Genomic DNA, 72,089 nt, shown 5'->3' with positions numbered 1-72,089 from the left:
AGGTCAAGGCTGATCGGGAAGACCTAAGGTCAAAATGTATTACAGTCATGATTAACCAAACATTTTAGTAATATGTCTCACACTGTAGTCTCTATTATCCCACCATTTTTTCTGTTTACTCACTTAACAGTTCACCATTACCATTTCCGCCTGCAATATAAAAGTAAATATAGACTTTACATAATAGATATTATTGCATAACATTCACCCACTTGTATTAATTTTAAATTACTATCCTCAAAATCTACTTTAATGTAAATATATAAAATAGAAATTACCATACCTATAAGGAAATATACCTCTAACAAATTATATGCAAAATTATCTTTAAACATGAAATCTCCAAGTTTTCCCTGTAATCCTGAGGCATCAACTATCCAATACTCCCACAACGTTCAGAACTGCGGATCCAGGGTGCATTACAGATAAAACAGTAGGTCATATTTGAATTCAGTAAAATGATAAGAAAAACAGAAACTTAAAATATAACTTACTTTTTCTTGTTTTTAACAACAACAACAACAATAATTTTTACCAATGGCACAAGGCCTGAAATTGTGAGGGAGGGTTAACAACATCCTTATTTCAAAAAATAAGGATTCCCTTATTTCAAGAAAACAAAAATGGAAAGTGGGGATGCAATTTCGGGGAGGTTTCGTTATTTGTATTCAGTGAGGAACCACACTAAGACGAGAATAGTTCATAGTCTGGAGTAGATTACTTTTACTGAAAGTGCCTTGGATCCGGAAAAAAATGCTTTAATGGTCATGACCTCCTGTCAAACCATTACATATATTGCTGTAGAGAGCGTTGTTATTATTCTTTAATACCCAGGCGTACCGTCAATAGACATATGAATAAAGAAAAGGTTTTCATGTGTGACAATTTACACTTATTTTTGAAAACAACATGCATTTAGGACCAATTTATCTAATGTTTTATCTCTCCTTAAAGCGTGGGAACTACTTCCTGGAGATCTGGCTGCAGTTTTTAGCAGATCCAGCAACTACTTTGAACGGGCTTTCTATTTACTTACTAATTCTCCCACGAGGTCACTAAAGCACGTCTGTTATATAACACAATAAAATCTAATGTACTCTGCCCTTCCGTAAAATACATAGATGTTGTTTTAGTCCACCAAATCTGCCTTGATATAAGGTAGACCTATGAATATAGGCATTCCAACTGTGCCATCCGAGTTTACTTTTAATTTTTCTTTTTTTTTTTTTCCTTCTTTTATATATCTAAAACTGAATTGTCCTCTGTGCTGCTTGAAGTGTTTTTTTTAAGATAGTAGCTGCATTTCGGAGATTTTTGGCTGTTACATCGAACATGATGAGTGCAAGCATAGAGCCCCCTACATTGGCTTTCTACCAATGATAGCAATCATGATTATTATCACTGTATTTTTCTATTGTATTTCATTATATCTTTGCCTCCTCGCTACGTTGTTGTTGTCCCTGTTAAATCTCTGTGGAGTCAATAAAATAAATATGTAGTCTCCAAATTACCGACGTCAACTAAATCATTACAACCGTCAAACAAATATCTATAGCTTTGAGCCAATGTTAAAAATTACTACTACTACTACTACTACTACTACTACTACTACTACTACTACTACTACTACTACTACTACTACTACTACTACTGTTGTTGTTGATGTTATTTGAATTTTACTTAGTTCTACCGAGGTAGACTTTGTCATTTATCATTCCTGCGCCAATAAAACAAAGTATCCTACAAGTAGAGGTTTCTGTATAATCTACTGTCCTCTCCCTAAAATGTCCCTAGCCAATTTGCCAATGCATAAAGGAAAAAATGAAATTGTTCAATTCTTTATAAATTCGCGCCATTTTGGCAAGTTGTCCTTTTTCCGTTTCCCACGTGTCAAATAATCGATTATTTATTATTATCTCTTTATATATATATATATATATATATAATTTCCTTTTTGGTAACCTGGTACATTTAGACGGTGTAAATACCCTAGTGTTTTATACTTGCTGTTTTCTCTTTTATTTTGCTTTTACATTGTCCCTCAAATGTCATAGCCCTTTGTTATCAATAGAATATGTTGCGATAGAGTGCAGCAGAATGGTAGAGTTGTTAGAGCTCCGTTCAAAATAACCTGCGGTATTTGTATCGGCTGTGTCCCTTACAAGTGTCTTATTCCGCAGATGTCAAATTTGCCGGTCTTCCTGCATGGGTTAAGAATTAGTATCAATTACGCACGTGCATCGAAATGATCCATTTTCCTTACTTCTAAATATAGAGTCCTAGTGGCGGAATTGTTGTTGTTGTTGTTAATGTTATCATTCAGGCAGTGAGATGGCAGAATAGTTAGCATGCCGAACTAAATACTTAGCAGCATTTCGTTCGGCATTAGGTTTTCATTTCACCGAGGTTCTTTTCGGAGTCCATTCGACTTATGACTCCCCCCCCCACTCCACGAAATTGTTGGCATTGCGCCAAAATTAGTATTATTATTAAAGAGTGAGAGAGAACAGCGTATGCCATCAAAATGACACTTAGGTACAAATATGCGAAGTCCAATATACCCATTATAACTACCCACATGACAAGGGTGCGCCGAGCCCATTCATCACAACTATATGTGCGCGGCATGGTCGGCTCTTTCCCTCAAATTTGCCGGTCTACCTGTATGGGTTGAAAAATTAGTATCATCTACGCACGTGCATCAGTGAAATCGATTTTCCTTACTTCTAAATATAAAGCCCTTGTACTAGAATTATTATTATCGCTGTTGTTATTCCTGTTGCTGTTGTTGTTATAACTATTATCATCATCATCATCATCATCATTATCATTATTATTATTATTATTATTATTATTATTATTATTATTATTCAAGCAGCGAGATGGCAGAATCATTTATTATTATTATTACCGCCACTGAGGTCAACTTTGCCATTCATCTTTTCGGAACCTATAAATTAAGTACCAGTGTAACACTGGAGTCGAAGTAATCAACTAGTCCCGCATCCCCACAAATTCCCGGCCTTGTGCCTCCAGTAGAAAGGATTATTATTATTATTATTATTATTATTATTATTATTATTATTATTATTAGTTGTTGTTGTTGTTGTTGTTACTGTTTTTAAATTACTGTTTTACGTATAACCATTTGACAGAATTCAAAATTGACCTCTTGTTTTATCTCTAAGGGGTCAACCAAATATCATACCGCTAAAGTATCGGCATAATCTGCAGTGGTAATGGAACATTTGTGTGACCAAGTAACAATTCTAGAAAAAACATTCCATTTATGTAGTAATATACATATTATTGTACATCTCAATACTGTTACATAACTGTTTCATGTCTAACTATGTCAGCTGAACTCCAATAATCTGTTTAAGCCTGTGGTGCGTTGCAAATAAGCATGCAAACTCGTCGACATTCTTACACGCGTCCAGTTTCTCCTTCTCATCAGCACTCACACTCACACTCACACGTCTTCAACCACTTCGTCTCTATCATTGCAGTCATTATCATCATCATCATCGTCACTGCCAGCACCGCCACCACTACCCACATCGTAATAATCATCCGCGTCGTCGTTACTATCATCATCATCTTCCTCAACATCATCATCATCTACCATGTGAAGAGAGCAGCATTTATTACTATTAAAACGTGTTTTCTTTTATTATCATTAATACTAATAATACTAAGACTGCTACTGCTAAACACAGCTTCTGCCAGTGCTATAAGAAGCAGTAGTTGTTGTCGTGTTTGTAGCAGCAGCAGCAGCAGTAGTAGCAGTAGTAGTAGTAGTAGTAGTAGTAGTAGTAGTAGTAGTAGTAGTAGTAGTAGTAGTAAAACTATTGCAATATGAATGTTATGAGTTCTTCTAGAAATAGTGTATATGAATTTATGGTTTTGACTCAATAGCAAGAATCCTTTGCGGCGTCACTGCAGACACAAAGCATGGTTCCTACCTATTATGATTCCAATTCTCATTTGCTTCTATTTTTACATTCGTTTACATAAAATATAAATGGGATTAAATAAATTCTATAATACTTATATTTTGCTATTTCTCTCTCGTTTTGTCGTATTTCTTCCTTTCTTTGTATCTTTCTGTCTATTACTCATGCATTGTTACATTTCGTTATTTTCTGATTTACTTATTATTATCGTTCTCGTTGTGATAGATGATGATGATGATGATGATGATATTGTAACAAAAGAAGTTCATGTTATAATCATTTAAGTAGTGGCCGTGACCATGAGATAATTGAATGATAAGAAGTTGAGCGTCGCATAGATTTGTAAACTGCTTAGATTTATTTAAGTTGAAGTGAGAACGGCCAATTATGAAACATTTAAACGTCTCAGCTGAAACGAGGACAATTCATGGCTCAAAATGGTTGAAGAACAGTCCGTAATGTTTCTATGATATTAAGCGCCAGCATCATCATAGCTATCATCGTTATCACCATGTTATTTGAGTGTCAACGTGTTCAAGACCATCATGTTTACAAACATCATGACAATCTTCATCATTATCATCGACATGATCATCATTATCATCATCACGATCGACGCTGTAGTCATCGCCGTCGCTGTAGTCATCCTCCTCGTCGACGTCGTAGTTTATGTTATCACTGTCATCGGAATCGTTGTCACCAGTATTGTCGTCATCATCGTCCACATTTTCATCATCATCATCGATGTTATAGTCATTAGGAAGTCCATCATCATCATCACCATCATAGCTATCATCAGAAAGAAAGAAAATTACTGTTTTATCATCGTTGTCATCATCGCTATTACAAACACCCACATGAACAACATCTGATCATCCGTGTTCTTCTCCACTTTGATTACCATCACACAGAAAACATAGGGTAAAGTACCCCTTTTGTCCTGAATCGCCATTGGATTGCACTCAGAAAGTTTCCCTCCGATGCACAAGTCTTGGCAAGGTTGTTTATGGCATACCAGCAGTCACTCATGCATACCAGCCCCCCTCCTCTTCTCTCCATGCTACCAATGCGAAAAGGAAAAGGCCGGTACTGCTTGGCACCGGTGACGTCTCAACTTATATCTACAGCTGAGAGAACTGGAGCAACTTGAAATATAGTGCCTTTCTCAAGAACACAACACAAACCCGGCTCGGGAATAGAAGTCACTACCACACGATTGTGAGCCCGCTGCTCTAACCACTGAGCTATGTTTTACATAACATCGACAACATAACCATTCTCATACCAATCATAAAAAATAACGCCATCATCATCATCATCAACACTATCTTAATAGCCATCATTATCATTGTCATCATTATGGTTATCACTATGGTCGACGCCATTATATTTCTATTAAATATAGAGTAGTTGGTTCCTTAGTTCAGTTAAAGAGCTGTATAGACTTTGTATGACACATTTCCAAATAAATGTACATAATATCTTCCAGAATTATTCCGTCTCCCAAACAATGTATTATGAAATTTGAATTTTACATGGAATCCAAACCGCAATTATTTCCATTATATTATTACATTAAATATTAACGTTAATTAACACTATTATTCTTCGAGTGTTTTCTTTTTATATGTTCAGTAATCGTATTTTATCAACACACATGGTCACATACATAAGCGCTCATATTGAGTAATATATATATATATATATATATATATATATATATATATATATATATATATATATATATATATATACACTATTAATATCATGTATATGTAGCTGTATGCATGCGTACATAGTTATATTTCCATGTGTTTAGTTTACTTGTGCATATGCGGATATATATAGCCATATCTATGTATATATACATCTATACACACACATATATTATATACATAGGCAGACATACATACAGACAGACAGACAAATAGATAGATGCATGGATAGATAGATAGATAGATAGATAGATAGATAGATAGATAGATGTGTGCGATGTGCTTCTAATTGTATATACTTCTACTTTATATTGTGTATGCTTTCCGCAATGAACATGAGACCTTCAGCGTGTATAAACAAATCATGGCGTTTGTCGCTCTCATATTATTTCTGCACTTCAGGGACTTGAGTATTTTTTACCATTCTTTTCCAAGAATCTCAGTATTTGGCTTTGCTTGTTTCATTCGACCAGTTCCGCATTGAATAACAACATATTGGTGCAACGTCATTCAAGGATTTCTTTAAGATTGTCTTGTGGGTATTCCAACTTTACCATGTAACATAATACTTTCGCTTTGAAGGAACTGTGCCTGATTTGATTTAGCTTTCTGTTAAAATCTCCTTCGTTTTTCATACACTCTATCCGCCACTGCAAACTGACTGCGTTACCCATGTAAAACAGTGCTACTTGCATGAAAACGATCTAATCATTGGCAACAGCGTATATAATTAGGCTTAAGTCTTGATATTGGACAGTTTAGTGTTATTCAGAATATTTTTATTTTTATCTTTTACTTGTTCTCTTCATTGTTCTGCAGATATGCTGGGGCACTGTCATCAGAGGTTTAGTCGAAACAATAGATCTAAGTACTTTCTGTTGATAAAAGTGTGGTACTCGTAAGTTCAATCCGTAACTTTTGTTGAAACACTTCAGAAATAAGAACGTAAACAAACCAGCAACAGTTGACAAGCATGTGTGTGGCATAAACGTACCAAAGTCACAGACATACTCACAAACACACTCGCCCAAACATGCGCACGCACAGCCTCACACACACGCACACACACATTCAGGTACATAGATAGATGATGGGTTTTGTCAGTTTCTCGTCACTAACTTCATTCTCAAAATTTGGCCAAGGTGCCACCCACAAGGACTGAACCGATAAACACGTCTTGCAAATCGAGATTCTTAAACATATAGCCATGTCTTGAAGCATATGTGAGTGCGCACACGCGCACACACACACACACACACACACATACATGTAGTGGAGGCGCAATGGCCCAGTGGCTAGGGCAGCGGACTTGCGGTCGTAAGATTGCGGTTTCGTTTCCCAGACTGGGCATTGTGAGTGTTAATTGGGCAGGAAACGGTGGCGAATCCTGAGGTACTCTTTCACCACAACTTTCTCTCACACTTTCTGTTGTACCTGTATTTTCAAAGGGCCAGCCTTGTGACACTGTGTCACGCTGAATCTCCCTGAGAACTACGTTGAGGGTACACGTGTCTGTGGAGTGCTCAGCCACTTGCACGTTAATTTCATGAGCAGGAACCCTTGTCGTCGCAACCGATACTACCACGATATATATATATATATATATATATATATATATATATATTTGCGCGTGTGTGTGTTATATAATAGCAGCTACAAGGACTAAAGTAAAAAGTACAATTTAAAAAGAGAATAATTCATGATATACTAATAATAATTTGGAAGTTCACTCGGCAGCTATTTCAACGTAAATGAATTGGCGAGTTATATACTTGTTAAGATCTACAGTTCTATATTTAAGAGATGAAGAATTATGTACATTATTTACACTTGACGAATATTTGACCTCATCTTGTTTGTTGTTAACACAACGTTTCGGCTGGTATACCCTCCAGTCTTCATCGGGTGTCTTGGCGAAATATTGAACCTGGGTTCTCATTCCCAAGGTATTTTTCGATGCTGTTGTTGCTGTTGTTGCTGTTGTTATTGTTATTCAGCTCACTGCCTGGAATCGAACTTGGTATCTTGGGGTTAGTAACCCGCGCTCTTAACCACTACGCCACTACCGGCATATGGCGTTGCGGTTAAGAGCGCGAGCTACTAACCCCAAGATTCCGAGTTCGATTCCAAGCAGTGACCTGAATAATAATAGTGATATTAATAATAACATCGAAAAATATCTTAGAAATGAGAACCCAGGTTCGAAATTTCTCCAAGACACCTAATGAAGGCTGGTGGATATATCAGCCGAAACGTTGTGGTAACAACAAACAAGATGAGGACAAATATCAGTCAAATGTAAACAATGAATATAATTTTAGCTAAGAAATACAACAGTATGCTCAAGTCAAGAATTAATGATATGTAGAACATTACATATTTAGTTTATATGGTTCGAAATATTTGATGAAGCGTAGTAGGGGAAATAGACGGGTGTGTATTAATGACGCGATTAAGTTAACATTAAATATGCTTTCTAAGGAACAAATATTCCAATATATCTAAATGATGTCTTTGTATTGTCTATAGAGATGACCTCATACCCTGATAGAATTGTTTTCTCTGTCAATGAAATGCTTCTTTACTTAAAGCAATGCAATCCAACTTAGAAACTATGCCTTTCGAGGTCGTCATGGAAATGTTGAGCTCCTTCTAATCTCATCATTGTCTGAATTGCAATTAGCGTATTTCCATTTATGTCTGATTTTAATATATCTTTTATTCTATTTTAACGAAAAATTTTGCATTTATTACCTTTATCGCCCGTAGCATTTTCTTCGAGTATTTCAATTTTTACTTGTACTTTTGAAATTATTATAATTATTAGTACATTTATTATCATGGCGTCTATTCTTTCCTTACTCATGCCAACTATTTCTCGTCTTTACATTAAAAATAGAACATGCTTCTTCAAAATTACTAATCTTCAATGTCTTATCAACTAGCCATGCCGTAAGACGACTATCGGAATCAAATGCGCAGATAATAATAATAATAATAATAATAATAATAATAATAATAATAATAATCCTTCTATTAATGGCACAAGGCCTGACATTTTAGGGGAGGGAACTAGTCGATATACATCGACCCAGTGTTTAACAGGTACTTAATCTATCGCCCCGGAAAGGAGGAAAAGCAAAGTCGGCATCGGCGGAATTTGAACTCAGAACATAGTGACAGACGAAATATAGCTAAACTTTTCATCCCGCGTGCTAACGATCCCGCCAGCTCATCGCTTTATTGATAATAATAGTAGTAATAATATTAATAATGATAATAATAATGATTTTTATTAGACACAAGGACGTATGATGAGGGTTTCATCATAAGAACAAAATTTGTGAGAGGTAGGATTACATAAGTCATGAGAAAAGAAGAGACGGTGATATGAGACAAAATAATAAACAGTATATAAAGCATGGGCTAACATGGACGATACAGCACTTCTGATACTGGAGAAACTCCAACTAGGGCAAATCGAAGCATTATACAGATCACTGATCCACAAAGACACGAACTCTCTATCCTCTGCTGCTTTATAATCTACAGGCTCATACTTAGATTAGGGCCATTCGCCCAGTCACCCAGTCACCCATATTTTCACAAATTCCCTAAGGGCAGTACTTCTCTCTAACCATTCACTTTCCTTTCCAAGTGGGAACTGAAAAAGTCGATGAATGAATGACTGAAAGGGGAAATATCTTACCTCATTTCTTTCTTCCTCGTTCACCTCGCCAAGCCTTACGTCATATTCACTAGACAAGAACAGCACCTACACTGTCTTGTTAAAAGTGAGTGGTGAGACAATTTTGCGCGCGCGCGCGTGCATGCGTATGTGCAAAACAAAACCAATAACACGGGAACCAAAAATAATGAAATAATCGCACTTTTGGAAAGAGAAGCAAGCCCCAGCTAAAAGCACGTAAAACATGCAATGTGTAAGCCATCGCTCTCGAGAACAGCCCGAAGTTAGCATTATTACGAATAGCAAATCAGAGCATAGAGTTGCTTTTCACGAAATACGAGATGAAAGAATTAAAGTACCGATTGAGTTTCTCCAACTGTGCGAATATGTACTTTACCTATTTGAAACATGTAATATTCACTTTACAAGAGCTGATTCATGAGAATATGAAGATGATATAAGACGTTTCTCATAGACTCCGATATCTGAGTAGCTCGAAGGCAATTTTCTGACTAAGTAGTTTGATTACCTAGATGTAGATGTCAAAGAAAGTGTTTCCCGTTGTCAGTAGTCCTGGTCAGTAGCAAGCAGCGGTTTCTTAATTGATGGAACAATAGATTACCATTACAGCATTTACTTATACTGTCTTATTTATGTATGTGTATGTATATGTGATTATTGTTGTTGTATATATTGTATATAGAATGCCGTTGTCCTCCTCCTATGTAAGACCATTCATGGCAAACTCTTCAAAGATACATTTCGTAACATGTCATTAATCGAATTCTGCCGGGGTTGTTGAGATAAATAGCAGTTAAACATGGTAGTCGACGTAATCGACTAACCCCCTCATCCAGAATTTCAGATCTTTTGCCTATTTTAGAAAGAATCGTTATTATTGTTATTTAGGCGAACAAAATGATTAGCAGCAGTATTTGTTTTTGAGCTCAAATTCCACCGAGGTCGAACCTTTGCCATTCATTTTTGTGAGGTCGCTAAAAAAAGTACCATTCGAGCAGTGGGGTCTATGCAATCGACAAGCTTTCTCTCCCCGAAAATGTGTGGCCAGTTGCTTATAATAGAAGGGGTTGTCCTTATAGGATGGTGAGCTGATATAATTGTTATCACGCCTAGATGCATTAAGTGCATCTTTGAGTTCTGTGTTCAAATTCGGTCGAGATCGATGTTGCCTTTCATCCTTCCGGGGTCGATCAAAGAAGTACCAGTTGAACACTGGGGTCGGCGTAATTAACTCACTTCTCCATTAAACCTTCAGTCTTTGTGCCAAAATTAGAAAGAATTATTTTTTCTTCCACTACTAACACTCCTACTACCACTTCTTCACCACCCCCTCGACCTACTGTTACTACGATTAATAATAATAATAATAATAATAGCTATTATTATTATTATTATTATTATTTGAAGTTAAAATTCAGAAGGCAGACCTATGTCTCTTTGATCATCTGAGTATGTAATATGCGTATCAGGAAAATACTATAATCGATTTACTCAAGGCTACCGATTTTCCTTCATATTACCGTTTGGTATTATTGAAAAGGAATTAATGAATTTACATCGTGCCATGATCTACATTGTCTTTTTTACTTTTTTTTTTTTTTCAATTTCGAATCAATGATATAAATAACTGTATTTGTTGTTCGTAATGGTATAAATTATAGTGTTTGTTCTTCGAAGTGGTATAAATATTAGTATGTGTATTTGCTATAACAAAGAAAATGTGTGGCCTTGCATCTTGTGCAGCGAAATAATTCATTTGCTGAATATTAATACAACAGAATAGCGTTTGATGGAAGAATCGTCAAGACGCTAGTGAAACTACATTGACCTAATTTACTAACATAGTTTAACAGTCTTCGATACAAATCTTGCCGTGTATACATGGGCTTTCATCTTTCCAGGATCGATAAAATAAGTATCTTTCAATTAATGTACTGAATTTAATTGATTGTCCACTCTAGAGCTAAAAAGGAATTTTTGCTTTATACCAAATTTAGAAGTTAATATCAATATATTTCATTGACGATAGATGGACGACGTGTTAGAAGTTACCAACACAATTTCCTGGCCTAAATTTATACCTACGTCTCGATACGTTCTGAATCATAAAACCTCGTCATGTCGGCTTCTCTGTTCATCATTTCATGGTTGAAAAACTAATTACAAGTTAGCAAGAATTGTGCTTGATTTCATCAAAAGTCCAACTATCATAAAAAAAAAGAAACACTAAAATAAGAAATATAAAAAAGAAAAAAAACTATGTCGTCTTTTTCTAGATTGAGGATTCAATATATAGTTGAATGGTCCAGGACTGCACTGATTTGATTTCATACTGTCGCTGACGAAAATTCAAACAACTTAAAATTTCATTTTCATTTGTGTGTTAAGCAAATAATCACCAATCGATAACTGGGGTCCATTTAAAAGCTTAGTAGTAGTAGTAGTAGTAGTAGTAGTAGTAGTAGAGGGACATGTTTTGTAACAATGAGACTCTGAATACACCATTTCTTCCCAACTCCTGGAGGAGGGTACCTTTGCACCAGTCAAGTGACATTCCTCCGACCATTGAGTATGTTCGGGTAGTTGTTAATCGTGTGGGTTTTATGACGTCAGAACGCCGCAAATCCTACTTCAACCCTTTTTAGTTGCCTTTTACAACACGCAGAGCTAATGTTGCTTCCATTCATTGACAGGCTGGTCCCAATGCAAATGGGTGACTCTCGAATTTTCCCAAATATAAAATAATAATCTATACGCGTTGCTGCTGATATGCCTTTTGCTACCATAGTGTAGTTCCATATATATTGTAATCGATCGAACAGACATATCATTTGAGAAATCCTGACCGTGACTGTTTCTGCCTTTTAGGAAGTATTGAAGACTACATTGCCTAATATGTAATTTTCCTCTTGAGATGACAATATGGATTGATCTAGAGAAAATTTGGCTATCATTTCTAGTTAATTGAGCCAAGTGGTACAAGATTAAATAATCATTTTCATTTTCATGTTCATATATATATATATATATATATGCATACAGGCATATCTATGCACACACATAAATATATATATATATACATATATATATACCTATATATATATATATATATATATATATATATATATATATATATATATATATATATATATATACCTATATGTATACGTATATGTATATATATACATACATACATATATATATATATATATATATATATATATATATATATACATACATACATATATATATATATATATATATATATATATATATATATATATATATACCTATATGTATACATATATGTATATATAGATATATATATATATGTATATATACATGTATTATATATACATATATATATATATATGTATGTATATATATACGTATATATATTATATATACACACACAGTCACACACACACTCACTCTCACACCCACACATACACACACACACACATATATAAGCAACTGAGATGTACTTTGTGTTTCATCGTTCCTTGCCGAACCAGGTAGCAGTAATGACGCTGATAAATATATAAGCAGGGATGGAATACAATGAACTAAGCACGCTGGGCGAAATAATTAATGGTATTGTGTCTGTCTTTCCGTTTTGACTTCAAATTTCACCGAGGTGAACTTTGCATTTCATACTTCGTGGTGGATAAAATAAGTACCAGCTGATTACTGGTATCGATGTTCTCCACTACACCCTTTTCTGCGAAATTCCTGGGTTTGTGACAAAAAAATTAATACAAAATTAGATGTGAGTGTTGAAATAAAGTTGAAAGGGACAAATACCCGAGTCGTTATAGGATTGCATATATCATACGGTATTTGATCCGTGTCTCTGCTCAATGATTTCAATTCTCACTGAGGTCATCTTAGTGTATAAAGCTTTCGGAAACCATTTATCGTGTATGCGAACAGAGTAGTAGTAATACTAGGATCGACATTTGGTATACTTTATTTTCTCACTTTTTTGACGAACAATTGGGAGTAATCTCAAAATCTCGTCAAACGAAGGGGCTCAAACGAAAGACGAAATATTAAAATTGCAACGCAATCTTCTCTGTCAACTGTCTTCTCTAAAATATCTCACTAGTATGATATGCCATCGACAATTAATCATCCATCTTTAAGAATTGGCGTTCCCCCAACGCCAAAAATCATTAAACTTCCTTCTTTCTTCTTTTCTGTGTGTGTCTTTTTTTTTTTGCTTGTGTTCCTCTCCTACCTATTTCTATATTGAATGTGTTGCCATGGTGAGTTTGTAATTTTTCGGTCGAATGGAAACGGCATTCAGCCTTTGATTCTTGTTTTCTTTACCTCAAGCACTGAATACTCTTAGGATTGCCAATAATATCGGCGTAATTTACATTCAGTATATCTGCATGGTAAAGAACATCGTCTCTTACTTTAAAACTCCAAACGATCCAGAAAAAAATTTAGGATGAGAATCACCATCATCATCACATAATCATCATCATCATCATCATCATCATCATTGCCATCATCATCATAACGTCGTAACTATTATTACTAGAGCATTCAAAAGTAATTGAAATCTTTTCATTTTTATCCTGCAGGTAACTCTGAATATGACACAGGGTTCCCCAAACAATACGTTTATCAAACGTACGATTGTGTTTGTATTCTTAGCTTATCACTGACAAAGTGCTTCAGTACTTTCGCAGTTATATTGTGTACGCCTTGCATTCGAAATTACTGATATGCAAATGATTAATACCATAAGATTTCATATAAATACCACAAAACAGATTCCTCTTACCTTTCCCTCTCTCACTTTCCTGTCATTTCTTTGCTCCCCCTTTCTCCTCCTCATTCTCCCCTCTCTCGTTCTATTTCTTCCAAGTACGTGGGAGGACAATATTGAGAAAATTAAATTAAACAGTCGGAATTATTAATTCATTTTCACTGTTGATTGAGCAAATCAACGATCAAAGATATTTTAGTCATGACCAGTTGATATATATATATATATATATATATATATATATATATATATCCATATATGTTTGTGTGTGTGCGTGTGCGTCTGTGTACATATATATGTAATCATATTATCAAATATGGCACTATGTTTTACTAAGACTCGACACTTGGTGGTTGAGGGAAGAATTTGAAGACATTTTTGTCTCCAGATGTATATTCATTAATTTTCGTATTCAATTACTTATGGGTTTCGATGTTGGGTGCAAAAAGGGAATTTAGCTTATCACAGTGTTCGTTTCTGTGATTAGAGAAATGTTTATTCATGAAATTATAAAGTGTGTTGTTAGATACTTCACACATCCATGTGGAAAACAACTACGATAGTCTGAAACACTATAACAACATTATATAGCAATATTCACTTTTGAATTACACATAAAACTGGGAAGAGAAAGAGACGGTAATATGAAAGACACAATGTGTGAGTAAGGAATACATTTCCTGTTACTGTACTATATTTGTCTATGGTCTCAACTTTGACGTTGACAGTATTTATAATCATAAACTTGGTTAGAATAATTTCGGTTTAACTGCGCTCTGACAGTTCAAGTAACACCATACAACAAGATTATGCATATAGAATTATTTACCTTTAAGTAAACTACGGCTGTGATACACTAGAGTCCATTGTGATGCCTCTCCATATTCCCTGTAAAACAACTAGAATAATAATGAGAACGGTTTCAAATTTTGGCACAGTGCCAGGTATCTGTGTGGAGTATATAAGTCGATTATATAGACATCAGTGTTCAACTGGTAGTTATCTCATCGACCCTGAGAGGAAGGAACGTGAAGTTGACCATGATGTAATTTGAACTCAGAGCATCTAGACGGACGAAATGCCGCTAAGCATTTTGCCCAGCGTGCTAACGGTTCTTAGTCAAACAACAACATAATAATATTAATCCTTTCTAATCTAGGCGCAAGGACTGAGATTTTTGGGGAGGGGTAAGTTAATTACTTCGCCCACAGTGCTTAATTGGTTCTTATTTCATCGCCCCTCCCCCCCAAAAAATGAAAGGCATACTCGACCTCGGCGGAATTTGAGCACAGAAAGTAAAAAACGAGTGAAATGTCGTTAAGCCTTTTCCTGGCACGCTAATGATTCTGCCAGTTCACTGCCTTTACAATAATCTAGTGATAGTATATATAAATATATATGTATGTATGTAAGTGTGTGCATAAATATATATAGAGGTACATACACATACTTGCATATAGTCTTTATTTCAAATCATGTTCGATCTAATCGTAATAATGGTTAAATGAAATGAAGAAACAGTCAAATACCAAGGGACACTTTTATCTAAGAAGACGTCTGAGATCTATCTCTGTTTGAAATCATTAGTATACATATTATCAGTCAGTGTGTGTGAGAATCGAATATTATGTGGTACTATTGGGTTTATATCTAAAGTGGGATGTAGACACGTGTAGAATTAATACTGTCTGAGATTTAGGTAAGAAATTCCAATATAATACAGAAGGAAAATAAAATCAATATAAAACTATAATGCACAACTTGATGCATTCTTCACTCTGGCAGTATGAAGTGTAATTATGTTATATACACATAACTTCAAAACTTCCTCTTCCAAAGACACATAAAGACACAAATATACATATTTATATGTTCTGTGTGTATGTCTGATGATATATATATATATATATATATATATATATATATATATATATATATATATATACATATATATATATATAAACCATGACAATAACATACTTAGAAGTAACATACTAATCGGTCAGCATATTTCTATCTATCTACCTATCGGCCTGTAGAAATGTTAAAACGTTTATATTTATTTATCACATTTATATATATATATATATATATATATATATAAAGAGAGAGAGAGAGAGAGAGAGAGAGAGAGAAAGAGAGAGGGAGAGAGAGAGAGAGAGAGAGAGAGAGAGAGAGATAGGTTCTCTTTATGTCTCAGTGTCTCACTCTTTCTCACATACACACTTACATGCAGAGACTTAGGAATTTGGAATATCCAGTTCACATATAATATACGTATGTATGCATAATCGAAATAAGCAGCAGGATACCAAGAAATGATGCAGTACGACTGTTTCAAGCGGTTCCATTTAATTGATCAATGCAATCATTACATCAATTTAAATGCAGTGCTATCATCAGCTGCAGAAATAAATTAGAAATGAACCATAATCTTTTACAAGTTATGATCACAGTGGGTTCCGATCCATTTTTCGAATTGTAGTTTATTCCTAGCTACAATAGCGACAACATGAATTTCTTCCATCTTGCTCTGTTAAAGTATTTTAGAAAAATTATATTAATATGTCGAACTGATACTTCTAAAAACTATATCAATGTGTCTACATGTGTACATACATGTGAGGCGCAATGGCCCAGTGGTTAGGATAACGGATTCACGGTCGTAGGATCGCGGTTTCGATTCCCAGATCGGGTGATGTGAGTGTTTATTTAGCGGAAACAGCTGAAATTCCACGAGGCTCCCGCAGGGGGTGGTGGCGATCCCTGCTATACTCTTTTACCACAATTTTAGTCTTTCTTCCTGTTTCTGTTGACAAGGCCAGCCTTGTCACACATTGTGTCACGCTGAATCTCCCTGAGAACTACGCTAAGGTACACGTGTCTGTGGAGTGCTCAGCCACTTGCACGATAATTTCACGAGCAGGCTGTTCCGTCGATCGGATCAACTAGAACACTCGTCATCGTAAAAGACGGAGTGCTGTGAGATAGATATATATAAATATAATGTCATATATACATGTGTGTGTGTGGATTTAGTTAGATATATACACACATGCTTAGAAATACACACGTAGACACACACACATGTATGTATGTGTGTTCGTGTGTGTGTATGCGATGTATTTGTTAGTCCATATTGCTGAATCAAGGTTTGTGCGAGAAAGACCAAGAAATTCAATTCGGAGAAGGTTCTCTCTCTCTCTATCTCTCTCTCTTACACGCCTCTCTGCGCATATACCCAGATCTACTGCTCCCCAGCATTATCGAGACGACATCGATAGGGCAGTTCTGTTCTTTAACGCAGCTCTATATATTAACGCGCTATGGAACTATCATTCCGTACTTCAGTACTACGAAAACAATGTGTACATTAATGTACGAGTATATCAACAGCGTATCACCTGCATAAACACGCCTTGTAAATGGAGTGCACATGCATGGAAACTTAGATGTTACTATTGCCAGAAACACATACATACACACGTGTGCGCGTATAACATTTTTCTTTGCCTCAATGTATTGACTCTCTGTTTTAAGTACACTGATGTCAGGATGCTAGTCCAATTTTGCTATAGATCTCTCCTACTTAGATTTCTGCATGCCAACAAGCGTATAATTACAAAAAAATTATGGATAAAATTATAGAGTGGTTGAAAGATAAATATTTGAATAAGATTTGTTTTTAAATTGGCGATTTAGTAAATAAAAGACAGCGTTTGAGATATTCGGTACAGCATGAAAGCTAACTAATTCTCTCAGAATATCTCTTTGGAAATATGTATTCAAAATTTAAGAAAGAAATATCCTGCTGAGATATATAAATCTGAGGAGTAGCAACATAAGAAGAGATATTTACAAAAGATATATTACTAGTAAACACCTCATTGTGCAGAAATACATACATACACATTTTTAAATACTTCTATATCTCCTGTACCTATAGCTCTGTGGATTCACCGAACGAAATCAAGACAGGTTAGTTATATACATACATATATTTATACACGCTTTCGTATACATGATTAGATGAATAAATGTAAGTAGCACTATACGCAATTAGTTGAGTGAATTTAATGGCAGTTTGACATTGTTCTATATGAGGAAGTTGTGTGATATACGTCCTTCTCATGAAATGTTTGCATTCAAAGACGATTGCTTGAAAGGAGGTACAAGAATGTTTCTAGGCGTGAGGCTTACAGTGTTCAGCTCATTTCACACGATACTGATGTTATGTAAGCGGCATCAGCGCTATTCTTTGTTTTATAGCTCCATATATGTATTATACTTACATGCCTCTCTGTTGAAAACTCATTATCCGGCGTATATTGATGGAGTTCAACATAGTTTGGAGCACCTGTACGTATATGATCTAGTGTAGTGTATTACAGGATATTCCTAATTTTCAAATATTTATACACACACACACGCACGCACAAATAGATAGCTATAGATATACACATATACACACTCATACTCACAGAATGGAATACGTATAGAATCAGTCAAGTATCATTATGTATATAATATTTTCGTGAAAAATGCATCAGCCAACCATTTAAAAAATATTTTTGTTGCAATCCAACTCTGAGATATCTCCAGGAAACCATATTGATAATCACAGAGGTCACGGCTGATCGACTCACAAAGCTTGGAAGAAAATCAGATAGACACATTTGCATATATAATACATTCTTGTCGGTTGATTCGAATATATATTTGTGCGTGTGTGTGGATATGTGTGTACGGTAGCGATATGGTAGCCGAAATAAAAATGGTACATATGTTCAAACGCCAATTATTGGGAGTAATACGAATAAAGGATAAAACAATATATGTAGATATACATACAGCGAAAGATAGAGAGAGAGGTGGGGTACAAAGAAAACAAACTTGCAGCGAAGAATGGAGAAATTCAGTTAAAATATAACTAGGAAATATAATAAAAGTGAGGAACAAATATAATCGAAAAATATAAATAAAAGACAATCAATCTTTCCTTGGATATACAATTGCACGCTTGGGTGCATTGGGTTTCGAACCAAACCTTTGAATATACAACTATAAAGGGTAATCAAATAGATCATAGACTTTTCGAGGAAAAAATGTATCATCGTTAAACGTGAGATAATTTTAAGGACAATGTGCAACATGGTTTTAGATTTACGTTGTGATGCAACTTAGAGAAGGAAATAATAGAAGTAAAAAAAAAAAAACCTATGTTTTTCATATTTGCTTTTTCATGAATTTTTCCTTTTCGTAGCGTAAATATAAATTCGTCTAAATTTCGATCATTCATATCTCTAATAGCACATAAGCATACTCTTTCTCTCTTTATCTCTCCCTCTCTCTCTCTCTCTCTCTCTCTCTCTCTCTCTCTCTCTCTCTCTCTCTCTCTCTCTCTCTACAAATGTATATATATATATACATACATATACACAATTTACATATATACATATATATATATACACATACATACATATACATGCGTACGTATATGTATGTATATATATATATAATGTACACATATATGTACATTATATGCACGTATATATATATATGTAATTTATATATATACAAACTTCATTTTGTAACATTTTTGAACTTGCATGTATATATATATATATATATATATATATATATATATATATATATATATATATATATATATATATATATACTTTTCATTTTATGATCAGCTATAATAAAAAGAATGTTACATTAATCTGACGGGTTTCCCAATGCGTTTGTACAATGCAAGTATATTATACTTAAAGAACTTTATCCTGCTGAAACTTCCATGTACCTCTCAACAATATTCTTGTTTAAGAATAAAATACACACACACATACACACACACATATATGTATGTATGTATATATATATATATATATATATATATATATATATATATATATATATATATATATGTATGCATGTATGTATGCGCCTATGTATATACATTTGTACATGTATATAAAAAATATATGTGTATACATACGCATAGAATCACATCATGTTGTATGAAAATTTAAGTGACCATACAACGTATCAACTTTCACTGTCGTCGAGTTAAACAGCTAACTAAAATCAGTTGGCATATAGTTACACCACAAAGCGTCGCTGAATTTGAAGGCGTAATATTTACGACATGAGTGAGCTACTCTCTACTTTCTTTCACTTACTATACAAACTGTGTTACATATTGTTAATGATATATTTCCTTTACATGCAAGAACGAAGGTTTGTTGCTTCTCTAGATCTACAGCTTTATGATGTACGAACGTATACCTGTACACTCACACACCTAATGAAATAATCATACTTAAACGTATGCATGAGCGCACACACACATAACATAAGTGCATATGTCTATGTGTACATGCGGGCTCTTGCTGTATGCATATTTATTTAAACTACAAACATGGAAGTCGGCCAATCCGCACCTATACATGTGTTAGCTCTTCATGTGTAAATAGCATTTAAATCTTTCTTGATAGCGCTACCTACCAAATTTAAAAAAAAAATAGGCGAGTTCAGTAATGTAGTCTTATTTATGTTATATATAGACATGTATTGTAGCTTGAGTACCGAGATGGTCATGCACAAAATAACAATAGCAATGGCAAATTTTAAACACCCATATAATCAGAATAGACGGTTTTTCCTTTCATTGCTAATAAATATGCGAATGCCCTTACAGACCGGTCTGTCTGTCCAAGTGCATGTACAAAGTTATAACATGAGCTTTATTGCTTTTATGCAGACAAATCTGGAAGATAATCTCCTGACAAAATTTTATCTATTCATAAAAGAAATATCACAAATATATCTGAACGGGTAATAGAATTTATATGCACAGAAAAAGAAGACATAATCTGTTTTTCTGTCTATCAAATCCTGCATGTAGAGCAACAGAGCGTAACAGACAGCCGAACTCACACACACACACACACACACACACACACACACACACACACACACACACACACACACACACACACACTTAGGTATGTATGTATTGGACGAGATACTTGCAATGTGTACACATGACATGGAAGTACGTACAAAATTAAGATATATGCGTTTGCATACCGGATTACTATATTCATTGTCGCTATTGTCAAAACGTTGCTATTATTTTTATCACTTCTTCCTATGGATTTTGCTGCTGTATGTTTATTACGCACCAGTGCAAGAACTAATCCACACACACGGGTGTGTTTGTGTGTATGTAAGAGAGATTGGGAGAATTGGGAAAGAGAAAGAGAGAAGTGTGCTTTGTCGCGGTCATTCTCTCAAATATAAAATGCTCTATGCTGCTTTTTTTCATCTTCATATTATTGCTATTGAAATAGTATTACTGGTAGTTCTGGTAGTAATTTTGGTGTTGCCATTTACGTCGGAACTGGTGTTGTTTTTTCAGTATCTTTTAATCATGTAATACATTATTTTTGTTCATAATGTACTCGAATATTACTTCTTAAACGCATACTGCTCCAATGACCTCTCTGGGTGGAAGCTGATGTGACTAGACTGAAAAAGTTTTTCCAATGTTGTTTACCGGTCTTTCTTTTTTACATATAGACTTTTAGACGAGTATAAGATTGCACTGGTTTTGTTCTTCTCACTGAATTGTCTCTCGGTCATTCCGCCTGTTCTGTTTATGATATGCCTTTAATAGGATTCGCTTCATGCTGTTTTTAGAATACCTTTACATGTTCATCCTGTGATACGTCCGTGCGTGTGTATTTCGACTGAACATTGTGAAAAATACATCCAGTAGCTGGATTACGGAGAACAACCCTTTAAATTATAAAAAAAAAGTAAAAAATTCTTATGGTGGCCCTGAGATGAAGAGCTGTTTAATTATTTTCTTAGACATCATACATTCAAAGAACAATTCATTAATCTTTTCTGTTGTAAGCATCCAAAGACTCTGTTGTTCACAAAATGTTACACACAATAAATAAAACCACTCATTTACCCCAGCAAATGTGTGGGATTGTGCCAAATATTTTGAAACCTTTATTATAAACATATGTAAGTTACACTGACACGCAAACCACACATTCATACAAACTCACACATTCACAAAAAACCACGCACACACACATGTAGGTTTTAATGCATACACACAGAATTGCATATTACACGTTGTATACACTACATTAAACATGTGAGATTTGACTTTGTACAAATATAAAACTAAATACCATTACCAACTTATTACAATTCAACTATCTTGTCTTAAAGCAGTCTAGACAACAAGCATCAATTATCCAGTTAAATATCCCTTTCCCTTCTTAAGTCACTTATTTCATTTCCTCTCTCGTCTCTTTTAGATTTTTCGACTCCCATCCCGTTTTATTTGCATATATGTATGTCTCTCTCTCTCTCTCCCTCACCCCATCTCTCTTTCTCTCTCTCTTTGTGTGTGTGTAGTTTCTGTCTGTTTTGTTACCTTTTTACACTATTGGTCTTTACATCTTAAATAATTCAATTAAATAGATTCTGCCATTCGTTTCTTAGTTATAGCAGAAGAAAAAAAAATTGCGTTGTATTACCAGCATCCCATCAAAACGATGATGACAACAGGCGCCCATATCTTCTTTCCACACGCAGAGATCCACCACGCCCAGATAATAACTTAGACACAAAATTAAACATCTAAGCAAAGCAAAGAGATGCTAAAGCAACGAGGCTGCTAAATAAAACATTCTAATTTTCAATACAAAGAAAATACTGGAACATCAACCGACCTCGCAGTAATAATGTTATTTGAGGGGGAAAAATCATATGCTAAATAATATTATATTATACAAATGAAGAAAAAAAAAGTACATTAGATAAAGTTGTTGTTGGCACTCCGTCGCTTACGACGTCGAGGATTCCAGTTGATCCGATCAACGGAACAGCCTGCTCGTGAAATTAACGTGCAAGTGGCTGAGCACTCCACAGACACGTGTACCTTTAACGTAGTTCTCGGGGATATTCAGTTTGACACAGTGTGACAAGGCTGACCCTTTGAATTACAGGCACAACAGAAACAGGAAGTAAGAGTGAGAGAAAGTTGTGGTGGAAGAGTACAGCAGGGGTCGCCACCACCCCCTGCCGGAGCCTCATGCTTTAGGTGTTTCCGCTCAATAAACACTCACAACACCCGGTCTGGGAATCGAAACTGCGATCCTATGCCCTAACCACTGGGCCATTGAGCCTCCACTCATTAGATAAAGTAACTGCTGGCATAATATAAGGGACTGGATGACGCTATAGATATATTGAATCACATATGGAAAAACTCACATGGACATTGTCAAACGCATACTGCCACAAACATACATAACCCATACACACCTATATTGCAAGCATAATTTTCAAGCAAAAATAGTCAATTGCTTGTGTGAAAAGTAATGTAAAAAATGTACAAAGACTCCAATGAAATATATTTCTTCTCTGTAAAACAAATACCAGTGAGATATTATGAACCACAACGTGAAAGTTTCCGAAAGGTAAAATAAATAAATAAATAATTGTGTTAGTAAACGAATAACCAACAAGAATTGGTTCATATCTAATAATCGTGGAGAGACACATTTACTGATTTTGTGATAGACACGGTTTTGTGTATCATTTATAGCATCAATATATTTCAAAGTTTACATGAATAAATCCAAAATGTACCTCCAAATAATATACGAAATTTGATTTTATAGTGTATTTGATAATTACGTGTGATTAATTATGTTTTTATAATATATGATGATGTATCCGAACACGAATGTTATAGAAGGGCAAGTATTTCATTATGCATCAGTGCTTACATCGTTAAGGCCATGTACTGAGACGTTACTCATTATCTACACTGAATGTAATGAAGTTTGTTTTAATATTTTGTTTCGCTTAATTTTATAGAAGCAAATTTGATCTTTGCTACCAACTATACTCTAGGACTTGACTGATATCTTGCAAAATATATATAGGAAAATAGTGAGTAGCATAAATATATTTTGGATAGTTCAATGAGATGGAAAAGATCCAAATAAAAAATAAAGCACGTTTCTAATATAAGAACAATGATCGAAATTGAGGAGTGAGTGTTAATATATTATATCTTACTGATTATTTGCCTGGCTCTTTATCAACATCATAAAAGATAAAAAGCAAAATTGATCTCGCCCAGTTTTCTATTCAAAACACAACACCGCGTTACATGTTGTTTGATGCTCTAAGGATTGTGCTAATCCACCGCCCAAAAAAGAATTGTTTCTGATATAGAAATCAGGATACCAGGTTTAATGTCTCAGCAATTATATGCAACCTCGTCATTCACATGTACTTTATTTCATCGACACAAATGTATGAAGACGAAAGGGGATTTCGCAAAGATTCGAAACCAGAAGTTAAAAATTCTGATCACTTAAAGCATTTTATCCGACCCTTTAGAGATTCAGCAAATCGACAGTTGATTTGGAGTTAAATATGACATCTCATTCTATAAATTAATATACTTATCAAATACTGATTACTATATAATCGACTAAAAAAATAGCTTGCATTGTACCTAAGTCTGAAGCAATTATATTAAGGCCATCAACAGTAATAAAGACAAAAACAATAAATTGAAATACCTATTCTATTTCATAATACTGTCGCAGTGATATTGCTGTGGCTAAGTACATAACATCAAACTCTCAGGGCACAAACTGCAAAGTCGTACCGAGTCAATACTGGGAAGTGAATTTTGAGCACAGAAATGGTATTGGTGTCTGCCAGATGAATGTTATTTCGTCTCTGGTTATAGGATTAATCCATCATTCGATTAAACAGGAATCGCCTTTAGAGGATTTCATACTGTTGAAAGCATTCGAACTGTATGTCTCATGTCAGGAAAAGAAATTATGTAACCCTTTCTCCTTCCAAGACACGAGAGTCTTCTTAAAAATATTATTGGTCTTGTCCTTCCTTATCTGATCAATCTGTAGATAAAAGCTTTTCGTTAAGAGAGGAAAATAAATTAAAAATACAAAAAATATTAGAAGTTTTATTTCAAGTATTTTTTTTTATTAAATCATCCTAAATTTCTTTTTTGTATTTACTCATTTTAAACACTTACCACACACAGTTTATATATAATCGATGATAATTTCAAGACTAAAATCCAACGATTCTTAAAATGCATTATATTTGATCATATGGCTACTCTCTGCATTAAAACAACTTTCCTTGAAGCGTAGGAAATACATGTACACTTATGTCATACAAACACGTGATCGAAACAAATAACAAATTCAAGATAAAGTAGATAAAATCCATAGAAGAAGACAAAAATCATTTGGTAATTTAAGAAGAATAGGGCTGCTAGGCAAACAGCGGATGCCATGGCTTTATTTTTGAGTTAACCGATTATATTGATTAGTTTTGCTGGGTGAAATAAACTTTTAGTTAGAAGCTATTGATCCATTGACTTGATACGAGTAAATTACTACACGGTTTATTATATTATCTCATCTGACATAAAAGGGTAAGTCAACCCATTTGGGATTTGATGAAAAAATCGTTAGGTAGCAAATTAGATACAGTAAAGCAAAATACTGCTGTCTATATTATTTTCCAATCCAAAAAGTGTAATCGATTATATATATATATTATCCAATGAGACAACCCAGTCCTCAAAGCTACAATAGAGAACTAGTAACGTATAAATGATGGAAAGTCGATTTTAAAGATTTGAATACCAATGGCGCGAGTGAGGGAGAGACAGAGGTGGAAGACAGAGAAAGAAGTGAAGGAAGAGAGAGAAGGGGAGAGAGAGAGGCGGAGAGATGCAGAAAAGTGCTTTGTTCACTGATTTACCATTCAGAGCTATTTAAATCTGATCTCTGTTTCAACACAACATTTTTCCACGAAACAAGTGAATTAATTAATTGTAGCTTCTCTGTTTACGTTCGAAATATTATTCTACTGTGGTAAAATACATTTTGTTCCGTGGAAACATATTATGAGCAGTTCCTTTCTCTTACTTCATAGAACTGTACCTGTTATTGTGTAGTTCCCTGATTAAATATACTTATGATCAGCATTTCTGCTACAGTAATCACTTTTTAAACCTAGTATTCCAATGTTAGAAAATTGTATAATGTATACATCTTTATCTTTTTTAAGACAGTATGGTTCTATTAGATTAAATTCCGCTGCTTCTTTTTTTTAATTTTAAGTGGGTGTCTGACAATGTAAGAGTCTTCCCTACAAATTCAGAATTGAATTATCGCGATGGCTTCTATCACATTCAATATTGATTTCATATGCAAAATTATGATTTCGAAAATAAGTATATTTCTTTGATCTCTATTAACTCGTTTAATTTAATAAATAAGCCTAGCTAATTTAGTAGCGCATTTTAAATTTTAGTTGAGATTGACATTAGTATACAAAGAGAATAAATTCATTTCCAACTTAGAAACAATAGACGACATATTTCATATCACCATCCTTGCCTTCAATGATTTCGGCCTTATAGTTCGTTTTATATTTGACTTCAACCGTCTTCCGTTTTTGATAATAACATAATTTTTTCTAACCAGCAGAAAATCCCACGAATAGTGTAGGTAATGTGAACGTATTTTTACTTGTAAAGAACAATAATCAACGATTCGAACAAACGATACTTTTTCAAGATAGAGAAGAGAAGGAATTTCAAATATCTTGTGCCATATTAGAAAGTATTTGAAATACCCTGTTTGAAATACCCTATTTGAAATGTGTTTTAAATAAAGCTGGTTGGAAGTTTATAAATATTTCTTGCAGTGAGGAAGAAAATGTTAACCTTTCGGGTACAGCCCTTTCCCAGATGAAAAAAAAAAAATTACTGTTGTTATATTGCCTTTATTTGTTGTTATGCAATAGTAGGTACCTCACAAAAAAATAGTTAACACTTTAGGAAAGTTTTCTATCCGGAACTTTAGACATAGCATGTTATTTAATGCACAATACATATTCCGATGCATGATCCCTTTCAATTGATATATAGTGACTCAGAATACTACTAGTTTACTCGGATTGACTTAAAAATTTGAAGGTGTCAACTTAGATTTACCAACACGAGAGAAATATATTTCTGTGGATTTACGTATGAGTCATGAAAAATATTCTCGCAAGATTCGTAAAACACAAACAGCTAAATTTTTTTCATGCGAATGCAGTTTTTCTCCTAATGTAAGAAAGCAGTTTCAAAGATGCTATATATGTTTCGTAAACGATGTTCTGGGTGTCATTCGTAATTTCCGCAACCTAGTCAAAACATAATAGTTTTCATGTTATGTATTATGTTAAATAACTAACGTTTTTTTAAAAATATTATGTATTTACAATAAACCCTGATGTGTTATTGAGTTCCCATAAATAACACGACACTATTTCTACGGACTCGCGGCTACGTGGTGTATTAAATGGGAGCCCATTCTTTTTCATATATTTTAAAAGGACGAAGCATCCGAAATAATACTTAGTTGATAATATATTTTCTTAACTAACCTAAGATAAAAGAAATAAAATCATGAGTTATTTTGAGTTGATCAAAGATCCGTAGCCTTAAATGTGCCTTAATAAATATGCACTTTCGAAATCTTGAACGTTCAACTCAATATGGACAACGATTTTCATTGCTCAAACTTTTAACCTGAAATGCTTTTATGCTTACACCGAGACTATATTTGTCCTAAGATGGTAGTCTGAGATTTGGGGGGTAAATTGGGCAGTTCTAACAGGTAAATCAATCGACGGGAGGATAACACAAGAAATATGAAGTTAAACATCGTTATAAAAATCGTTGTGTATTTTCAACCAATTGCTGCAAATTTGTTTTCAATTCTGATAATTTTAGAAATACGCTGGCAACATTAGTAACGATATTAAGGCGGCGGCCCGGTAGAATCGTTTGCACACCGGGTGAAATGCTTAGCGGCGTTTCGCCCGTCCTTACGTTCTGAGTTCAAAATCCGCCGAGGACCATTTTGCTTTTCATTCTTTGGAGGTCAATAAAATAAGTACCAGAAAACAGGGGTTGATGTCATCGACTTAACCGTTCCCGAAATTGCGGGTGACGTGCCAAAATTTGAAATCAATATTAATAGCAATATTGTTGAGCTGGCAGAATCTTTAGCACGCCTGACAAAAAGCATAATAGCATTTCGTCCGTCTTCAAAAATTTGAGTTCAATTTCCATCGAGCTTGGTTTTACCTTTAATACGTTCGGGGTAGATGAAGTATCGACTACTCAAGTGTTCACGTCGATCTAATCGAATATCCACCCCACGAAATAATTTAGAGCGTTGTGTCTATTGTAGAAAAAGAATTTTATTGCTAGCAAATCCAGCAAGAGTGGTATTGATCTCTTTCCGTCTCGTCTGCATTTCATGTATGTTTGTCTGTATGTGTGATTGTTCGTGAGTATGTATAAGTAGATATTTCTGTTTTGTATTAAAAGTCTCATGAAACATCGCAGAGCCATTTAAAAATGTTGTTTACTTAGATTACAAAATCACATTTCTCAGCCAAGACAAATATTAATTTAGAATCTGTTTTACTCCTACCGGTCTATTTTCATACATAGCAATGACATCTAGTGCTACTAATGTTTAATCAACAGGGAAGTGTTCTTTCAGGAGAATGGTTTACCTTGAGATAATCAGCTGCAGAAACTTCGTTTTGTAAAATTTTCTACATCGTTCATATATTCCTTATTCTGGTGTCACAGCAAACTTTCGAATAATGTGGTCTGTCTTATTAGAAAATTCATTCTAGCCTCGCCTGCATATCCTACCAATCAGGACTTAGTTTGTATATAGACTATGCAAATGCTAAGATTTTGTTTCTATTTAAAGACAGCTTTCACGAGACAATTTTCTACTCTCTGTATCATAATGTATTCACTCTCTGTCTTTCCTTCTTTGTCTACCTTTGTCTTCATATTTCGCTATCTGTCAGTCTCATAGGACAGCTGTTAAGATGCTGTAACTTTGTTTAGTCGAGGCACCGCAATTCTCTTAATATTGATTAAATGAATGATAGAAATCACTCAGCATCCACTAAGTCCAATAGTCACGTCCCATTCAGATTACATAGACACGTGAAAGCACACATACACACACACGCACACACAAACACACACATATGCATAGGTATACGTATGCATGTATACATACAAACGCACACACACACACACACATACACAAACACACACATACACACACACACACAAATTCGTATATATATGCGTTTCTGAACGTTACCAATGCCAAAATAAATAACATTAACGACGGTTAGATACAAGAATCTATTGAGAATTCAGCATTTTAGAGAGGAAATACGAAGGGAAAGGATCCTCAGTATACGTAAGATGCAAAACCACTACAAAACTGGCATTACGCTCTGCGTCAGTGTTGTCTGTGAAGACACTTCAGTGGATGAAGCCATTTTGGCAAGGCAATATGTAATGTTTCGTTTCCTGCATAAGCCAGTCTCAGCATACGTTGATATTTTTCGAGGCAGTCCCAGTAAATATCTAAAATATTTTGTTTTGAATATGTTCTACTTTCATTGTGCTAAGCTGCATTTTGCTATTCTCTCTCTTTCCCCCCCCTCTCTCTCTCTCTCTCTCTCTCTCCGTAAATACAACTTTTTCCGTCCATCAGTTTTATCTACATATTATTCCTTATATTATTTCCTACCCTTCTTGTTGCTGTTCACCTTCATCCAGACATCAACTGAATCGTGTACACGTATCACTATTTCCATCGCTTTATATTTTAATTTGATATTTTATTTCGAGCATACAGTGCCCTGATTCAAATTCAAAATGTATTGTATTTTATGACGGTAGGCTGCTGTTTTGGATGGGGCGCACTCTATTTCTAGATTCTGCAGCAAATGATGTAAAGTATGTTTTATTTCCTTATAGCTGTTTGAAACACGTTAGACGGCTTACTAATGGATTTGCTCAAGATAGAATTCTAGGCATATCTCTCCTTCCAAGTTTACAAAATGGAATCTTCTCCATAATTTTGAAGCTGAAATTACAAGAATCTGCTATATAACAAAATTTAATTTTTGCACGAGACATAAGTATTATATAATTTTTTTCTTTGTTTATTTGCGTCATAATCAAAGTGGAGAACACGGTTAACATTCTTGTCATCATAATAGATTTTACAGACGTCATTTCTGACCTCACAATTCTTTTAATGTTTTTATCGAATATAAGTTAACTAATTTCATTCGAATCCAACTTGAAACATCGTCCTGAATGGCTTACTGGATAAAATCGATTCCAGGACTTCTTTTAAGAAAGGACGTTTATTAAACTCACTCAATTTTCCGAAATACAAAATGACGCGGAAGTAAAAAATCAACTCGGGTTGTAAAACGATATTTGGGTCAAATGAAATACACACACGTCCGAACACACACATACATGCGCGCGCGCGCTCACACACACACACACACACACATTCTCTTTCAGGCCAACAAGTTCGCTTAAGGTATAGTTTTGTCGGGATTATGATACAAGACTAACGTCCGAGGAATGACGCAATGAAACTGATCCTAAAATTTTCTTTACAATCATGCTTAACCACGTGCATTAGTGTTTACCATATTGTTGTTGCATTTTATTTTTTGTAAGCTTTGTTTCGTTGCTGCAACTGCTAAATCGTAGACCTACCATCAGAAATGATCAAATGGATTCCAATCAAGACTCTTCCGTGTCTTTACGAGAATCTCTATTAACTAAAGAATTTCTCACTTCTTTACTGTAAATCACAATTCATCAGTTATTTAGCCATTGTTTTTAGTACATCAAATAACAAAATTTATACTTCAATCATGTGTCCTTTATATTGGGAATACTTGGTCTTTACAGCCTCTGTGTCACAGTTTTGTGTATCCGAGCTAAAATCACTCATTCTGTTTCATAAATTATTGTGCTGGTTATCACTTCGCCTCATTCAGAATATCAGCAGAGTGAAAGCGAAGGGGCGGTATTTATCTCCGTTTTCGAGTTTCAGTTTATTATTTTCTTCCCTTTTTTTCCCCACTTTGAATTTCGCCTTTCATGTATCTATGTTGCTGTTACTTTTGTGTAATTTTCCCCGGCGTAGTTACATCCTAGTAAACTAACTTATTGATTACACTCATTAACGCACAAACACAAAGAAGCGCACACACATATATGTGTGTGCGAATGTGTGTTTGTCTGTGTGTGTGTGTGTGTGTGTGTGTGTGTCTATGTCTGTGTTTTTTATGTGTGTGTAATTCCACGTGGAAAGATAAACACTTTGTAAGCCGGACGCGCGTAAATGATGTTTCGTTTATAATATACTTGTCAATCAATAGTTAATACAATTTTGAAAAGTGCTTTAAATCTGAACGCCTACCATCTAACACAGTTTAGCCGACAATCCTATGTACTACCTTATAAATTTTAATTGATTTATTGCATTCACCCGCCATTCAGTATCTGAAGATAAAAGTATGGACTTAAAAACGATGATTTTGAAATCTATCATAAAAATAGATTGACAAGTTCATTATAAATGGGAATGATATTTAGTTTAATGTCCATAACTAGTTGTCATGTGTTCTCTTATATTTGATATATGTAACTTGTATGATGTATGTGTGTGTGTACTAATATATATATATATATATATATATATATATATATATATATATATATATATATACACACACATATGTATGTATGTATGTATGTATGTATATACATTTATATATATGCATATGTGTGTATATATGTATATATATATATATATATATATATATATATATATATATATATATATATATATATATATATATATATATGCATATATTTATCAGGAGTCACATTTACATAATCAAATCAGAATATGGAGAAAATTTTGATCAATGAACAAACTGAACCACATTGGTACTTGGACACTGCAGAAGCTGACTTCCCAGGAGATATTAGTACATTTGTGTTCACTATGTACGAAGGAAAATATAATTTGGTGGTAGATCCAGTATGTCTGCACCCATGTAAGGGTTAATGTAATTAAATAATTTTATTGACATGATCAATCTAACTTTCATCATAATATAATATATATTAACAAAGATTTAGTAAAATGCGTTGGGACATGCACTTTGTAACCATGGTAATAATTAGCATGTGTTTTAATTTCAAATTTGAATCGCTTAAGTGTTTGTGGGTTTGTGCTTTTGTCTCATAACATATCTCCTAACCTATGGGGCAGAATTTACTTAGGTAGGTGCATACATTTACTTGTTCGTCTATTATTACCACCACCTGTAATTTTACTGGCTATCGAGGACATAAGATGCAGCATTATTGTTTTTTGTAGGTAATTCCAATCGCATGCACCTCTTGTACTAGTTGTCTCCCCTTTAACTATAAAAAAAATTACACCAGTTTGACTGATAGTATTTTTTTCTATTTATTTATTCCTATTTATGTTGAGAAGTTGCAGAAGGCCACTGATATGACAGTCTTCTCCCCAATACCCTTTATTCACTCGTTCGTTTTCTTTATTTACATATCTACTGCAAAGGTTTTAACTTTTGCCCTTGGTTCAAATATAATTGACCAATTGTAGAGATGGATAGACTCTGGCCATTATAAGAGCCCAATGGTTGGATAGACTCTGGCCATTATAAAAGCCCTACGGTTGGATAGACTCTGGCCATTATAAGAACCCTACACCATTATAAGGGCCCTACGGTTTTGGTTTTGGATAACTATTAACTAGCACTATTCACGATATCAGAAGTATTATTATCTTTCTAGACATATTGGTAAGTCTTGTCTTATTTTTGTACTAACTTCATTTCACTTCTATTCAAACAACCTAGTTCCCCTTTATATAGAAATAACCCTTAAATATTTCCCTAGACCACTGCTAGTTCACACTTTTGCCTATCGACTTCAAACCTCCACGCTGCAAGATGGTATGAGTTTAATATATTGCGAATTCTGGTTATTTTTCGAGGCCCTGTTCTTTCCTATTCCCTCTTCCCTTCGTTTATTTTATTTTAGGTATTTGTACTCACTCTGATGAAGCTGCATGTACTAGATCGAATGTGCTATGAAGATGACGAATAATATTTTCGGAATTTCTTTCGTAGGTACCGACTAACACTAGAAGCGGAAACGGCCGTAAGAAATGCTATGTCATGTTTTCTATTAAAAAATAACCAACTTTCGTGGTTCGATTTGTTTGTTGATCAATATATATATATCAAAGTTGATTCTAAAGTTAAAAGATTAAGGATTAAGAAAGCATGCGTTAAACGCAGTATACAAATCTTGTTTCGGGGTAAGTCGTGTGTCCGCCGAACACATTCACCACTTATTGCTACAAGGCATCATCAGCGATACTTTGCATTCACCATTGGGTCAACTTCCAAGAATTCCAGAGTGCATATAGGGTATACATATCAAAGGTTAACAGGGAAGACGGAGTGTACCATAAAGCAATTTCTTATCACAACGATCATTTCATCTTCATAATGCCCTAGTGGGCATGGAGGTGACCGTTCCTCGCCTACTACGGAGCATTGCATCATGAAAACGAAACAATTGTCGTGATAATACATTTCCTTTTGGTACACTCCATCTTCTCTATTAATCTTTAATATATATGGATGTGTGTGCTTGTGTATAAATATATGTGTATGCGTATATATATATGTCTATGTATATGCGTCTATATATTTTTATATATGTATGTGTATGTATATATATGAAGTAAGACATTGATTTCTATTTTATCTAGTATTAATCAGGTAATTTGGGTGTTTTTTATATATCGTTAGGAAAATATACGGTTACTTTGCAATTGATCTGTTATGGTATTCATTACTGACTTCACTCTATGTATATCATAATTTGTATTGCAATTTCTAGTTTCCTTTCTATAGAAAATCCTGAATTCAATTTATTTTTAACTTCTTTACATACGACTGCACGAGGTACGCTTATTGTATTTTATTAAGTATGCACTTTCGTTTGTTTCATTTTCAGCAATATTATATATAATAGATTTTTCCACGTTCTTATATTTTTAAAGCGAGTTGCTGCTATCCTAATTAATTATAACTGTGATGCTATTCTAATACTTAGACTCAGCGTCTAAACCTAAATTAATATTTTGAGTTTAATTTAATTTGGCTCTTAGATTAGTGTTGGCACTTATGTCTAATCCCATAATCACTTGGTTTTCATTACAGAATACATTTAGAGTTTTTAGTAGGCTCACTGTCTGAATTTTGTTTCTCCCTGATAGTGTGCTTTCAACTTGTGAATGGCATTTATAACGATTAGACTTTAGAAAAATCTGTTATTGGAGTGAGAGGAAGAGAGAAAATAGCAAAATCTAGAATCCATAGAGACATGTGGTAATTTTCATCTGCAAATAGATTTGTTAGAAAGATTGTTAGAGATGGGTTCATGTGTGAAGTATAAGCATTTATCTGAGGTCTCAGTTCGTTGCCTTTTCTGAGAATGTGAAGATATATAGAAACATTGTTGCTTATTCAGTTTAAATTATAACCGTTTCGAGCTGCCAGGAATCGAACTTAAGCGAGATGCTGGCACGAATGATGGGAAAACATCAAGCATAATTCGTTCAGAATTCCTGCTTTAGTAGTCTGTGAGTTCAGTTCGAAAAGCTACTATAACCTGCGATACTGATTCAGTTAGCAATCAGTATGCGATAAGCAACATCTCTCGGATTGTGAACATCTTTGTTATACACAACAATGTATTTCGCTGTGCGTTTGTTGAATATCATTTATCTCTTTTATTCAAAATATTATTACTGTTTCATGTGAGTAAAACCGCTAGTCATGCTATTTCTCTTTATATATCTAATTGCGATTAAGGCAAAGAAGCCAGACAATTAAGAATTAAGTTTTTTATTACGAATCTTTACCGATCCTAGTCGAAAAGTTTGGTATACTCCCTCGATAAATGAACATTTCAACCTCCGACTCACCATTGTCTTTATTTATCTCTTGGGTATTCTTGAGCTGTTTTCACTTTTCTCAATTTTGCAAATAAAACTGATGTATACCGTAATTTTTTCAGCAGTTGACGTGATACTTCGTAATATCGTATTTCAAATTCCGTTTAATTTTACAATATATCATATTATCAATTATATTTCACAGTTTTTTGTTAAATCTAGATTAGATTTATGAGTGAAACTGTGAGAAGCTTTCAAGCGTCGGAGCCACATATTGTCTATGCCAAAATGCGCAAAGAATATTAATTACACTAATTACACATAGATAATTATTGTTTGGTGACAATGTTTTTGTTGCACCAACTACAACCTGGCTGCTGACGTTCTTCTATTCAAATTTGTGCCCAGATAAAAACAAACTATATTAATTCCCCAGGACTCTTTATCATATATATTTGTAGTATCACTTGAGATAGGTTAGGAGGCATTTAATATTGCAGAAGAGATCTATCTACTAATATATCCATTAAACATATGTGTGACGACTTTATTTTCCGTGTTGACAATACTCTGCTTGACTGGCTTTCGATTTCCCTCTTTAATTAACCGAAGGAACCTACATTGGGAGCAACTATATTATTTTAACTTAGTTGTTTTATCATGCAGGCTATGATAATTATCATATCATTTCTGCATTCATTTAAAGTTTCACTAAGCACGTGAAGTGTTCTTAATATATTTTCAAAACGTAACTTTTATTATATTTGTTTTGTACTACATTCTTCATTCAACTTCTTTTTTACTTCGTATGATGAGAAAATTATATTTAATCATTTTCTCCTCTTCAATGTCATTTTAGTGCATATTTCAAGAGATAATCTCTCAAATGAATCCTTTTGTTGTGCGGGATATTATTTCTTGCTATTTAACTTCTCAATAAATAAATATAGAGTTTGATCGTTTTCCTATAGAAGCGATGGTTCCTTTTTATGGCATAGCACTTGATTTTTCATTCAGAAACTTTCGAAGCAGTGTTGAATGTATAATCACCGAAATGAAGGTATTCTCTTATTTCGAATTGGTAGCTAAAGCACTTTTTCATTTACCTATATTATTTGGATCGGCATATGTCTATTTTCTCTAGGCTGCCTTGAAATAGTTCGCAATTACTACAACTCCTTGTGGATAACTTTCTCTCGTTTTCTATGCTCATGTGTGGTTAAATAATTGATCAGAAGAAAATATTTCCCCTTAAAGTAATATGTCACATGTATTCCCATATATCCATATTAATGATTTTAAACCATCAAAAAAGCATTTAAAATGTTCTGCAATTTCAATAAACATAGCACGAGAATTCTGAATGCTGCATTTTCTTAAAAAGACAAAAAGACATTTCAAAAAATTGTATAAACGTATATTTTGAAAGCCTTTGGAATTTTATTGATTGTATTACGAGTGTGTCGCTTGTGCCTTGTATGTTAAGGCTTCGAAAATTAGGGGTAGACGTGACAAAATGCGTTTATTTGGACTATTATTTGTTTTAATAGAACATGTTTAAACATTGACCAAACACTTTTTTATTCTATGCGCTTATAAGAGGTGACATGATAGATAGATATAATCAGTCCGATAGATACAATCAGTCAGTTTTTCTATCTTTCTTTCTCCCTCCCCCTATCTCTCTCTCTCTCTCTCTCTCTCTCTCGCTATATATGTTATACGTACACACACGTAAATGCATAAATATATATTAGAAACTATATAGTGATTGATTGATTGATTGATATAACAACAATGATAAAACTATCCGTATATGTATGTGTGCAACATGTTTTTCCTTTCGTCTAAATATTTATCCCCAATTAAATTGTAATGTTTTACCACACACACGTTCATACTGACACACTTGTGCACTTATATACATACACAGAGACTAAGGCATAGTACGTATGAGTCTTTTTATGTGTGTGTGTGTATTGCCATACATACGCAACACTCACATACACACACACATGTACTTGCATAAATATACAGTGCGTCTGCACCTCTAAATATATGTATGCGATGGTGTGATGGTGTGAGCGTGTGCATGTGTTTGTGTATGTAAAAGCAGATTGAATCAGTTTCTATACGCATCTTTCAGTGAAGCTATTATCACCTGCAAGACATACATTCTCTCTAATATTTTTCACTTTTATCTCACTAGCGCTAAACCAGATCTCTTTGTATATAAACATAGAATAGACTACTCAAGGAAACCTACAGCGATCTGAAACAATTTTCTCACAAATATAACACAAACTCTGCGTTACATTTGGATTTCGTTTACGATTAATAATAGTGTTTCGGTTGAAGTGAAACACGTGCAATGTGATAAAGAAAAAAACAAAAAAAGAATCAGTAAATGGAAATATTTTCCTATTTTTCTTTCGCTTTTGTCTTGGCTTAGGAACAATATTTTGTTGTTTTGTTTATAATATTTAAAACAATTATATACCCTAGTGAAGGATTATGGGTGTTTACAATTATGTATCCCATTACTATGTTCTGTGTGTCGGGAAATTGTATCTGTATATGTAAGAGGATGTACTCACTGCCTTATAATTTACATAGCATTTGAGGGTTGTGTCGATGATAGAGACAGGATAGATATGCTAAGAGAGTAGAATACATGGAGGGAAAGCAATTCAAGGAAAAAGACTGTGAATGAGAAAGAAACATTGAGAAATAATAGGAGAAGAGAAATTTGCTATGATAGAGAGTAAAATATAAAGCAGAGATGGCTAACGCATTAGAAATTGTATGCAAAGCTAGTCGTTGCGGTTTATCGAGTACAAATTTAAACCTTGTTTAACTCGGTGTTGGCTGCAATTCATAGTGTTATTATGTTCTACATTATAGCAATAAGTGTAGACTACCACAGCAATATATTATCTTAAATCACCTAGTTTTTGCAAATTCTGTAACACTTGATCTAGCGTAAGTTACTTTCATTTCAAAGACAATAAAATGAATGAATTATAATTTTCAAACCGGTTAAAAGACAGTCATTTTATCAGACGGCACACTTGTAATGTATTAAGTGAGACAAAATGTATGTATGTGTCCAAATGTAACCGGGTGAAACGTATATCTTCCTCATTATGCAAATATCTTAATATTTTAACGTAAATGTTCTGCCTATAATAACTACTTTGCAATAAGAAATATAGCATATATTTTGGTTGTGCAATTAATAGATGATATTGTTAATATCGTTTATGTCTTATTCTTCACCTATTTCAATCTTAGATTGCGGCCATGCTGGAGCACTGCTTCGAACAATTTTTAGTCAAAAATACTTACCCCAGTATACTTTTACAGCCTCTAGCGTATTTTATAGGTGTCGTCTGCCGATCTGCCAGTTTAGGGGGACGTAAACAAACCAACAATGTTTATCAAGCACTGGTGGGCAACAAAGACACAAAGATACACACACACATACACACACAATATATATATATATATATATATATATATATATATATATATATATATATATTTATGCGGCCTTCTTTCAATTTCCAACAGCCAAATCCTCTCACAAGTCCTTTGTTGGGCCGAGGTTGTAGTAAATGACACTTTCTCAAGGAGCCACGAAGTACGGCTAAGCTCGGAACTATGTGGTTAGGAAGCTAACTTCTTACCATACAACCACGCTTGTGATTTTTGCTACTATATTTAATATTTTTATTCGACTCAACATGCTCTACTGTGTCATCTGCAACAAAGTACACTTTTCTAACATTTCTTTGTACCTATTGACATATTTTACTTTCACATAAACAAATCCCTTACATGAATTATGTGTCCGACGTGGTAGTATTTATATAGTTTCACCCTATGCTACCAATAATGCACGTAAAACAAAATAATAATGAATTTCTTCAGACATTTCGAATGTCGTATACACAGTGCGTTGTTTCAGAATTCGAGGTAACTTGGGTGAGAGTTAGTAACTTAACGTAGCTTTGAGTCAACGCAAGTTTCGTGAGTGAAACTGATACAAAAGTAGTCCGGAAGTCATTAGATTGATTGTACCTCCAATGGGAAAATGTAACCTGGTCGCAGCTTTGTCATGTTAATATCAGCAGTGAATTGCATTAAAGTTGGGCTTGACGATGGAATCTGTAGTCACTGATATATTATTCAATGAGTAGGTAGTTTAGTTCATTGAACAAATGAATACCCAGAAATTATTGAGTATGAAGTCAAAATGGAATTCCAGTGTGGAGTTTTTAGTGTTCTGAAAGATAAAGTATACGGGAAAGTGTGACAGGAATATTAGAGGTATGATACAGTGCTGTGTCGACACCCCCAGGCGAAGAAGTCGGATCTCCCAAGACATATAAATAGAGGTAGTCTGGCCGTGGTAGGAGTGTTGAGTAGCGGTCGAGTAGATGTTGAGTAGCAGTCGAGTAGCAGTCGTGTAGCGGTTGAGTAGAGATCATCCGAAGGTGCTAGATAGCAGTAGCTTGAGACATAACATACACGAAATACATAACCTATATGAACTAAATAAAATTTAGCTATTAATTTCACATTATGACCTAAGAATGTGCTGTGATATACCTCGTAAACGCGATTATTCATACCTTGGCAAAACAATGTCAGCGCCTATTTATTTGTTTCGCCAACATATTCCCAGGGGATAGACAAACTGCCAAAATATTTCAATTAATTTTCAATATAATCATGATTACAGAGTGGTTTAGTAAATTACCCCTAAGTTTATATACTCGTATATTACATTAGATTTGACCAACTGTAATCTCGCGTTATTATGCATGCTGTAATTAGAATGTAATGGAGGCTTTCTTTTAAATATGATTACTTGAGTATCGGTGACCTCAGGCAGGTTGCTATCATTACAAGGGGTTATTACAATATTTTGCAGCTATTTTCTAATATTTACTGATATAATGTGGAAAGGCAATAATGTTAAAATTTCGAGGCTTACTCTAAATCATTAAGATGATTAGGCCGTTTCAAGAAACCTCTAATTACTAAATATTATGCAATTGAATTTATGAATTCCATCCAGTAAGAGGAATGTTAAAAGGTCAGCTCAATTAATGACTTGCTGTATTTAATTATACACGTCCTTTCATTTATATTGTGATATTGGGTAGAGTCAAGGGTCCATAAAATAAATAATTGTCATGTCAAACGTTAGATCTGGGGACCCAGTAACAGTGATGTACTTTGGTTTCATCGAACCAGCTATCACTTCTTCCAACAACTTGTCATTGTGGCAATGTAGAGTATCATTACATTCTACATTTAAAAAAAAAAAATATTTTATCCTTTACTTTTTCAGTCATTTCACAGTTGCAGACATTTTGATGCACCAGCTTGAAGGGTTTCAGTCGAGCAAATCGACCACAAGACTAATCTTTTAAAGCCTGGTACTTATCCTACCGGTCTTTTTTTACCGAACTGGGAAGTTACCAGAACGTAATCACGCCAATATAGGTTGCGAAGTGGTAGGGGAACAATCACACACACACACACACACACACACACACACACACACACACACCCCACACACACACACATATGTATATATATATATATATATATATATATATATACGAGAAGCTTTTTTCAGATTCCCTCTGCCAAGTTCACTCAAAGGGCTTTAGTTGGCCTGAGGTTATAGTGGAAGACCCTCAAGTTGCCATGCAGTGGGACTGAACACGGAACCACGTAGCTGGGAGGCAAGCTTCTTACCACACGGTTACACCTGCACCTTATGCAAGCTTTCGGAATGCAAAATAGTGTTGTCAGTTATTCGAATCCGTTTCACTTCCTTAGCTTTCTTTACGCTCCAGCAAAGGATTCGTATTACAGCCTCTTAATATTGTACTTGATTTATATTAAAAATATCTTAGATGAAAATATATAACGAACATTCATATGACACAAATGCTTAAAGAAATGTCATATAGACGGGATCACTCTGTAGCATTTTGATTGAGTCTATAATCCTACGCCGAATGAATACGTGTCACGGTTTGATGTCTTTGATAATTAGACACAGATACACTCATGATATACTCCAGAAAATAGTACAATGTACCATAGTGAAAACCTATAGAGGTACGTGTAATGCAAACTTTATCGAAGTTAGAATGAAACAGATTAGACTTTATGCTACTTTTGTCCAAATTTAAATCTGATTAGCAGTGAAATTCAGCACATTCAGTGGATGAGAAATCCTTTGAGATTATCTCCTATTATTCTATGTACACTTATCATGTAATCCCTCAAATGAAACAAACACTAAATCGACTTGAACACAACGCAGTTGAATTACCGAACTAGTTACATTAATTCATTTAGTACAGCTTTATACATCTCCTTCCCAGCTCAACCAAATTCTTGAATTTCTTTTTTTCTTTTGCAAGTCTTAAAATAACTTGTATATCAATTACACCGTATGTTGCCAAGGAACTCTTCTTAACTGACTACGAAAATGAAAATATAAAGCAACAAAAATAATAAATAATAAATGACTGCTATAAAAATTGATTATACACCGAAAAATTAATGTTTTTAGTAAATTTCAGTGGAAACATTTGTAAAAGTAATTACCTGACCTAATTTTCCATTTAAAAGCCGGTGTATGAAATATCAAAATGAAAAAATGCCTAATGTTAACAATAACATTAATAATACCACAGTAAAAAAAAATCTTTGATCTTTATCAGAAAATATTTAAATTATTAAGCTTTGTAAAGTTCCTTAAATATCGATCTATTTACAAAGATGTAGGTTCCATTTAATGGCACACTATATAGGCAATCGATTCGTTACTAATATATTACTAGTGTTTATTTTATTGAGAAGAAGGATTAAAAGCTAATACATTGCCAGCGCTATTAAACACAAGACTACAACCCACACCACGTATTAATTCTCCTTCTCTATCCTCTTCGGCAAATCAATTATACTCTGGACTCATATATTGATTTGAGTTTACTTAAATAACAGCTATGTCTCTTTGTAGAATACAGGATGGACCATAAAAGAATACTGTCAACTTCTACTTGAATTCCTGTTTAAAAGGCTCAATATTAATAATCTGCTAAAAATAACAACGAAATCTTACTCTTATCTTGCCATACTACTTTTAAATGTACACAATTTGGTAGAATAACCACTGTATCTGAATAAATGACAATATTGCTACAGTTTGTTACACTAAATCTGGATGAATGCGCAACACGTATAACAACATTATATAGAGCCAAAATTAATACACACACATGGCTACTCGGTCTGCGATAAATAAAGTAATTCCACCTCAAAACAAACAGCAACGACTTTCATGAGGAAATGGACTCTGTAATATATAATCCTTTAGGAAGGAGGAAAATAACATGTGCGTTAAGGATGCAACGTCTTCTATAATTCTCTCAATGAGAGAATTTCTTAATCATTAGGTCCACATATTTTTCGTTGAAAGTAACCATGCATCGCTTTTCAGAGGAGATTTTTGTTATACTATAGATGAAGTGGTTCTTCTTCCTGACACCAGTTATGTAAAAATAAATAAATAAATAATAAAATTTCCCTATAGACGCAAATCCTACACAACATAGGAAAAGAGATAGAACAGATACAACGGGTTTAAACTACGTTTCAACATTCTTCGTTTTTATTTAAATGATGTTACATTGTATTTACACATTAAATTTAAGGCAGTGATCTGGCAGAACCGTTTGCACGCCGGGCAAGAATCTTTGTGGCATTTATTTTTGCTTTAACTTCTGAATTAATATTCCACTGAAGTTGACTTTGGGGCATTATATCGTTATCAATGAAATAAGTACTATTTGAGCACTGGAATCGATCTAATCATCTGGCCTTACCCAACACGTTTTCAGGCCATTTTGCCATCATGAGAAAGAATTATTCTTATTGATACTACTACTACTACTACTACTACTACTACTACTACTACTACTACTACTACTACTACTATGTTCTCAACTATTTTATGCATGTTTCTACCTTTATGTGTGCAGTATCGTCATTTGGGCGTGTAAAATATGTTTGTAAACTGCAACAATTTTCTTCTAAGGGATTGGCATTATTGCATCTGGTCTTGTCAGTTTTCTCCAGCTTCAGAACATCATCTGTTATAATATCCATGGTATTCTGTTGTGTCTTTATTGGATTTCGCTATATCAATCTGTAAGATCTTTTCTTATGGCTTACAATGTTGTTCTGATAAATTCAGTAAATGAAAGTTCCAATTATGTCGGGATTGCAAATATATACTCTGTCTGCTGAAACATAGCAACCAGAGATAATGCTCTTTGTTCGCTTCATTTAGCATCATGAAATTCTGTGACTTCCTAATGTATTCTACGTGTTTCATTTTGTAGTTCTTGGTGAAAGGCATTGATTGCGTGAAGTATACAACAATTTTTCATATTCAGTGTTTCGCGGGTGTCAGCCATGCTGTAATCTTTCCTTCGTCGTTTTCAGAAATTTCATTCAAATGTATTGATGAACCTGACTATATGTTAAAAGACATTAGATGGGTCTGGGCGTGGTTATGGAGCGGTTTTCCTAAATACATGAATATGCACGTCTAACATTATCATGAGAATATGTGTGGAAAATCAAGTGTTTATTGATAGCATTGTAAAAATAACGAGATGATCAATGTTACATAGACTTGACCTAAAGAGATCAAATCTATTCATAGATAAATCCTGGACGAAATTGAATTATTATGCCAGAAGTTAGATACATCTTAACAGTAAACGCCGTTACAAAATCGATATAAACTACTTCACCACGTCTCACCTAGTTGGCACGACAACTCTCAAATGAAAATGAAATACACATTTATTTATGTTGAATAGTTACGTTCAAATTAGACGCAATAAAGTGTTGGATATATCGCAGAACCTACTAAATGCCATCTAGTAAACTTACTCTGCATAAATACTATGGTTGAAATATGGACAAGCGCCATATTTGCTAATTTAAATCTAGAAGATACGAAATATAATATAGGCTATTCAAAAGCGAAAATTTTCAGTATACATAGAATAATGTGTTAAACTTGCCTTAATATATTTGACTTTAATAACTCTAGTTCTGCCTAGCGAGAGCAGATGTATATCCAGAACTGCTCTGACAAAGAATATATAATCATTGTCATCTTCATTTATGAACTTACTTTGCGAGTTTAGGAAGATGTTGTCGGAGAAAGCAAAGCAACGCTATACACGATCCATGATTTGCATCAATAGAAGAAATTAGATGATTACACTAGTAAATAAAAAGAGCTTTCACATTTTATGCGAGTCTCATAGTTGTAACATCTCGCCTACAGGAGAGAATTTTAGTGGTATCTAGACACGCTAGAATTAAAAAGAGCAATCTTAATATCATCGGATAAAAAGGAAAGTACAATATATGCAGTAGCTCCACATCTGACAGAATAGACAGGATGTCGACGTGTTGCGTGCTTTGCTTATATATCAGTTCGATTAAGTCAGAGCTGTGAATAAACAGCTACACCATCAACACCAAAGCAATGAAGAAAGTTCCGAATTGTTTCAACAAGCTAGAAATAGCAGCTAAATTTCTACTCATAGACTCCTCACACTTTTATAAATATTTCCCATTGCATAATATTGCGCAGGGCTACGCTATTCCACAAAAAAATGCAGTATGGACACTGCTGACATAACCTCTGATTATAGGTCTATCTACTCTATCAGCGTTAACCCGTGGTGAACGAACATCATCATTTTCAGTAACAACAACAATCGTTATTTTAAACATTCTTTAAGGTTGTACTTATTTTTATGTTATATCTATTTTGATTATATGTCGCTGTGATAAGCGTTAAGACCTTAGAGAAGAGGTATTATATTCCACTTGTGATAATATGATAAACGAATGACATGTTTACGCCACTGGAAATAAATGTATATTGCTGATCTGAGCAACCTCCATATAATAGCTTACAATTCAATTTATTTGCCGTTCGGAACGGAGCAAAAGTTTCGAATACCGAAAAGCAAAAAAGGAAAACAAAACACAAAGAACAAATGTCTAGATTAAATTGACTGACCATAGCCTTGATGTTTGATTTTCTACTACAGCTCCACACAGACCAGTTGACATGCTTCCAACAAAGTCAGCACGGTCTCTTATTGAGAGTTACTTTGTTTGCCAAACACAGTCTGAAAGTGGTAGACATTGATCACACATAACATAAATAAATATATATTCTTAGCATATAGAAACATACAACAAATGGAATAAAAGAAAATTAAGATAACCATTCCCTAAGGTAATCGCAAAATCTAACAGATTAGAAATAATGTCAAATGAAATAGTGTCACATAAGTGTTTTCTCCACACTCAACTGATTTATGTAAACAAAAAATCGCACTTGCACGCGCGCGCACACACATACGCACATTAATATAAACGTATGCAAATACACATCTAAAAGTGTATGTGTGTACGAATGACATTATGTGCTTGAAGATCTGTGCATATGTATTAAACAAACATATATATATATATATATATATATATATATATATATATATATATATATATTTCCTTCACTGTCTCTCTCTCTCATATATATATATACATATATATATATATATATGTATGTATATATATATATATATATATGAAAATTGAAAGCATTGTGTATGTACCATTTGTTTCTACACATATTTCATCAGAGGAGAATTTGTTACATTATATCAAACTTATGATAAATGCTTATACTGAGGCAGAGGGCAAGAAAGTGTATAAGTATTTTGAGATGGAAGTAAAAATGAAGAGAAAGAGCCACAAAAAACATTTTAACAAATGAGAGGTACGTGCAAGAGGGAATATATATATATATATATATATATATATATATATATATATATATATATATATATATATATATATATGAGTGAGAGAGAGTGGCAGTGAGAGAGAGTGGCAGTGAGAGAGAGTGGCAGTGAGAGCGAGGCGGAGTCCAATTGTATGATTTTACCGGGAGAGTTCTTAGTGATACTTCTAAAATCGACTGGGTATCTTTTATTTTTAATATAAAGGTATGATAATTTGATTTGTCTCACTAAGAGAGCGCATCTCTTCAATTACCGTATATAAAGGGATTATCGTGTCACCTGCATTGATGTTTTCTGACTTTTGTGTCAATTAACTTGTCTTTCTGCGCCTTATGCAGATACAAATTAGCTGTCATGACGTCACTGTATGTAACATTAATTTTGTTGTTATTACCACTGTTAATTAGGAGAATAGCGGTCTACAATTGTAACGAAATATCCAGTTTATCATAAAACAATGAAAATTAGTTTCCCAAAACTGTAAGCTATTGAAGATATGTTAAGTAGAGTATGCAGAAGTAACCTTACATGTATTGTGCGTTCTCTCGCATTTCACTTTGAGAAAGCGATCATCTTAGACATCTGGTATTGTGTGATTTTTGTCCAAACGTGTGCTCACCTACCGCAAGATTTAACAACAAACAAGATGAGGACAAAAATCCGTCACTTGTAAATAATGTACGAAATTCCTCATCTCTTAAATATAGAACTGTATTCTTTACATTTGTTGAAAATAACGGATCAGATCATAGACCTGATTTGCTACTATGGATGTATATCAATCTGGAAATTTCAGAAGCAATTACTTAGCTGTGAATGGAATCTTACTTCATGTGTGTTCACTTGGTTTTCTAGTAAATCTCTATTAAACTGAAAGTTTCCCAAAATGCTATCTGAATTGCAATGGAAAGGATATACAAAAAATTGTGCACATCATGATAAGTACATCCAAGTACTATGGCGACTTGGATGTCATGTTTTCTATAACTTTCCAGTGAACCGAATTCAAGTAATACATTATACAAAAGCGTTTTAGTTAGAATCGCTTAGATATTTTACGGGTATATTTATTCATATTTTGGTGTCTAAATATATGCTTACTCACTTTCCACACAAGGATTTATTGACAATATTATGAAGACTATTAATTTCACAAAAACGGAAAAAAGTTATTTCCTTCAAATAAAGAGAAGACTTTGTGCAGAACAGAAGCGTTTTTCCGATTATACATATATTCACACACACACACATTGAGAGAAAGATGGATAGAGACGGGGAAGAGATACACATATGAGTGTGTGTTAATATATTTATGTATGTATGCATATTTATACAGTGCATATATTATACTTTTAAGTACATATATGTATGCCTATATATAAGTGAATATATATATGTGAGTGTGTAGAAATGTATCGGATGAAAGAAAATAAGGAACAATGGAAACTATAACTGAGGACAAGTAGATCTATTATGTAACACTCTTTTCAAGCATGGCCTTCCTGATATTTAATTTTCTAAGAACATCATTCTCCAATTACCCTATATTTTCTGACAATGTCCGTTACAATTTGATGAGTAATTGTCTGATATTTTAAGTAGCTTTATTGTTTTCTTCGTAAGTGAAACATCCAAAACTGTGGAGCTCTTCCGAAAAGCCTAACACATAACTTATTCCGTTTTCCCGAATTTATTTTACTGACTTCAGGTGATGTTGAACATCATTTTCCCTCTCCCCTAACCCCACTCTCTCTCATGAAATCGGTATCGTGGCTTTCAACTGATACCTTGATATATGAATTCACCTAACCTATATTATTTATCACACTTCGACATGAATCGAAAATTGAAATAGTTGCTTAGCTTAATGTTGTCCACGGTAAAATTCGACATTACCTGAAAATATATATAAACTACAAATTGTTTAACATTATTATTTAGTTTACGGCATTTCTTTACATTACAGCGAAATGGTAATTAATTTCAGTGAGAGGAGTGTTTCACCACCTTATAAATTTCAATCGAGATTGGTTGTGGTCAAAAACAGGCTGTGCACTGCCTGAATGATTAAGAGAATGGCATTATTTTAAAGGTGCCCAGTGGTATGTTCATTCATTGGCTTCCGTGTAGATGGATAGAGACATTCTATAAAGATATATGTAGTAAACCGCAGAAACATAGCAGAGTATGTGGCACGTTTTAACATTTCACGTGGGAAAGTTGACTGGCGACTCTTGGTGCGGCCATCTCCAGTTGCTTTTGAAGTGGGAGAGGGAGAAAATTTACTATGACAGTGAAGTGTTCTAATTTCTTTTTCGTTTTGCTTCGTTATTATTATTATTATTATTATTATTATTATTATTATTATTATTATTATTATTATTATTATTGATATTATTGTGAGCTGACAGGGTCGTTAGCATGCCGGGCAAAATGCGTAGCGGCATTTCACTCGTCGCTACGTTCTGAGTTTAAATTCCGCCTAGGTCGACTTTGCAAATATTAGGAAATGAATGTGTTTTTGTGCAAACTTCTACAATTAATACAGTTCTATATTTAAGAGATGAGGAATTATGCACATTATATCCATTATTTACATTATTTATATTTGACGGATATTATTCCTCCTCTTGTTGTTAACACAACGTTTCGGCTGATATATCCTCCAGCCTTCATCAGGTGTCTTGGGAAAAATGTGTACCTGGGTTTTCATTCCTAAGGTATTTTCGATGTTGTTATTATTATTTTTATTACGGTCACTTCCTGGAATCGAACTCGGAATCTTGGTGTTAGTAGTCCATGCTCTTAACCACTACGCCATGTGCCCACGGGCAACAAACAAGATGAGTCCAAATACCTGTCAAATATAAATAATGTAAATAATTTACTATAATTAAGTACCAGGGAAACACTGGGGTCGATGTAATTGACTATTTCCCTTCCCCAAAATTTGACGCCTTGTTATGACATGTCTTTTCCTTATGAATGACAGAACATTTAAAATAATATTTCCAGATAATTTTTTTTTCTTCATTTTGAGAATAGTAGTAGCTGTAAATAACGTTAATATTGCTCTTCTTTCAGCTCCTCAATATAGCATAATTTGGGGTCGTGACATTTTAGTTAAACATATATTCCACCGACCTGGTTTCCAAACAGATTCCATCAACTAAGACGCAGTGATGTATTTTATGTCAAACTGAGACACTTCTAGATAACAACCGTTGAGCTACGCAGTTTGAAGGAAACCGTTATGGCATGACTTCGAAGTAAATTTCTTAAGCATCCAGCTACAAAAATACAATAACACAATTTTCATTTTCTCTCGTTCTCTGTTTCTCTATGTCTTTCTCTCTTCATACACGCTTACAGAAATACACGCATGCATATATTCTTAAATAAGTTCGTTAGAAAAAAAAGGCATTATTTTGGAAAAAAAAAGGATGTCGATACATGGTAGCAGAACATAATTTTACGTAGAGCCATCATACCGAGAATAGCGTTATTGTACTAGATGTATCACGAAATACATGTGTACGTGTAACGATGGTGTGACACAATATGTTTTTGCGTCGTCTTTAACAAGATTTTACATGTTAGTGAGAGAGAGAGAGAGAGAGAGAGAGAGAGAGAGAGAGAGAGAGAGAGGTTTGTAAATTATTCTTGGTATTCACTAATGTTTATGAGTTCCTAATAGCTATGACTTCAAGAAAGAAATCATGTGACTTAGAAACCGACGGGAATTTTAAAGTACGCATAGAAATTAAATTGGGGCACGTTGACCTAATGAAAAATCATTTACTGGCTGTTATACAACAAAAACACTACTACTACTACTAGTACTACTACTACTGCAGCTGCTGCTGTTGCTGCTGCTGCTACTGCTGCCACTACCAATAATAATAATAATAATAATAATAATAATAATAATAATGATAATAATAATGCGATTTCTATCTCTAACACAATAGGAAAAAATATTAGATTAATTTTTAAAATAATAGACTGCTATACTCTTTGTCAGCATACACACTGTTCAATCAACGTGGTTGTCCTTTTGAAATTTGAATGTTGTAAGTGTTTTGTATTTTACGACTTACGTGTTCTTCAGTTATGACAAATGGAATATTCTAAACGTTAACGAAAATAATATTGTGTTAAAAAAGCATATGTGAAGTCGAAGTAACTAATAACTAAAACTCTTTGAATTAATGTGTTACAGAATATATATTTTATATATATGAAATATAGTAAGTGTTTTGAATATAAGGGTGAAATAGATCATATATATATGCATATATATATATATATATATATATATATATATATATATATATATATATATATAATGTGTTCCTAACTGACTATATCTGCGTGTTTAGGCGTTTTGCATAAGTACATTGCAAAGCAGTTACACAAGCATGCACACTGACAACCGTTCTTGGACATAGAGTAGTAGTTTGCACAAAAACACATTCATTTCCTAATATTTGCAAGTGTAAATGTTGCGTAATCTCTCTCTCTCTCCCTCACACACACACTGACTATCTCCCTTACTTAGTCTCTCACATTGTTGTCTCTATATAGACACACTCTGAAACATACACACACATTCTCTCTTTCTCTCTCTTCCTTTCTCTCTCTCCCTTTCTTTCTCTCTTTCTCTCTCTCTCACTGTCTCTCTAAATATACTTATGAATATTCAAGTAGATTGAGGGAAACGATTTTTTAAAAATATAGTTTGGCAGATTTGTTTGTAGATGTGTGGTATGTTTTATTGCGTATCACGAATCCTGTTCACACCCAAACATTATGAGAAAATTCTGTTGAAGCTATTATTCGAAAAATCTTCAAACGTTGTCACAAATTTTAATGGGTTACATTCGTTATTCATCGTTGGTTGTTTATGGATTCCATTTGAAAAATGTTTTTAAAGATATACTTTTTGTATATATCATACAGCTGAAATAAATAGATAGATATGTATAAAATATTTTCAGTGTGAGAGCTTGCAAACAAATCTAACAAATAAAAGAGATTGTATTGTTGTACGCATAAGTCTTACACGCTAGATTTTCACTTCATTGAGCTTTCTTGGCTGTTGTATGAAACAGATTATATGTTTATGATTAAAAAGTTCAGTGGAGATTTCAAGAGCCATCAATGAATAAACAAGAGTGTCACTTGAATACGATTTGTCTACCATTAACTAGCTATTCCGATTTTAGTACAACATGAAATTAAGTTGTCGCCAGACTAAAGCTGATACCACGTTAATGTTAACATTGGACACTGTTTCGAATCCTAATACACCAAACTATTATTATTATTATTATTATTATTATTATTATTATTATTATTATTATTATTATTATCATTATTATTATAATCAAGACGGCGAACTGGCAGAGTCATTAGTACGCCGGGCGAAGTGTGTATTTCGTCCGTCTATTTTCAGAGTTTAAATTCCGTCGAGTCGACTTTGCCTTTCTCCTTTCGGGGTCAATAAAATAAGAGCCATTGGAGGGCTTGTATCGATGCAATCGACTTGCCTCTCCTCCAAATTCCTGGCATCGTGCCAAAATTTGAAACGAGAATTAGTATTACTATCACCATCATTATTATTATTGATAGTAGTAGTAGTAATAAGAGTAGCAGCAGCTGTAGTTGTAGTAGTAGTAGTAGTAGTTCCTTTCGGTCCAACATCATTCTTTGATATTTGTGGGGGTGTTCGCCTCAGAATATAAATTATAAGTTCTTAAGAACAGCTCGGTGAATTACCGATGTAAACCGAAATACATGTTGTAGTCTAACAGCAACAGCGGAAGCAAATTTAGATCACAAAGAATCCAATACAATCGCATTTTAAGTTTCTGTCGGTAATCAGTTCAGATCATCTGAGCATCATCTGACATAACAATTATATTAACAACATTACTTGTTATTTACGCAGACAGTCTATTTATATAGTGTCTTAAAGTAAATTTATAGTCGTATGAAATTGTAGAATGAAGATGTTTCTATTTATAAGGTCGTAAATTATAATATGTTCATGGTCGGTGCATATCTTCAAAAATCACTGTATTAATGGTAAAAGTTATCACATATTTGATTCAGTGACAAGTATTCATTACACTTCATACAACAATTAATGCTACAAAATTACTTGGAAGAATTTTAGAGTTGGCAAATGGAAGTCAGACTTCAATATAATTAAATGGAAATTAATAGATCACTATTAACAAGTTTATGGCATCACGTATATCTATTAATTCACCAAATTAATGATTGTTAGATTCATTAGAGCGTAACTAATTGCACAATAAGGTCAGTTTGAGAGGGTTACGGAATGATATAGACCGATAGCCTGTTTCTTTCAAAGAAAGTAGTGTAGACAGCATAATCGCATATAAAATTGTTGATGAGAATGTACAAATTTGACCTGAACGTGTATATGTTTCAACACAATATGGGGCATTACATGGATTTCCATAATGAAAGGAAATCCAGTGTTTAGTGTTAATCGGTGACGTGAGCTCACCGCCTATTAACACGTACCTAAGATGACAACGTGTCTGATTAGTATAAATCTATTGCTGTGATTAGAAATATCATATTCAGCATAATTCTCAGGACAAATATAGAAGAGAATATCATGGTCTTTCACACGTTTTATTTTCATCGCTCTCTTCACAAAATATTCATATATGAATTGATAATGAAGCAGTAACAGACTCGAACTAATTATATGACACATTCTTCACTTAGGTTTCGCGGAAGAGATCTCTTGTCACAATCAATATTATTATATCAGTATCTATAGTCCTTCAACCTATAATAGTTGTGTATAACAAGCTGTTAATCTGAGAAAGGCAAGAATAATTTTCTTTATTAAGTACGTTATTAACTAAGATTGTTTTGTGAATAATTTACCGCCCATTCTCATCTTTCTGTCTTATTATAGGTGTTTAATATTTGCACGTGTGTAGCACAATTCTTTAACATCTTAGTAACTATTTTTGTTCAGATAGATATAAGTGATTGGTTCAAAAGTTTAAACACGATTAGCAACCTTAAATCAAAATTCTCTTGACTGGTGATAATATATACACAATAATACAATGTGTCAGCAGTGATGGTAAAAAGCACAATATAATTTGAACAGATTTGTGAACACACAAACCTGATTTTATATTGTAAAATTGTTTATGTTTGAATATTTATCGTAATAAATCTATATCCTTGACTAGCTTTTCGTCAGTGACCTTTGCGAATTTTATTCTTTGCCTGCTTCGAAGTAATGAATAAACTAAAAATTCTACTTAGAATTAATGGTTGTCGACTCAACGTGAAAGAAATATATACTTAACTCGTAATCCGCGTTTCGTAATTCTCCGTCGACGAATACTTCAAGCCCTTTGATAAACAACAGAAATATTTCTATGTATACAATTAAATATGTATCAAAGCATTTAATATTATACATGTGGGAACCGATAATGTGAGCAGCTTTGTTAATACGCTTCATTCATAAAACAACATCTACATTATTATTCCTTTTCTTTCAATTATATATATATATATATATATATATATATATATATATATATATATATATATATATATATATATATATATATATATATCGATAATAAAAAGAAATTGAATTCTAAGTAAATCATATTCTCGTACACTTACGATCTCATTGTTTTCTTGACCACTCTAGCTCCTATAGATTCTGAGAGAGAAACATCAGACACACACGCTCACATATTTATGTACGAAGATATATATGTATATATATATATATCAACTTTAAATAGAGCTCAAAATTGATCCGTTGAAAATACTTTATTGCAACAACTACATAGGTCTATTTATTTGTTATTATTATTGTTATTATTGTTATTGTTGTTGCAATAAAGTATTTTCAACGGATCAATTTTGAGCTCTATTTAAAGTTGATATATATTCAAAGACTCAACTGTGAGTTTTCTGCTAAGATTGTTAACAGATACTATATTTTTTACCAAACTTTTGGGTTAAAAAAATATATATTTAATATATATATATATATATATATATATATATATATATATATATATATATATATATATATATATATATATATATATATATGTATGTATATATATATATATATGCAGCTGTCATTCAGAATCAAGTAAGCGTTGTACAATATGTCTTGCTTTCACTAATTTCTTCCATGCGGTGAGAACATATAACGGCAGTCCTTTGGTCTTACACACTTCACTCAAAGCAACACATACGATGTAACACGTCGAGTGAGGGACTTCTATACCTACACTCTATTGCACCATATTCAAACTGATAGCCTCGGAGCAACCTGAAATAATAGAACTTGTTGAGGGATACAATCCAGACCCCTGCCCAGGATATTAACAGAATTACCAAGCAGAAGACACCAATATATATATATATATATATATATATATATATATATGAAATAAATAATTAGGACAAATAAGTATAATGCGATTAGTGTGTTTAAATGTTAGTTTAGGCTACGTGTTGTCATTAGCAGTTGTGGTACTTTTTCGTTGGATCTACTTCAGGAATTCTGCAGGGTTAGTTAGATTAATAGGATTAATTGACAGCAGGAGATGGATTTCGTATTACGCTTTTATTAGGTACAACACATGTTTTGACCCATCAGTCTTGGTCTCTTCAAGTACAATGATAAAGATATCTCATTAGAGATTTTTAGAGTCGGCTGGCATGCTGTTATATACCCATCGAATTAGGGAATGAATAACCCAATCTGGGGCTCTAAAATCTCATCCAGGATTGCTTCCGTAAAAACGTAGCGTATACCAAAATACTCAACCGTCACACTGTAAAACAGTCCTATGCTAACTCATGAAATACAGAGCACCACGTTCATAGTATTAATAATCGTAATCAAAGGCAGCGAACAGACTGCACTCAAAATAAGCCCTCAAAAATTGATCGTCAGTCATATAACACACCTAGAGACAATGTAATGAATCCTCTGGAACTTACCCCACAAAAAACACACATACGCACACATGTACATATAAATATATGCCGTGTGTGTAGTTATTAAACTAATGTATATGTAGATGTATATGTGTCGATTAGGAAAGGAAACGGAGCATCGCCACATCTTCCAGGATGTAGGACGCTTAGGGTCTGAAGATAAGAAACATTTCTCAGTACGAAGAACTCGTCCGAATGCATGTAAGTAAATATATTTTGCGAGTCGTATCATTGTGGCATGTGTTTAACTAAGCAAAAGTATATCTCTGCTAAAAGGACATAGACCAGTGCGAAACCATGGTTCGTGTTCCTGGAGTTGGTGGTGCATTCTGTTATTGAACAAAATACTTGCCTATTCAGTAAAATACTTGCCTGTTCAGACAACGTCGATTTAATGGCATGAGGGAGATAACGTAAGGCACATACATTTCATCACTATAAACAAAATATGGGCAGTTGAACAAGAAAAGGCAGAAACGTCTTTCTCGTACTACGAGAGAATCTCAACACACACACATACACACACACACACACACGCACGCACGCACGCACACACACACACACACACACACACACATATACTCACTTACACATATACACACGCACACGCGTGATTGTGTGTCTGTGTGTGCTCGCACGTGTGTGAGTGTTAGTGTATGCATATTTATCAAAATGGTTCTGTAGTAAATTTTACCGTGGATTTATTTTACAAGCAAAGAAGCAAATAAATTCTAATTCCGACATTCATCTGTTGATTAATTGTAAATTTTGCGCTTAATTTACCTCATCGAAAATTGCAGACATAAATATTTACATAATCATCCGTGTGTTGACATGTACCTCCTAACGACAATGTAAACATCATTTAATCAAGATACATCTGGCTTAAAATGTAACCTGCAGCATACACTACGCTTGGATATCTACTACTTCCGAGGTTCCGCTCGCCAGGAAACGCATGTAGTTCGGATATGTTCTACATCATTCCTTAACTCTTGTGTGCGCGCGGGTGTGTGTTTCTCTCTCTCTCTCCATCTCACCCTCTCTGTCCCTCTCTCCCTCTCTCTCTCTCTCTCTATATATATATATATATTTATGTATGTATGTATGTATGTATGTATGTATGTATATATGTATGTATGTATATATAAATGTATATGTATGTATGTATATATATGTATATGTATATATATATATATATATATATATATATATATATATATATATATATATATATATATATGTATGTATATGTGTATAATATATGTATATATATATATATATATATATATATATACATGCGTGTGTATTTATATATGTATATGTATATATACATATGTATACACCCTCAAACACAAACACACACGCACACATATATATGTGTAGGGGGGGCATTAACGTGTTGTGTTTAGCCGTTTAAGCCTATACATGTTGTTCGCGAATGTATACAGAAAATATGCATTCCTTGGATTTCAGTGGAAAACAAATGAACGGTTAAATAAATAAACCCCCAACAGAAAATACACTAAAGGATACCTCTGTATATGTTCCAACACATTTAGGAAGAACTGCATGCATGTAACGGGGAAGTTGTAACATATTTTCACACTTGTAGTTAATTTGGTTTGGCATTTGCCTATCGGTGAAAACGTCAAGTTTGGCAGAGTGTGAAATAAACTCAGTATAATCTAAAGTTTTAATTCCCGAGCTTTCCTTAGAATTTTTTATGTTTATTTTACATTAGATTTTAAGCTTCATTAAAATATTGTGTTAAGTGAGCGTATGTAGTTGTCAATATTATTGTGTGCGTATATATGCATATATACATAAAAATGTGTATTTCTGTGTGTGTGTGCCTATATATATATATATATATATATATATATATATATATATATATATATATATATATATATACGAACGGAGTAAAATGAAAATGGGGATTGGGAAGTTAATAATTGTTTATATATATATATATATATATATATATATATATAAATTTATAGGTACATATATATATATATATATATATATATATATATATATATATATATATATAAATTCATATATGCGTATATATCTCTATGCATATATATAGGTTTATATATATTTATATTTTCGTGAACAAAAGTATATACGTGTTTGTGTGCGTGTATATAAGCTCGTGTCTGACTGCTTCTCTACACATAATAGGCGCGTGCACCTATATATGCGTGGCTGTAACCTACTAAGAATCATGCTTCCCGTTGTAGAAAAATTATTATATAATAAAAACATCATCGTGTGTGGTTTCACAAACAGTGTCTCTAAGAATACATCGTGTTAACAGGTCACCATTGCTTTCATAATGATAACGATGTTAACAACAACAAAATGAACATTGATAATACGAATTAATTTATTATTTTAACCACTTCTATAACGTAGAACTATAAGAAGTAGTACTAATGCTTAGGTTGTAGTTAGCATCACTGCTATTATTTTAGTGCAGAAAAGATAAGTAACTTATATTATTTTCATTATATTCTTTATGATATTTATCGTTGATATCATTATTGTTATTGATATGGACGTTCATTTTATTCACCTTTTTTTTGTCTTTTAACCATAATAATTGTTTCATATTGACACTAGGCTAATAATTTGGGTGGAATTATGTCTGTAGATTACATCAACAACTGTATTCAACTGCTTCTTTGTCGATCCCAAAAGAATGTCATCAATGTTGAATTCGGTGAAATTTTGACTAGTACGTTCGCATGTGAAAGAAATATGTAGTTACAGAGCATTCCTTCTCATTCTTATAAACAGAAATACAAAGGATTACAAGTGGTCTGTTCCAGCGTTTTACAAATTACATTATATCTGGTGTTGCTTTGCCTGATGTCAAAGGGGACCAATTATATTGAAACCATGACAAATGTTTTTGCTTTCTTAGGCGACAGGATCCAGGATCGAATTATTTGTTTGCATTGTTGATGTGGTGTGATATGAGAGGAATCCTAGCAATCGACCGACTATTTGAAATTTACTCGAACAGGTCAAATTGTTCCTATTCCCGTTATATTATAAAATATTATAAAATATAAGTAATAAAATAAATTAACAATATGATCAATCGTGTCAACTACTCCTTCTCACTAAAAGGTAAACATATCCGAAATAAAACACTTTAGTCATGTGTATGTTCAGTTGCATTCTACGCTGCATTTTCATATATGAGAGTTTATCATTGGACGATCACACATACATACATACATACATACATACGAGCATATATATATATATATATATATATATATATATATATATATAGAGAGAGAGAGAGAGAGAGAGAGAAAGAAAGCACAGATTATTGGTATGTATGGCGAGGAGAGGTAATATTCCTTTCAGCATTGCGCTCATTTATTCAATACCATTTAGTGAACCAATACTGGAAATTATGGCAGAAAGATTGAAGTGACTATGCTGAACTTAAGATGAAAAAGATACGCATTAGCCTCTGATGTATTATTCGTGAGATTGGAAATTGGAAATCTGATGAGAATCTAGCTTTATAATTTACGACAAAACTGCATTTCATAGCCACGTGATCTGACGGACTGTTATCTCAAAAGTGCAATTTAGAGTATTATGTATCTCAATCACAGATGGAATTTGAGCGTGACTTTTCACTTCCGTATAGATTCACTGTTGTTAAATGCAATGTCTTATCAAGAACTGCTAGAATGTTGTTTCCCTTGCTCGAAACACTATTTTTCATTGCACGGGGCAAAGAAAGAGGAAGTGGGTGAGTGTGGATATTCATCGTACACATTTGCACTTGTACAACAGATCCTTTCGATATTCACGTATACGCAGACTAGGAAGCCTCGACTCACCTACATAGTATAAACATCGAGTGCTGTTTACTGTTGGCAAATGATTTAATGCGTCATATATATTACGTAAATCATTTGTAAATGACTTAACATACTATACTGATTGTTTATAAATGATTTAATACATCATGCATTAAATACTTAATATTTCTCATGAATTGCTCATTATTTATGACTTAAAAATGTCATATGTCAAACAAGGTTACCAGTAATTTGCTTCTAACTAAAGTGTAAGATATTTACAACGAACTGATCTAACATCGAGAGACTTGTGGATTAGTGACTAAGACATGGAGGTTAGTATCATGTTGTCGAACTTTTCAGAACTGCTGGGCTGACTGTAAAATAGGCAAAGCCTTGTGAATGGGTTTGACAGACGGAACCTGAAGGAAACTCGTCTATAATATATATATATATATATATATATATATATATATATATATATATAAACAATCACCGAGGCCGATTGGATCGACTAAAATGCCCCAAACAAATAATCCAATATGGCTGTGGTCGAATGATTGAAACTGAGTAAATTACAATAAAATACGAATAGAATAATATGCGTGTGAGGTTATTTGTTTCAGTATGTTCCACCTGACAGACATTAAAACAAAGTGTAAGTTATACATTAACGGTTGTAAATACTATCAGACAATTAATAAGTGTTTATGAACTATTAAATATGCGATCCGTGTGAAACATCTAATTTATCAGTATAATTATGAAGTAAAACATTAACAAATGTCGATAACTACACAACATTTAGTTTATGCGTTACGGACGAAAACGAGCTGCAATATAATAACTTATCCAACAAGTGGAATATAGGCAAACATCCTCCACATTATCCCCAACCACCGTAAATATCTAAGGACACATTGAGTTACACGGTCGAACATAACCGGCCCAAAATTTTGTAATGGGCATAGCTGGAAAGACTTTGTTCATAACCCTGTTGCTTCGGCACTGGCATGTGCATAAATAACAGCATATACAATATTGACACCCTCTCACTTTCTTGCTCTACCGATCTATCTATCTATCTATCTATCTATCTACTTGTTTGTCTCTCTGTATGTATGGATGTCCATTTAGCTAGGTATTTCTTCTCTCTCTCTCTCTCTCTCTCTCTCTCTCTCTCTCTCTCTCTCTCTCTCTCTATATATATATATATATATATATATATATATATATATAGCCATCTATCTGCCTGTCTATTTAACTCTCTATTAACTTATATGTCTGTCGGTCTGTCAATCTAAATATGTACCTAATTAAACTTCCTATTAGAATTCACAAAATCAATACAGCCCTTCATGGGGCAAACTGAAAGTACATGTATCTTTTAATCTGGAGCTAATCTGCAACAAAACGTGTCACATAATCTATTAGATTATAACTAACCAACGGCAAAGCAATTTATTCACCCGCCGCAATACAAACTAGTATGAGTTGCTAATTATTATTGTTTCTGTTGAAATAAAACATTGTTTAACGGTGATCACATCTTGCTCCTACGACTATAGTATTGTGTATTTGAAGCTACTGTGCTCGACATATGCATTACGTTAGTTGTTATTTCACTATTTGATATTACTTCTTAGAAAAAAAAAAGGCAACAAAAAAGAAATGAAGCCATGAGCAAGACGGACATCATTTCAATTACATTTACGATCATTGATAGCTGGACTTGGGGCTACACAACAACAAACGTGTTAACTGATGTCACTGGTAACGTTTTTTTTCTATTCAAAGGGAAGATGAAACAGATTTGATGATGGCGGAAATAAAATTTTGTTTGTAAATACACTTATCGAAATGCTGCATTGTGACCAGTTCTGTAGCCTTATAACACTCATCTTTGTGTGTGTTTTTTTTTCTTTTCGATATACGTTGCTTTGACATACACTTATTTATTAGATGCAAGAACTCAATAATCGGTGTAGTGAAATGCTTCTATGTAGTGAAATGCTTCTGTCCGTTTTTTTTCCTGCCACTAGTCTATATTTGATTTCTTCTCACAAAACTTTAGCATTAGTTAAGTAGACACTTGTGTTCATACAATATATAAAAATAATTCTGCTTAAAGAATAAAAATTAGTAAAAGATTTCCAATATGTATTTCTGAACCCTGAAAATGCTGATTTTTTTCCTGAAATATCAGAACTATTTCTCGTGCTACGAACAAGAGAATAAGAAATACGCCGTCTGATGACGCATGATAAAGTGTAGATTTTGTGATATGACTAACACATAGGAAATGTAGATGTTGTGCCTCTAATGATGCATAAGATCTGGTTGATATGATGCAAGTGTTACTTCGAAAGTTGCAAGTTTAACAATAAGGTGATAATTTTCTTTATAATTAGACATAATTAGACACAAGCGCGTGCAAAAGAAAAAAAAAACAACAGGGGGAACCCTAACAAACAATGGAATTATGGTTGTTACTGAAGCATATACGATCTAACTTGGATAAGTATGCTGAATCATGTAGCTTCAATTAATGAAGGAACTATAATTGCAGCCTTACGGTGATACTTACTCAGCTGCTTGCTTTAAGGTATTATTGTAACGACACATTTATAAATCTGTGTGAATTTATGTATCAAAGCTTTTCAATTTAGAATGATTATATATTTCAAAATATCATATAATTAGTTTAGTATTAGGTTAATTATTTACAATACTAATATCATTATACGATTTTACTTTCCGGAAACAAAAGTTCAGCTAACCTCATTCAGCTGTATTTGTTGTTAAAGAAACCTTAAATATTCTGCAAGATGTTAGATGTTTATCGGGAAAATAGGAATACATCATCTTACAGACAAGGGATTTATGTAAATATGGCTTCTATTTCTACCACGTCCTTTGCCAGAATAGAGAATAATTCACTGGATAGTAAAGACAGATGTGACATTTGCTTGTAATTTATTTATACATTATTATTTATACTTTTAATCTATCCGAAATTAGTTCTCCGTCATAAAACAAGGACGTATAAAGCAATTACAATACAGACCTAGTAGCGAAATGATCGATCAAAAATATTCCTTGGGAATTATTTTCGTGTTTGTGAATGAAAATTCTATATCAGGCATTTTTGTCCTTCTTTGAGAATCCACCATTACAGAAGTTTTAACTGATGTGCGTAACAGGCAGCGCAAAATTCCTGGATTTTTGCCCTGTTATGCTACATATTTTCTAGGCGGAAAGAGATGAATTTAATTTGTTGAAAGATAAGATTTGAAATTTCACCTGTGCTTTTATAGCCCGTTGTTTAAGATATACCTCAATTTACGTCAATATTTACCTTAATGTAATGTTATTTGATATGAAAATCCACTATTTGAAGAGCTTAATCATTTTGTTTAATCTGTGATAATTCCATTGCGACATTTCAACTCCACGTTGAAAAGTATTAAAGCTTCAAAACAGAGGACATGAATATAATGATAAATCACTTCTATAATTTTAATAACCTTCCTGCCTTTGCAATATGATACGATCTGTTACTAACCCCGTTTGTTTTATTTCTATTTATGAGAAATTATAGCCTAATTACATCTGAAGCAGTGAAATCACATGTGCCTCGGTTATGATATCTACAGGATTAAAATTTTATCGTGTTTCGCTGAAAATTATTAAGGTCGAGAATTTATTTAGGGAAACATATTTCATATCTGTATTAACAGGTAGAAAGATTTAACGGAGAATTTTCGCAGTTCTTTTGATACGGCTTTTGATAACGCAAGGAAATTTTATAACGATAAGAAGTTGAATTTCAATCCACACAGTTGCCAGTATATTTTATTTATTCATTTTATTCCAAAAATTCTCTTTTTTTACGATTCCTCTAGCACTGACGTTCTGCACATTCATTAGATTTTGAGATGACAAACCATTACAATACGAGAGAATTTTTGAAGGATTAAGTGCATTTACGAGGAATTATGAATCCAAATATTGTAAATAATGTTGATGCTTCTCTTTATGAATGTTACATAATTAACTTAGAAACTAGCAGAAAACATTCAGAGATAATAGAATGACAGATTAAATGATCCGTGTATAGTCCGCTATGGGCAGGTCAGCTCTGACATACACAAATCTATAATCAAATATAATCAAAAATGTTTCTGATATGTTGCTGCTTCTTGAGCAAGTCGATCAAACATGAAAAAGTTTTCGCAATAGTAATGTGTTATTTTTCTTCAATGGATGAATTGAGATTACATAAAATAATTATTAGCAATACATGCTTTGCGAACAAACATTATTCAATACACACACAAAGACACACACACACGCATACACAACCACACACACGAATATATGTAGAGACATCACGGAGGAATGGTTAAGATACTTTCCACAGCATTGCGTCTTCAGTAATATCTTGTAAATTAAATATTTTGGAATACCCAGCCACATACACTCTTTATTCAGGAATAGGTTATTTAGTTGACTAAACAATATATATATATATATATATATATATATATATATATATATATATATATATATATATATATATATATATATATATTATAGTTTCAGCTTAGATCTGCGGCCATAAATTGAAATAATAATTGATTCCATTCACTCGGGCCTTATTTCAGTGCTGATACTTTGTGTGAGGAGTAACAACGCGTTATGCATTCTTTGTTATACATATTTTCATAATCATACATCTTTGTCATACATCAGTAACCATTTTCGACAAAACAAAGAAATCACGCAAATAATTAAGCTGCTAGTTAGGAATAATTTAGGAAGCCAATAGCAGTTTCACTAATAATTTATTTTATTGTATTCCCAATGCTGATTACAGAAATATACATAGTAGACTGGGTAAAATATTATTTCAAATTTGATCAGTCCCTACAGATAAGTAAATTCATTGAAATTCTGAAAGTCGGGCAGAAACTAATTATATACAGTTTTATTCACAACAGCTTGAATTAACGGCAAATTTCCCCACAAAATCACATGCTACTTTTTATAAAATGTAAATCAGATTTTAAAATTTTTCCTTCACAATTCTGGGTACACTTTATTCCAATAAAATGAATATATTTTACTCTTCAAAACCTCTATTTCTGCCCCGGTTTTATATAGGTTAGAACGAAGAAGTCCTACTTGTCTGTAAGTTTGGTTGTCTTGAACTGTCTAATATGAAGGACACATGCCATTCGATGGGCGAGTAAAATATTTGTTTACATGTGAACAAAATGCTAATCGTTTTCATTTTTATTACAACCAGCGAATATATATTTAATTATTGTTGCGGTTACAGTCACTTCAATAAATTTCTCTGATTTAGGATTGTATCTGTAATGAGTAACAATACAAATAGGTAACGATGATAGCAGCTCAAATGAACTCTGTGCACATTTGATCTTTCCATATCAAATCTCGTCCAGCCTTTCTTTAGTTATTTGTGTGCTACTAATGTCCTTACTCAAAATGTTTGAGCAAATTACTGAAAAAAGCCTAGTATTTATAAATGAACATTATTCGGGACATTGGCAAAGAATCAGTGATGTTCAACTTCACTAATAATTTTTAAATATTCTTTAAATCCTTTATTACTAAGTCTGTTTATACGTCGAATATAAATTCATAATCCCTATGAACGACCATATCCCACATAAATCACCCTGGATGTTTCATGCGAGCTTTTGATCATATATACCCGTAGTCGAGTCTGCCAAAGTTTAAACAATCACAATGAATATATCAACCCCGTAATATTTCGCGATGAAGTTAAGGCTGTAGTTTTAAAATTTGGTTATGTTTCATAAGCAACACAAATTGGAAGTAGATGGTGTAAGCAGAAGATATTTTACGAGTAATTTTCTCATATTCTTTCATATGACACGCGATACACATTTCTATAGTAAAACAACACAAAATTATCCAAAGTGAAAGAGATTCAACCATTATTTCTAGTAATAAGGGTGAACACGTTGAAGTTCTGTTTATACGTCACATATACTGACAATTTTGAAATAGGTTAAGTATAAATACTATCTATATATTAAAATATTTCAATAACTAGAAATATTCTGTTTAATTTTGGGTTAAACATAAACGTCCACCTACATAGCCATTATATCGGTTCAGTATCGACTTTTCTATTGGACACTTGAATATTATAAAATATAATAAGATAGCCACTGGTATTTAAGACACTTTATTTGAGAATTCTCAAATAAAACCAAAATAGCATGCAGTTAATGTCGCTTCTATAAATGGATTTTAAAATAACTTGAGCAAACAAAAGGAAAGTCACTTCTTTAAGAAGCTGTCGTTGTATACATCACCTAAATATAAATATGTGACACTAAGTTCTCAATTTGACTTGTTCTGCCTTGCTATATTCAGTTATTCTTCTATGCCTTTTTCAATTCACTCTATCACTCTATTTTCAGCATATATGTGTGTGTGTGTGTATGTGTATGTGTGTGTGTGTATGTGTGTGTGTGTGTGTGTCGATAGATAGATATAGAGGTAATTATGATTCATGTATATATATATATATATATATATATATATATATATATATTTATATATATATATATATATATATGTGTGTGTGTGTGTGTGTGTGCGCGCGCGTAGTATTATTATATGTATATATGTGTGTGCATGTGTGCGTGTATATGTCTCTCGCTACTGTTCTCGATTTCTCTCAATCTGTATGGATATATACTTGTGTGTGTGAATGTGCATTTCTGTGTGTGAGTAAGTGCAACTACTGTTTATTAAGTCTATCAATATATTTTATCGCTGCACCGTTATAAATGAATCGAGAATGTTCGATATTTTGAGAACATCAAAATAAAATAAGCTAGAATAAACTAAAACACTATATTGAATGTAATAACTAGAGGCTATCCAATAATATATACAAAACCTACAAATATATATACACAGAGTGTGCGCTCGTTTGCGCACTCACACAGACACACATACAGACAGACAGACAGACAGACACACACACACACACACACACACACATATATAAATAAAGTGAAATATTTTGTAACTCAGTGTGGTTAAGGCGCTTTCGTTGCATCCATTTGTTTTCGGTTCAGTTCCGTTGCCTAGCGTTCTATTTGTAGGTTCAGTCCTATTTTTTGAGGTTCGTCACTTCTATTATGACCCGGATAGAATAAGTACTAGACTTTAAAAATATATCTTGGGGTCGATTTCTTCGACTAAAAACGCCTGAAGTCTGTGATCCAGGATGGCCGCAGTCAAATGACTGAAAGAAGTAAAATAATACACATATATATCTTTCCACTTTTCTCTTCCTTTGTACGGCCACAACTCGAATACTGCTGCCCCTTGAAGTCTCCCCATACAAAACAAAACATCTCGATCATTGAATCACACTAGAGGGCACTCACTAAAAAAATTGAAGGCATGACTAATCTCGATTACTGGGACCGCCTTAAAGCCTTGAAACTCTATTCTCTACAGCGTCGCCGGGAGCGATACATTTGCACGATGTAGTGAATATACCGCCAGCATTACCCAAACAACCTGAACATTAGTTTCAAGGTTCATCCAATGCTGAGACCACGGGCCATACGTCCCCTGCACAATTCAAGATCACAACATATAGGTACACTGCGACGCAAATTCTGTTTTTCAACACGCCTTGCCTTGTTTAACATTGTCCCAAAACTGATCAAAGAGGAAAAGGATCCCTTTAAACGGAGTCTGGACAAATTTCTTCACGGAATACCAGATAAGCTACCTGTACCTGAATACAACTCACTCAACAAGAACTCACTACTTGAATGGACCATAATACCACAAAACCTGACTTAAAAAGGATTTAGATAATCCTATCAGGCGGTGCTATTAAGTTAGACATGACCTCGACCAAACTCTGGTCGAAACATCTCAGTTTTATCTAAGTTTATATATGTATATTAATGTATAATTCTTCCTTGGAATAAGTCGAATCAACCCCACAAAGCTATAAATAATAAATTGCAAATATTATGTTGAAGCAGTGGCGGCTTTCGACTTCTCAGCAAAGGTGTTTTTTTTCTTCTTCTCTATATTGACATGCCTTATATATACCATTATGAATGTGTTTCGAGATCCACGAAAAGAAAACTATTTCACGTTCTGTCGAAAATTTATGGCATTTTATATAACGTCACCAACAACAACAACGACACAGACAGACATAAAAGCACGCGAACACACACACGCACACGTGTGTATGTATGTATCTATATATATATATATATATATACATATATATATATATATATATTTGATCAGACTATGTCCTTGGCTGTATGAACGTTGCAAAGATGCAAAAACAAAGGATAATATTCAGACGGCACGGAAGTTAGAAAACCAAATGATAGAGCAATATCTGTATAAAGGGGAGTGTCATATAAATCAAATGAACATTTACTATTGCCTTATTGGTTATTCTTAGAATGTAAACTCTGTTACTAACCCCGTCACATGCACACTCACGCATGTGTATGTACAAATGCAAACATCCCCCAAGTTTTAGCATGGTTTAAACCTTGTGAATTTTTAATTATTTCTGCTATTTTCTATTGAACATGAATTTTGCAGCAGTCATAGTGAGTTAAGATTCTGTGAAAAATGACAGATGAATAGGTTAAGGAAATCTTAGAATTTTCTATATTTACCAATAGTATCAGACTTTATCTGTCAGTCAGAAATATTCGGAAATGCAAGAATGAATAAATGAAGAACAAAAAAGAGAATCTTGTTATCTTGGGTTGTATTCTATGCAAAAAAAAAAAAAAGAAAATAAAAGTAAAAAAAGACAAAAAAAAAAAAACAAGACAAAATGGCTTAAAATATATAGAAATGCTGAAAAAAATTCTTAAATATAGCTAATACGTTTTATCATCATGTTCGGTATCAGCATCATTATGATCACGAAGTCTTGATATTTTCCTTATCTTCATCATCATCATCATTATAATCATCACAACCTTCATCACCGCATTTGCCATCATATTTATCAACATCATGCTGTCTTGCTTGTCTCGCCTGTCTTGTAAGTGTTACTTTTCTTGCAAATGCCACCTTGAAACTCCCCATCCTTATGTACTACAACCGAAAATAGCAACGACAACAACAATAACTACTACTACTACTACTACTACTACTACTACTACTACTACTACTACTACTACTACTACAATTGTTTATCCTGCCGCTATTTCAACACCACTGCTACAATCAGCATTATTGCTATTATTTGTTCATGATTTCCTGAATTTTCAGAGCCTTATGTTAGTTTGACACGCTTTCTCTAAATTTACTATATCAATCACTCATGAACCAGTTTCGATTCAATCGAGTGTAACCTGTACTTCGTTTTGTGACTTTACTTTAACTGTACTGAAAAGACCATACTTAAAGTATGTGCTTAGCAGAGCAAATATATTCATAAGTCCTGGTGTTTGAATGATGTATCTCTCCACTTGTCTTTAGATAATTTCCAAAAAATCTGCTACTTTCAGGATTGTTTCTGCCTACAGGCCTAACATTCTTTTAATATCTATTTAGGGATCTTAGTGCACCAAGAGTTTTACAAATATTTTAGAGAACATTACCATCTATCGAAACTGATATGTCGATTAGTGGTAGTTTTTTCGCGTTTGTGTGTTTCTCGAAAACAATATCTACTCGGTTCCTAATCTCTCTATATACATTCCATAGTTATTGCACACATTCCAGCATGGGTAAGTCCCAATTCCAACAACGTGTAGCCGGTAGTCACATTGCTTCTTTCCAATTACCACATAGTGCACTTCAATATCTATTTTCGGTGGTTTCTGTTGAAGATTTTCTGATCTTAGCAAATCAGTATTTCTAGCAGATATTATTATCCAGCGCTAGAGGCTATATTGTGATACTATTTGTCGTACAGTTCTTCTCTATAATGCGTTTCATACCTGGTCAATGAAACGGCCAGCATATTTTTACTTAACTTCATAGATGCAACCGCCATATCATTCTCAATTAACACACTAAGTTTTGTGAGAAAATTGCAATATTATATTATCCAGTGCTACAAGTAAATAAATGACTACACCAATGAGATTCGTACATTCAATTATAATGTAGTACTAGCATTTACACATTTTAAATTTATAGTTTCTAATGGGACAGCGTATTCGCAATCAGAACTTCCAAATTGTTGCACCTTGTGGAGTCAACTTCACAGGAACTCAACATGTTTCTAGTTATTATCGCTCCATATCGATGAACAACAAAAAATGAACTTGAAGTCATTTGAACTCAGGAATCTTTATACAGCATGTGAAAACAAAATATCATGATCATCGCTTCTATACCTTTTATCCTGGCGAGGGTAACCCTTATGACACGTTTCTTCGAAAAGGTGCCCCAACAGTGTATGTGGGTCTGCGCAAGATTTTACTTTATAGAAAATCAATATTATCGTAACTACGTAACATTTCTCTCTCTCCATACCAGCACAGATTTTCAAATGTAAATCAAGAAATGAAACAGCTTGATACTAGTGTCGTTCTAGGCGTTGCCATGAGAGCGTAAACATGCAAGATATATCCCGGTATTTAAGTTGTCTGATGCTTGAAAATTTTATTAATACGCAAGTGCAGGGTTTCTGCTATATTTTTTCACCCCAAAATCCTCTGTAGAGTTTGAATTCCGAGTACAGAAAACCAGATATTAAGTTAAAATACATTCTATTACACTATGTAACGATTTTCTCAATCCGACCTTTGAGTGTGTAAATTCCCTTTTACCAAAATTTGTAATATTGTTTACCTTTATATAGTATATATGTGTCACAAACCATGCTAAATGACTGCAGATTTTTACGAGAAAGGAAGTTATATATTCAAACAATGTGTATAACCGATCTTTATCATAAGAACTAACGATTGAAATCCTACGCTGTTGGTGGAACTCCAAAATCTATCAGCCTGATTTCATTCTTCAGTACATATGGAAATGAAAGAGGCTTTTGCTGTCGATGGACTGCCTATAAATAACAACAATGTTATATTCCATGCATAACCTCACATCAGAAAACGTTGAAGGGGCAATAAAATTACAGTTATGTAAGAAAACCTAGATGTTCACCGCTGAGACGCTTATTATAATAGATTTACTCGATCTTGTATTTTTCTGTAGCAAAATAGCGACAACAATAATAATGATCCGTCATTTAGGGGAAATAGCAGGCAATATCGACTTATCACGAACTCAAATTTCATAATGTGAATAAACTAATCTGTGGAATGTAATATAATGACAGTGATTTGTTTTCTGTACTTCAAGGTGGCTATTTATTCGAATGCGAAAATATACGCATTCACCTCCATGCACATACGTGAGAGAAATTACTTCAGCCTAAATTGCAACCGGTGAGGAACAGTGAAATGGATTAAGTACGTGGATAGCTGCTCTACGCTTTACTATTAATGATCGCCCATAAACACGCTGAATGTGTTCTTTTTATACGTATATGCATGCTTGTGTAGGCATATGCATGCATATATTTATGTGTGTGTGCCATTTATCATGTTTCCGTTTATGTATAAATTATATTGTACAGCTGACTTTCTGTTTCTGTCATGACGTCTATCTCTTAACTGGAATTCTTCGTGAATATCTTTATACAGACTGTACATCATTGAGCCATTGTGTATATTAATGGTATATTCTTAATACCTTTCTTTATTTCTCGCTGATATAACAGCAGAAGCGAAGTTGCGATAAGAACAGAGAAGAATAGAGTTAAAAGATGAAAGACAAGTACAACGCAAAAACAAAGATACATACATATACATACACATATATTCATATATGATCAGATAAATTGAACAAGGAAAATATTCGACTTTGACACTATCTTTGGAAAACAATTAGGGATATCTTGACGCTTGCAAATTTTGATTCTTTTCAATCTATTATTGTAGAGGACATATATTTCTTTCCTTGTCTTTAGTTTTAAAAAATGCAACAAAAAATTATTTGCCTTCATTCGTGATAACCTTTACGGTCTTATACACACAGTATTTAAATCTGACTTGAAAGCAAAAATGTTTAAATTGAGGTTAACGTCAAAAAGACAGCTTTATATCTTAATAGATATTTAGTAACAGAAACTTGCTAAAGAACGAAACACGGAATTTTCAAACATCAGTGGATATTCTAAATGTCACATCATCAAAAACGTATTTGAAGATTTCAGTTAGACCATCTTTCAAACTTCAGTATATAATGTTTTATATATTACGATGTGTATGATACGAAATTATTTAACCAGAAGCAAAATGATACACTGCTCCATATGAATACAATTCCGAGCGTATAACAGAAAGGAAGAACGTTTAATAAGTTTCTTTTCTTTTTCGTGAATATATAGGATGGAATATTGTTATTACTCATGATTTGTATCGGAAAGTGAAGGGTTCATGTTGTACATGAATACCAGCGTATGTAATTATGACCTCTATCATTGCTTCATTGAACACAGTGAATCTTTAGTTCAGTGAATCGTGATGCGTTATCAGAATTTCTCAGGAAAGATGATTGTCTTGATAAATGCAGAAATATCAAGACATTTCATGAAGATATGATATCTTGTGTAACAAATGATGGACAATTTTCAATTTTTTTTCTTTTTATTTAATTAATGTTGGGGTAGAGCATGGTGATGTAATAAGTTCCATTCTATTTATCATATGTTTCACTATAGATACTTTCTCAATTTCTTCAGAGATTGCTTTGAAGTTATTTATATGTACTACCAAACAACTGTTAAATGAATAAAACATTTTAAAGCGCACATATCTCTTTTCCTGAAAAGATAATTTCTGTAGGTTGATGATATTGAAATTGTGGCACAGATGAAAAAGACCTTCATGTGCTGTTGGATAAGATTTCATTGTAACATGTTCAGTCTGACAATAATCTTAGTAAGGATGCCATTCTTTATGGACCCCGCCATTGAAATCCTACTA

At 33.5% G+C, this 72,089-nt stretch overlaps 1 long non-coding RNA gene across 1 annotated transcript; it reads left to right on the top strand.

The window, feature by feature from the left end:
- The first annotated feature begins 32,059 nt into the window (after nt 1–32,059).
- Nucleotides 32,060–33,416, top strand: LOC149131769 (uncharacterized). Its single transcript, XR_016245145.1, has 2 exons — nt 32,060–32,235; nt 33,343–33,416. It is a non-coding gene; the product is annotated as an uncharacterized LOC149131769 (long non-coding RNA).
- The last annotated feature ends 38,673 nt before the right edge of the window (nt 33,417–72,089 follow it).

The sequence above is a fragment of the Octopus bimaculoides genome, chromosome 19 (assembly GCF_046866305.1).
Source record: "Octopus bimaculoides isolate indiv1 chromosome 19, ASM4686630v1, whole genome shotgun sequence".
Taxonomy (NCBI): domain Eukaryota; kingdom Metazoa; phylum Mollusca; class Cephalopoda; order Octopoda; family Octopodidae; genus Octopus; species Octopus bimaculoides.
Note: the sequence above shows the minus strand (reverse complement) of the source record. Positions and strands in the feature narration are given on the sequence as shown.